This window comes from Thermobia domestica, chromosome 7 (assembly GCF_964235325.1).
Source record: "Thermobia domestica chromosome 7, izTheDome1.hap1.1, whole genome shotgun sequence".
NCBI lineage: Eukaryota > Metazoa > Arthropoda > Insecta > Zygentoma > Lepismatidae > Thermobia > Thermobia domestica.
The window spans coordinates 197,318,551-197,390,639 of record NC_137460.1 but is presented as its reverse complement, the minus strand read 5'-3'; positions in this window follow the sequence as shown (position 1 = coordinate 197,390,639).

Below are 72,089 nucleotides of genomic sequence, written 5' to 3'. Positions count from 1 at the left end.
ACACAGAATGACATACCTGTACTTACTTAAGAGTCATGACTTTTAAAGTGACAAATCACTGAATCTTTGTAAAATTCTAGTATCAACAGTAAAACATTGTTTAAGATATTTAGCAATACTATCAGATTTTATAGCTTCCTAGCTCAAAATATAGTTATACATTCTTCAAACGACAATACGTCACGTCATTACTTATTTCACATCTAAATATTAAAATAGTAGTTACACAATTGTATTTGTTGTTCAGTGTTGAGACTAAGTACGCTACAGTGTATAGAATAAATTTTGTCCGCCTCTACAATAACACTATTGAGACGAACCTGGAAATTGAAATCAGAAGTATCTCACTGTCAAAAATTATTGTCAACTTATGACAATCTTTTAAAATAGCTATTAACAATGATACAAGGAATTGTTATTTTTCATTTTTTGAAGTGTATACTCTCAAGAATAACTATGTTTTTCAGAATAGTGAAAGAATTGGTAGTACAATACTGATTTTGAAACTGTTACGTTAGTTGATATATAACCCACAGAATTTGAATACCAGGTAAAATAGCTGTTTTTGATAACATAGCTAAATATGTAAAAAAAAAATATCTTCAGACAAGAAGACTATTGAGTTCCGAACACCAAAACAGAATAACAATTTGATGATGAATACTAACAAGAGAATATAACAAATATAAGATATTTTCTCAATCTGTCATTTTGCGAAAGTTAAAACAACCAGAACATCAAACGAAAGTAGTTCATAAAACGGTCACTTAAATGGTCGCGTCTTGAAAAGGTCTCATCGTCTAAAAAATACTTTAAATTCTCAAAACTAATACTTAGTATAAAGAAACGCCCACATGTTAAAAAACCACGAAATGGGCATTCCGGTAAGCAGTAAATTCCTGAAAAATATAAAACGGCCAAACACAAAAAATAATTGTTGAAATCGCCAAATGGACATATCGTCAAAAGAAGCAGTGTCTTTCTCGAATTAGCACGTCGTCACACGGTCTATCGATCAAGAGTTCCTATCATCAAAAAATGGTCACTTTGTCAAACGAACAGTCAATCAGGGAAGCAGGATTGTTATTTCTTTCAGAGGACAACCTTGGCAACAGTGATTTATTCCTAGCTCAGTGCAGAGTTTCCATCTAATTTGTGCCTGAAGTTGAGACAAACAATTTCCTTTATTTATTGCGAAAATTACGGTTAATAATATTGCAATCTATAAAATTATTCGCATAGATGAATATATATATATATATATATATATATATATATATATATTGTGTGTGTGTGTGTGTGTTTCCAGAAAATTATAACACTTAACTCTTCTAAATTATTTGAGTATTTCACTTGAAGGATCAGAATTGATATTTCAGTTAATATATCAAATTTAAAAACTGCAACATTTTATCATTAGTAGGGCCCATAATCTTTGCAAAATATTTGAAATTAATACTTAGTAATTTTAATTAAAACATTACCTATTTTTAAATGGAATACATGTATCATGTTTAAATGTAACATTGGATTTTAAAATGACTTAGTTTCAGAGAATTTATATCATGGAAACTTTCAATAATCCTCGTAATGTGTTGGTTTCAAGCGTTTAATTACTTTTAATATCTGCGTTTACAGTTCTATTTTTAAAGGACGTGTGATGACGAGAGGAGTTTTAGTGCTCAAACGTTATAGAGAATTGAAGAACACCATCCACGAAGACCTTGTTATAGAATTATTTGATTGTGCAGAAACTTATTTTTGACAACTAAAATCCAATTTTCGTATGAACAACACTCTGAAACTTGTAGGCGTCGTTCCGTAAGTTTCAGAAATCTTTCTTTGGTTTCGGTTGACTTAGTATTTTTCAATTCTCTTGTTTCTTAATAAATTTATGTACAAAATATTTGCTCTGTTTTTTTCTTAATGTCGTTTAGAAGTTGCCACAATATTAACTGTTCCGATTTTGTATATCAACGATTACAAAAACTTTCCTTTTACACTTAAACATTTCTATTTTGAAAAATAAAATAAAATCAAACACTTAATTTAAAATTTGGAAATGATTTTGTTTGATTTATCTTAAATGCGCAGGAAATCATTTTGACTCATTTTATACTTACAGTAAGAATATAAGTCGAAAACCATCACTGCTTTTGATAGAACTTTATGGGAGGTGTCATAATGCTGAGAACATTATATTTACTGGAACGTATTCAAAGTTTCGTATGATTGTGACCGACAGCCTAATACAAAATTAGGGTGTAGTTTTGAGTTTGAAGTAAATTGAAATATTCTAGTATATGTATATGTATTTTGTATATTTCGTTGCATTTAGTAAATGTAACACAGCAGTATATAAACTATGGATCGATATTTAGGATATACCGTTTGGTAAATGACAGAGTAATGAAATCAACTTTCAAATTATTCCTGTTTACATAACTTTGGCAAGAGTTATAAGCATTTTGCTTAGTAGATAACTGATACATTTGTTTTTTTAACTGTCTTGAACAGGTATATTGAAAATTGGATCTTGTCTTGCAGTCCTACCCTGTTTTTCAATATTGAACATTTGTTTAGGCTCAGAAAGGAATAAATCATTTTCATGGCTTCGAAGTCTGGTAAAATTTATAATAGAATGCTTTGTTGCAATTTACATGGAAAGTGAATATGTTTTGAATCAATTTGGCTATGTGAGAAAAGGCGAAACATGAAACAGAGAAATGTATGTTATGATGCGACTGACGAATCTATAATTACTAAGTGACAAAATGTACTATTGTCTTTTCATTTCCATCTCCTCTGATAGAATACATTTTAGGAAAGATCCAAAAATGGATCAAAAGCTTGCGATCTTGCAAATTATTAGATGTTGGGTCTGGACCACAAAATTTTTAAACCCCTAAATCGCGTTTCCGTATATTTTGCGGAATAAGCATATCATACAGTTTAAGTAATAGTTTGTGTTTGGCTACATTGTATGTAGTTCTCGAGATATGAAGCGTACAAGAAAATATTTGATTGAACGAAATATAGTGGATGTTTTTGTTTCAAGGAACACATTGAGATCTCGTAATTTTTACGGAAAGAACATCATACTGAGTTAAGTGATAGTTTTGGTTTGGCTGCACTATATGTAGTTCTCGAGATGTAAGACTTACTAAAAATTTTTGACTGAATGAAATATATTGGATTTTTTGGATCAGGTGCCACAAAAATTTGAATGGCCCCTATATTGAGATTTCATATTTTTTGCGGAATAAGCACATCATGCTGAGTTAAGTGTTAGTTTTGGTTTGAAGACATTGTATGTAGTTCTCCAGATATAAGGCCTACGAGAAAATTTATAACTGAATGAAATATATAGGATTTTTTGGATCAGGGGCCAACAAAATTTTGAAAGGTTCCTAAATCAAGATTTCGTATTTTTCTCGGAATAATACCTCATACTGAGAACTACAATATATGTGGTTCTCCAGATAAAAGGCCAGAAGAAAATTTTTGCCTGAAATATATTAAATCTTTTGATGAAATAACACTAAATATTTGACAGTACAATGATGCAACGAGATCAAGAGATTTATTATTCACTTCCCGCATACAGCTAAATATATTATCAAACAGATGAAGTTTTTGTTGTTCATTTTGTAGTTGAATTTTTTTCATTCTCTGAAGTCTTTCGTGAAATTGTACTGAAACCTACATTATTACACGTACATTTTGGCATTCTGCATGGTATCAGCGTATCTTGCGGAATTTCATATTTATAATACTTAAATAATTTGTCAGTAATCGTTTCACAAAATACATTCTGCTATACTAGATCCAGCGAGAATACTTGTGAAAGATGTTTGAACCACGAATCCTTAATAAACACTAACTACATGTTTCAAGTGTAGTGTGTATTTACAAATGTGTTACTGAATATAGATTTTGTGAAGATACGTGTATTTGGACACATTGCAAAGTATCTTATTTTCAACTTTGGGACACTTTATTTTAGAAAGAACATTACAGTGAGAAGAATAACCATCATTCAAAGTTAAGTCACCTCTTGATTTTTTCCAAGTTCATTTCCCTTGGCTGTCTGTCATTTACTTCTTACGTTTGTAATTTTTCAATTAATAAAACACAAATTGCTTCCCCGTGCACATTCCTATCATCACCTCACCTTGGTTAATCTACAAGTATGCACATTTTTTCATCGAGACGCAAATCAGAGTGAATATCCCAGGACATGAACATTGAAAGAACGCTATACAAAATCGATTGAAAGACTTTTGGTAGGGACAGTCGACATGGAGTGAGAGACGAGTTAGAATGTAGAGCGCGAGCTTCATTTTGAAATTTACGATTGATAGCCTTGCTCTGTCTTATAGAGCACCTTTGTTTCGGCTAACGTCAGATAGCCATCTACGACGATGTATTGCTTTTAGAGAAGAAGTTTTAAGTTCAAGTAAAGTTGCGGTCTTCGTAAAGTTGGTATTTCAGTCCTGGTTTCGCCGACTCTTAACCCTGGTTACTAGAACGACCAGCCAGCCAAACAGAGGAATGGATGAACGTCGGCACGTTGGAGAAATAGTCGAGAGGACAACGGTTAGACCTGCAATTAAGTGCGAGTAGATTAATCTATCCTGAAAATTACTCACTTTTTACCCCTTTTCATCCCCTTTTACATCACAGTCTGTTTCTTTTGTACATGTTGGATTTTATTCGAATGCAACCCAGGTTAGATCCCGTACCTCGCATTTTATTAAGTTCTTTGTTTGCAAATCCTGGGCGCAACTTGTCGGTTCTGTCATCCCCAACCATGTCATTCATAAGTACATTATCTGAGCTCTCAGACAATTGGCGACTGCACATAACGGAGATGTGGTTTTAACTTGTGTGGATGCACACATATCTATGACTCTCATTTTTTCCCATTTAGCTGAACACAATTAAGATTTATTTTGCATTAGTTTGTTTGTCGCCCACCGTTAGAATTTGATGAAATTCTAATTGTTTTACCACCCTCCATTCACCCTCCCAATTTGTTGTGTTATTTTGCTTTATGTGCATTTTTAGTTTTTATTTAGAGATATTAGGGAAAATGGTGAATTCTAATATAATGGCACAAGCCCAATTTACGTCTCTAGATTCGATTGTGGGCCCCACATTTTTTCACGGCAAGTATAAGGAAGACGTTATTCGTTTTTTTGTGTATTTTGAATCTTACTGCGTCATTTATGAGTTCAATACAGAGAAGAAGCGTCATTTGCTTCCATATCTATTACGTCACGGAGCCTTAGCGTGGTTTTTAGCTTTAACTAGAACAGACGAATTTGTGAACTTATCATATATAGCCATAAAGAGACATATGATTACATTATTAGGAGGTTTTGTAGTTAAAAAGGTTACGGAACACACCATTCGTTCTAGAGATCAAAAAGAAGGGGAACCTATTATGACATATATTTATGAGAAGCTAGATCTCTTACTTAGTTTTGATAAAGCCATGCCTATACAACAACAAATCAATTTCCTTATTGAAGGGTTATTGCCTTAGTACTTTAAGCTCACATGCAACAAATCGTTTTAATCCGTTGATGCGTTATGTGAGTTTCTACTACAAGAACAGTCAGCTGAGTTAATAGTGAATTATAAGACGCTTATTAAAGCTAATTCGAAAGAACAAATGTTGCAGTATAGTACAAAGGAATTTATCGCCAAGATAGCTGATGTTTCATTGCGCGATAATTCTCATGTTTCATTTCCTCTCGAAGAACAGCAGAAAAAAAAGAAATGCTTGCACTTTTGCATTATGATATATTATCCGCTGAGAAAGAATGCAATGATCAACAGTCTGTAGACTCTATTCCGCCTCATCAACAGAAATGTAACTCTTTCTCTCCCTTTTGTTCCTCTGAATGTAAAAGTGCCAATAATAATAATAATAATATGCATGATAGAATGGGCTCTGCGACGAATACTTCTGTTATTGCTAAGAACCTAATGCAAGCCTATTTCGTAATAGCGAAATCTGTTACTTTGCCACCAAATTCCAGTCTTTCAGTACCTGTTCGTAAAATTAATGATTTAGTTGGAGTTAAAAATGTTTTGCAACCCAATGAGAAAATCTGTTCTGAAGCCGAAATTTTTGTCAGTGAGTCTAGAGTGGATCCTGTTAATCCTGTCATTAGAGTAGTCAACCCAACCAACAAAAAGTGTTTAGAGAAAAATCTTCATTTAGGTGAAGCTATTGACATTACCCAAATGATACAAATAGTGTTCAAATCATGGTTTAGCCAGTAAACAAGACAACAATAACTTTCCTGCTGGTTTTGATGTCAAGCGTGTGGACATTAACCCTCAACTTTCGGACGATCAGAAGCAAATGTTTTATTCTGTTATACAGGAGTATAAGGATTGCTTTTCTTGGTCAGAGGATGATTTTGGAGTGGCCAAAGGTTACGTGCATGAAATTAAAATGCTAGATATCGTCCCAGTCCACACCAATCAGTTTCCTATCCCCTTCCACTTAAGAGAAGAAGTTAAAAAACACATTGATACTTTGCTCAAATAAAAGGTTGTTAGGAGGTGCACATCGAGTTATAACTCGCCTATTCTTCTCGTAAAAAAAGTCTGGATCTTATAGATTTTGTTTGGAGTGTAGAGCTATTAACCTACACATTGCACCAGACAGTTTTCCTGTACCGTCGATAGAAGACATTCTTTCGCGTCTTAGTAAGTGTCGCTACCTGTGCTGCTCGGACTTGCTCAGTGGGTTCTTTGAAGTGAAAATCGCGGAAGAATACCAACACGTCACAGCCTTTTCAAACCCATTAGTTGGTTCATTTTGTTTTACAGCACTCCGACAGGGCCTTATCAAAAGTTCCGCTGGTTTAAACAAATTAGTGAAAATGACATTGGAAGGATTAGAATCTGAAAAAAATTTTCGGGTACCTTGATGACTTTTTGGGGGTGGGAGCACTTTTGAGGATGTTATCAATCTTACCAAGAACTTATTTCAACGAATTAGAGAACGTGGTCTTAAACTTGCACCAGAAAAAACAAAATTGGCTTATTTTTCATTAATGATTTTGCGTAACGATATTTCGTACGATGACTTGCGAATTTCTGAAAGAATAACTGACTCCATGAGTAGTTATGAACGTGCGGAGACGAAAAAACATGTGAAAAATTTTCTATGATTTGCTAGCTTTGTAAGATGATTCTTACCTAATTTTTCTGAAATTGCGGAGCCTTTGAATTAATCTCTGAAAGGATGTACCGTTTAAGTGGACAAAAAAACAACAAGATGCTTTTGAGAAAATTAAAGACCTTATCATAAAATCCCCATATTTGATGCATTATAATCCGAAACACCCTGTATACTTGTTCTGTGATGCATCAACTCGCGGTTTTGCTGCCGTGCTCAGACAACCTATATCTTCTCGAGATGACCCAGAGTTAGCACCCATTGCTTATTGTAGCCGTAGATTAAGTAAAAGCGAGAAGTCTAGACACACTTATGAACTTGAACTTTTGATTATTATATATGCCTTTCGATCATTTCGTTATTTTTATTAGGACGTCACTTTTTTGAAAACGGATTGTAAGAGTCCTTTGTTCTTAAAGCAGACGAAAAATGTAGATAAGTTTTCTAGGTGGCTTAGTTTGATTGAACAATATAACTTTACTGTAACACACATACCTGGGGTATCTAACATAGAAGCTGACGCTATTTCACGTTTTACTCGTGCCCCCAGGGACATTTCTGACGAGCAACAAAATGAGGAGGACCCTCGAGTATTTTCTTCCACTGTTACTGAGTATAACAATATGCTAAGTGACGATCCTTCTCTCAGAGATGAACAAATGAAGGACCCGTTTTATAAGGATATTTTTGATTGGTTAGAAAACAAGGGAAAGAAAAATCCAAAAATTGAAACACAACCATTTTATTTCACAGTTAAAGAAGGAATTTTGTATAGAAAAAAACGTCTAATGGTATGAAATTTTTAGTTGCTGTACCTGTTTCATTACGCTATAAAGTTTTTGATGCGGCTCATACTTCTTCCATTGGTTCAAGTCACGGAGGCTTCTCTAAGATATATGATCTTTTAGTGAAATCTGTGTATTTCCCTAATATGAAACAATATATCTATCAGAAATGTAAAGAAAGTTTAATTTATCAGTCCAGCAAAAATAAACCTGGTTCTGCTTATGGTACATTGCAAACGTATCCTCAAGTGCCGCCCTTCTATCGCATTTTTGTAGACATTGGAGGGGTGTACTCCTCGAGTAATATTTTGAGACACCAGTATTTGATTGTCGTTGTCGATGCTGCTCCTCGGTATACTATTTCTGGTTCATTAGCAGATATAACACCATCCTCTGTAAGTAGTTTCCTTTATTAAAATGTAATTTTGATATACGCTATTTTTAAAGAATTAGTCACAGGCAAAGGTCCATGTTTTACAAGTAACCTATTCAAGGAGTTGTGTGCAATAATTGGTGCTAAGATTCGATTTGTAAATGTCCAAGCTCATTACGCTAACGGGACTGCTGAGATAGCTATCCGAAACATTGAACAGAGACTAAAATCTGCGTTGTGTAATAAAGATCAAGGAAAATGGGTCGAACTGCTGCCATCTGTTGTGTTAGCCCATAATTTAACTGTTGATTTATCCTCTGGATACAGCCCCTTTGAAATTTTGCATGGATTCAGATGTAGAATGCTACATGAAGATATTTTGGACATTCCTTGTCAATTTCAGGACAATGCTGAACGTTTACAGCAACTTAGAGAAATACGAGACAATGCCCATGATAAATGGTTCCAGAGACACAAGACGGCAACGAAATTTTATGACAAACGTCATTCGAAACCCAATTTCAAAGTTGGAGACAAAGTGTGGATTTTTGACAGTACCATGAAGAAAGGATTCACCAGAGCTTTCAGTGGACGTTATTTTGGTCCCGGAATCATTCAAGATATTGACCACCCAAAATTCCTATTTTGTTAAGTTCAAGACTGCGCGAGGAAGATTCAAGGTTGACTCGATTGCAGTATAGAGATTGAAGAAGTACTACGAGAAACAGGAGAAGGAAAACGAGGAAAGGGAGAAGAAGATGATGTTGACTTGGATATACAAGACGTTTTCGAAAATGCTACTGCGAACGCCTGCTGTGCAGAAGTACAAAAAGAGAAACAGAAGAAAGAGAAAGAAAAAGAACACTATGGAATTATTTTTAAAACTGCGGTAAGCATGATAGAAAAAGAAGAAGATATTCCATCTGTGAATCTTCGTGAGGTTGTGATTGCCAACCAATTACCCACTTGGGCTGAAACAGGAAAGAATTTTTCCGGCTTGAAACCGAAGTTTGGTGCCAATTTTGCAATCATCAAGAAAATCAGCTTTTTGTGTGTGGAGATATTGCTATGATTAAAGCTGACGCTGTTGTCAACCCCACGAATGAATTACTTATTCCTCCAGGAGGAGCAGACAGAAGTATCCAAGAAGCTGCAGGAAAAGAATTTCGCAAAGATTGTGAGAAAATACGTTCTTTGAAACCAGCACAAGTGAAGATTGCTCCAGGCTATAATCTCCCCGCTGACCATGTATTATTGACGTGTGGTCCTAGAGATGCGAATAAGAAGACTTTGGAGAATTGATATAACAATTGTTTTGATTTTGTGTTGAAAAATCAGTTTTCAACTGTGGCTTTTCTTTGCATCGCTGCTGGTGCATTTCATTTCCCTAAGGAACCTGCTGCGAGAATTTCATTGTTGAGTACACGAAAATTTTTAGAGGATCATGTGGACAACGTAGACCGTATTCTATTGTGTATTTTCGACAAGGAGAATTGAGATCTCTATCAGCGTCTTTTACCTGCGTATTTTCCCTTGGAAGAAGGAAAAGAAGCGGAAGCTGTTTCTCTGCAATGATTAAAAAAAGAAGACGTTTCTCAAAGGAAGATTTGATGGATTAGGAACATCTGTGCAGTTGGTGACGAATTTTGTTTTGACACTGGCCATATCATTATGGAATTTGTTTTGGTTTGTTTCTGTTTCTAAGTATTGCCGGCAATAACAATTACAACGAATAGAAGGAGAAAAAGGAGTACTCATATAGCCATCATTGTTTCTTCAGTCACTTAGAACTGTTGGTTAACTTTGTAGAATACGCTGTTTTTCCTGGTCATCTTATCAACAGCTTATAAACTGAATAAATTAGTATCTAGGCGCCAAATCAACATCTTATTGATACATTACGTTTAGCAGAAGAAAACTAGGGAGATAGACGCAACTGTGAATTGATATGTGTATGCTATCTATGTTATGATAGTAATGAAGAAGGATTTCTTACGTTTCTTTTTTTTCTTTGCATTTATCGAGATGCATCTTGTGACCCAAATTTGGATGTAAAGAAGAATGAAGTTTTTCTTTCCCTGGATTTTTTATTCGATCCTACGATTTGTTATTAGTTATTAAAAAGATACTCAGTCAATGTATTCTTTTCAAAGGAATATACACTGTTATAACCTCTTGTGTGATTTGAATGATCTTTTGCAATGATCAATTTTTCATCGCCTGCAGTGTATATAATAAATTTGAGTATTTCATCATGAAGATGACTTGGATATCATGTATGACGAAGATTTGTCCTTATAAGTTTTACATATATATATATATTTCTGTATTTTTGAAGAATTGACTTCATTCCACTTTGCCTGTGGGTATACGTACTTTTACTTTCATATAAGAAGAAAGAACTTTTTTTCTTTTATCGCATATTTAGTTAGGGATTTAGGAATGTTTGGTGATAGTCTGTCATGTTGATTTCTTTTAAGATTTTAATAGCCATTGCAGAGGCCTATAACTCTGCCAATACGTCGGACATTGTGGAACGAAATTCTCCACAATTCGTTTTTCTAAAACCTGAAATCAACATTCTTTTGTGTTGTTTTATCTGTTCTTTGTATGGGTAGCTAGATTAATTTCTCTTCTACCGCGTAATGATTATTTTGATTATAGAGTTACAATTTTATTGGAATTGGAGTTTTTTTACTATATATATATATATATATATATATATATATATATATATGGATTATGGTTTAGTTATTACTTTTGCATTTTCCCCCTAATTTTTGTCGATTTTATTCATTCCATCATTTTATCCAATTATTGTCCCTATTCTCATAACTTACGTGTTTTAGGCAATCATTGACTGTATCCCCTAAATTTTGTGATGTTACTATTACATACCTGTCTACCCTACTCCTATAATCTACTTGTACTGAATGAACTTTCCAGTTATGTGATGTGTAAGAACATTGTACCTGTGATTTTCAGACCTACATTTGTGCTTAGTGATGCTGTGTTTACAACATCGACGTTGCTGTGCTTACGTTATTTGGCACTGACTGTTATGCTGTCAACTGTATTAGTGTGTGAAAATTTCTGCTGTACTCATCATTTCTTATCACATGATTCTTTCCAGACTATATTTCCTGCTGTTTTTATCATGAACACTGAATGAAACTACAAAGATGCTTAAGGTTTTTTTTAAACAGAAACTTTAAAAAAAGTTTTTTTTGGTTTGTCTACGAAATGTTTCCATTGAGGGATTTGATATCAGGGGGGATGTGAAGATATGTGTATTTGGACACATGGCAAAGTATCATATTTTAAACTTTGGGACATTTTATTTTAGAAAGAACATTACAGTGAAAAGAATAACCATCATTCAAAGTTAAATCATCTCACGATTGTTTTTCTAAGTTCATTTGCCTTTGCTGTCTGTCATTTACTTCTTACGTTTGTAATTTTTCAATAAATAAAACAACAGATTGCTTTCCCGTTCACGTTCCTATCATCACCTCACCTTGGTTAATCTACAAACATGCACATTTTTTCATTGAGATGTAAATCAGAGTGAATAACCCAGGACATGAACCCGGAAAAACGCTATACAAAATCGATTGAAAGACTTTTGGTAGGGACAGTCGACATGGAGCGAGAGACGAGTTAGAATGTAGACCGCGAGCTTCATTTTGAAATTTACGATTGATAGCCTTGCTCTGTCTTATAGAGCACCTTTGTTTCGGCTAACGCCAGATAGCCATCTACGACGATATATTGCTTTTAGAGAAGAAGTTTTAAGTTCAAGTAAAGTTGCGGTCTTCGTAAAGTTGGTATTTCAGTCCGGGTTTCGCCGACTCTTAACCTTGGTTACTAGAACGACCAGCCAGCCAAACAGAGGGATGGATGAACGTCGGCACGTTGGAGGAATCGTCGAGAGGACAACGATTAGACCTGCAATTAAGTGCGAGTAGATTAACCTATCCTGAAAATTACTCCCTTCTTACCCCTTTTCATCCCCTTTTACATCACAGTCTGTTTCTTTTGTACGTGTTGGATTTTATTCGAATGCAACCCAGGTTAGATCCCGTACCTCGCATTTTATTAAGTTCTTTGTTTGCAAATCCTGGGCGCAACTTGTCGGTTCTGTCATCCCCAACCACGTCATTTATAAGTACATTATCTGAGATCTCAGACCGATAAGGGGCAACTGCATACTAGCAACATTTACCACTTGCTGACTTTTCACAGTAATCAAATTTAAAAGGTGGCCTACGTACCCTTCTTAAAATTTGAGAGGGGTGTGTAAATGGACCTACGTTGTATAAAAGGGAATTGATTCCTATATTTATCCATGTAACGAAATACAATTTTAAAAAACTCATCAAAGAGGATAAAATAGTTTAAAATCATCCCAAATTTATATTTTTGGCACCTTCTATCCATGGAATGGAGCAAAATGGACCACCAAACCTAGAGTGGTACATACCCCTGTTCTATATTATCATTCCAAATTGTTAATTTTTTTCTTAATTTATAAAATTTAAGTGGTGGTTTCATGTACCCTAGGTCATTGACTCTGGGCCAATCCCTCGGTCATTTGTCCTACAATAATTCACAATATTTGTTGACTGGACTAGATATACGCGACTCAGTACTGCTGCCGCGCGTTTCTCTTATAATGTGACTTTTGTAGATCTCTGCAACAGTTTGATATATGAGGTACTGTTGGGTGAATAATTTGTAACGTTCGATATTAAATTAGATTCTTTCGATCAAAATTCATAATTTTACACAGTGCTTTTACAACAGACCTCTATGTTTAGTTGGTAATAATATCACTCAAATAACATTGCGAGTATGTAAAACGAATTCCGATAGTTCGTAACGAATTTCAACGTACTACGTTGATTTTATTAGTACGGTGGATTCATTTGTATATACAAGTCGATTTGTTTTTTGAAAAGAAGTACTGTTTATTCCTTTAAATATTATCTACCTGGTTAGAGGTATTGACGTTCCATAGCTTGCAATTAAAATCTTCCTATACAACAATTCTCAGACGCTTGATATTCTTTTAGCAATTGATTTCCAGGAAATATTAGCCAATTTCTTCCAAAATTAATGTGAATAAAAGAAACTGTAAAGATTCTTTTTCTTTCTCTATTATATTTTTCACTTACTTTTTCTAAAGTAAATTAAGCCTACCTCTACTCTGTGCTGTTCAATATAACACAAAAGTTGCGTGGAGTAATAATTTATAGTAACAGTGTTTCCCATACCTGTAGAAAATTTCAAACTACCAATTAATACTTTCAATGACGAGTATTCTTTCCTGTTGCACATATACTCTATTTCCTCCAATTTCTCCTAAGTTACGGAAAACAGTATAAAGTCAAATATCTCACTTTGTTCTGTTTAATGTTATATACAGATAGATTTAACCATACTCATCAAATTATAGGAAACACTTATACAATGTGACACGACTGGCACGTGGAATGCAGTTATGAAGGTCGTGAAAGATACCAAGTCTAATATTATACCATTTCTCATGCACTGCGTAACTCAGTTCCATGGAAAAGAATGGTGTCAAAAGTCACCGCTAGATTCGTGTCTCCATAACAGGCTGCATATATTCGATTGAGTTCATTTGCTAGTTTGTGGTTGCTCAGGAGAGATGTTCAACTTCTTCCCGATACTCTCTGTTTGAATATTGGAATATTACATCACTGTCAGGAAACAACACCTAGGATGTAGGTGGAAATATAATCACGGGCTGTTGCACTATTGGCAAGAGTTAGCACAGAACTTACTAGAAGCCAAAATATTAGTGCCCATTACATAACACAGCCGCCGCCATATTTCACTTTTGATCGGATATATTGAGGATCATATGTTACTTTATGCAATGCTGCACAGAAAGAAAACCGGAGGTTTGAAATATGATGTATGTTGACTCATCTCTCCACATTATATTTTGAGTAACCAGCGGTCCATGTTGCAGATTTGCGTCATACTAAACCATTACGATTATTTAGTAACTGTTTCATCTTGCAGGGTGGCGCCATATTTCAATGTAATGTAACCTGATTGTCATCGTCGACACAGGATATATGAACTGTCCTTCAGTTCCTCCATCACTTAAACGGCACACGAAATGTAGTCTGTTTTAGGAAGTTTCGCTTTAATGCTCAGCTAGCCTGTTTAATGATAGCTTCAAATCTTTCCTGCTATAGTTTTACGTTAGTTCCGTATGTCGTCATGATTTTAGACTCCGTCTTTCGTATTCTATTCCACATATTTGTATTATAAGCTTTCATCCTCCTTACTTAAGAAATCGATTGTCTATAATTTTGCCTTTTGGAAATTAGACAAGTTCCTCATTTTATACTACGAGCATGTATTTGAGTTAGCTGTACATTGCCATCATATTACTTCTCACGTAGAAGAAGTTTACACTAACACTTCAAGATTAATATCATCAAAATTTTCTTTTAAATTCGTTAATATATGTACGTATTCTCTTTTGAGAGTATTATGGCCAATCGAAAATTTAAGACTAATTATTAGTCATACTTTCTGGCTATACGTCTTTCACTATATTGTACATTATATCCCTGATTGGGTTGTTAAGAACATATTAGCCAATACGAAAAGACTCTTTTATCATTTTTGCCTAAGAACCAGACACTGATTTGTATTCACACACACGTCAATGTGTTGTTCTGAATGAAATACACCGATTATTATATACTTTCATTTTTGATACATTTTCGTTAAACGCTAGAAACATTGTAGTATATGAGGGGGGCCCAAAACAAACCGAGTTGATAGAGCGCTGCCGTTCCTAGGCGTAGTAAAGAGTTCTCCTGCTAAGTTGGTCTAGTACAGACCTTAGCAGAACAGTTGGCCAAGCGGTGTCTGCATAGGAGGTTAACGTTTGATCTTATTATTTTTTCTCAACTGTTCTTGTTTGCCGCCTGCAAAATCGTTATGGCACATTCAAAGGAACAAGGAGTGTGTTTGCTTCTTACTTGGAAAATCGGAGACGAAAACTTACCAAATGCTTCAACAGGCTTTCAAGAAGGATGCTATGAACCGCACACAATTTTCTGAATGGTTTGGGCGCTTTAAGTGTGGTGAGATGCAAGTTCTGTGTGCTCTTCATAATTTCGAAACGACGAAAACATCGAACAAATCTACCCCCCTCCAAAAAAACCAGCGAGGATCGTCGTTTTATGATCGATGATATTTCAAATCAGGCAGGAGTGAGTTGGAGCTCGTGCCAGCGTCAGGGTTTGCAAATGAGACATGTTGCGTTAAGTTTGTTTCTCGCCTTCTCACACAGAATCAAATCATTCGTCTAAATTTGAGCCAGGACTTGAAAACGCAGATTGAAAGTGATCAGAACTTTTTGACCAACATGATGACATTTTTCGAGAATTAAACAAAATCTAAAAGGAAAATATTTTGATGGTGTTTAGGCTGTAAAAAGAACTTCGCAGAGTGCATTTGACGATAGAAAATTTCGAGAATTCCAGAGGTGCTTCAAACACTGGGAAAGAATTTGGGAGAAATGAATCGCATTTAATGGAGAGTACTTTGAAGGAGACTAAAAGAATTTTGTAAAAAAGTAATGAGTTTTTTTTATAACGAATTCCACTATCTTTTGTGTCCTCCCTTGTTTAGAAATTATTTATGTCCATATGTTGAGCAATACATATGGAGAAATAAAACATTTATTGAAATATCTAATATAAGTTTTTTCTTCCAGTTTCATTTGGAGGCATTGGTTGTCTGTTTCTTGGAGGAAGCCTCTTAGGAGTTGTAGAGTTCATATATCTATGGTTGTTGGAATTGGTAGTGTTCATAAAGCCAGCGCTACGCATGGGAAGGAAATTTGTATTTAGTGGAATTGGTGCTACCATCAGTAGAATGCAAATTAACAGAAAAACTGTTATACTTGTAATAAGATACGATGATGTAGAGGAAAGGTTTGTGTTTTGCATTTCAATATATATTAATATACTTTCTGAATTCCATATGTTTTATTTGAGAGTGTAGATAGCATCAATTCCAGTAGTTCTTTCTCAAATCATATTGAATTTGTATTAATGATTTTATTACCTTTACGTCAATCAATACATATTGTGATAAAATATGTGATTGCAGTTTCGTTTGGTTAGGACTTCAAGAGTGATTTATTGGTTCAGAGACGTGGACATGGAGAAAATCTGAAATATTTCAAGCTTGAAGCATTTAAAATGTAATGTTGGCGCAGAATATAGCACATATCTTGGACCGAAATGGAAATGAATGAAGACGTACTAAAGGAAGCTAATGAAGGACGAGAGAACATGAAGATAATAGAAAAAAGTAGAAACAGTATGCTTGTCCATATGTATATCAAAAACAGTTTTGATCATAAAGATATAAGAATACAGCTAAACTAAGTACCGGCACACTAATAAGCGATGAAGCTCACATTAGGTATAATGTTGATAAAAAAAAAACTTTGTTACTCACCTCTTTTTCAAAACCTGTAGACGTTAAACTAAGTGGTTTCAAAGAGCCTGTGCGATTACTCTTAGTCGATATTAAATGAAACAAATGAAGATTTTCTTTGACCAACTGAAATCCTTCTTTAGAGTTCAAATATAAAGCTTTCCTAAATACAGTTGTTGGTATATGGCGTTTTGAGCATGCAGGTATAGAAGGTATTTTTTACAAGATACGTACATATATCAATATACCACATGGATAATATATTAAAGAGGGTTGATGTGGGTGCTAGATATCGGTCCTATTGGTAATATGTAGATAGATACACTGCAGTAAAAATTCATTTAGATCTATTAAGATTTTTTTTCGCACAGAACCAGCGATGAGGAATTTTGACTATGATATGACTTTTGTGGTGTTCGTCCTGAACACTAAGCGCAATCATTGTTCAGTTACTTAAGTATCTAGTTCGTAGTTCGTTAACGAGGTATGACTTATTTTTTAATGCCAGTTAGTATGGTATCTATCAGTTGAACATCGCACATCTATGCACCAAGGCAACAGAGGCGGTGATCAAGATAATAAACTAAAAGTGAAATATAAAATTGGGAGGAACATTAGATACCTCACACTGGGACTTCGTACACTAGAAAGCCAACTTGATGCCGGCAGTGTTGGAACCAGGGATCTCATGCATAAGAGGTGAAAAATCAGCCACTGAGCCACGTTGCTTCGGTAATCTGAAGAACAAGTATTGTGGATACACATCTTTTTCATTTGAGGTCACGATAATTAGTTCATGGTTCAAGTATATTATGCTTATTACCGTGTTTCATTCTATGGACTATTATTTTTCATTAAGTTGTATCATTAATTGAAATTACCGGGTGTTCAGAAAGTAACTATGCAGTGCCATGTTGTGGTGTGCCAAGTGATGACTGATGTGATTGTGAATGAGTAATATAACATTTGCCATTGTTTAACACATTTGAACCATATTAGACCAGGTATTTGTATTTGTTTACAGGTGCGGTTTAATTGAATACCAACGTCTTTTGTGACATCGTTCTGATCCAGGTCCTCATGCTGACGATCGAACAAACAGTGTTTCTTGTGGAGCATGTGTTCCGCAACGGAGACAAATTTACCTCAGCAGTATTTGCAGCAAAGCTTCCAGGAGTGAAGATGCCTAACCGCAATACTGTTCGGAACCTGATCGCCACGTTTCGAAAAACCGGAAGCGTTCATAATGATCCGAAGGTAGACCATCCACAGCCACATCCGCAGAGAAGGTGGCGGTTGTGCAAGACGTGATGCTACACAGTCCAAAGAAATCAGTTAATTGACTAGCTCAACAGGCCCACGTGTCCGTTGAGTTTCGCTCAAAAGATTCTCTGTAAGTCACAGTCCGTACAAAATTTTGGTTGTGCATGAATTGAGATACATCATTCGCCCGGCGCTTGTGAACTTTTGTAACTGGTTCTTGTTCTTCCTGCAGGACAATGGTGAGGGGATTCTTGACAAAACGTTCTTCACGGATGAGGCATGGTTCCACCTCTCCGGTTACGTGAATAGCCAGAATAGTCGTGTATGGAGTACGGAGAATACACATGAACTTCATGTGTCCCCACTGCATGATCAAAAGGTTGGTGCCTGGTGCGCCGTGACTCATAAACGCATTATTGGGCCCATTTTCTTTCAGGACACCGTAAATGCAGAACGGTACTGCACCTGCATTCTGGAGCCTTTCCTAGGTAAACTGAATGAGGACGAAATTGAGAATGCCCTGTTCCAACAGGATGGAGCGACTGCACATACCGCTCACAAGGCGATGAGCATTTTACAGGATATCTTCGGTGACCGCAACATCTATCGAAGGCTCTCGCCTTCTCGTTTGCCCGAGTTGACCTCACCGGATTACTTTCTATGGGGCACATTGAAGGAGTACTGACATATCACATACGGAACATTCCCCCGATGTTCTGCACAACGTCTTCAAGAACATGCAGAAACGTGTGCAACTGTGTCTTCAAGTGTCTTTCAGCATCTCTTATCTTCCAAGACATTATAATTGAGCTTGTAGTTAATTTCAGTTGTTTAAAGTCGTTTCTGTAAAATAAAATACGGTAAACTATGAATTGAATAGTTACTTTCTGAACACCCTGTATTAATACAGATGTGCATGGTCCGCGAGACTTTGGTATTGGTCAAATTATATTACTTAAAGAAACAATTTTCACTTAGTTTTAAACATATAGCTGTCAGCAAATTTCATTTAAGGAATTGGAAGTTAATATTCAGACAACCACATCATTGTTTTTATCCCTATTACAAGTGATGTTGGCTTAAAGAAGTATCATCACTAAGAGAAAACACACAGCAATAGATTCAATTTTTTATCTATCAATGTACTTTATGTATATGAATTATATACCGTAAATAAATGACGTTCTCCAGCCAGATAAAATATCAATTATTATTGACAATGAACGGTATACTTTGCAGTGCAACCAATTTCCATTTGTATAAACACTTTACTTTGGAACGCACGACGCTGTAAACTTTACTTTGAAAGATGTTATTATGTTTACCTATTTGCCATATATGGACTAATATATATTATGGAAATAGGCAACATTTTAGTTAAAGAAGTGATAACTAAATAGTATGATATGATTTTATGCTATACATCAGTAACTGTACTTTATAATGTTTCTATATCTAAGTGGGTATTAAACCCGGGCAAACGTGCATCTGTGCATTCAAGTCGCAATGGCAAACAACTACACCAGCGACTAAGGTAAGAATGTATCGTGATCATTTAATATGCAATGCAAAATTTACATGTTTTGTAGTTTCTGTTAGTCTATAACAGAAGAGAAAAATATATATATGATGTTGTTTTTATTATCCCTATTGCTTTATCACTAGTTGACAATAATTAGATTTTGTAGGCACGCACTTACTTCTCATATAACTTTGCTTTTGGAACGATCCGTTTGGTTTCATTTTGAATGCCTTCCGTGCCACTTAATAAATACAACACAGCATCAATGTTCAGGGTTCCTTTTAAATGTATGAATCAGGGATAAATTAACTTTATAACTGACTTAATCTACTTCGAAAGAAAATAATACTACGAAAAAAGCACCAAATTCCTAGAATTCTATTATCGGGATTTATCATTATGCGTATAACAAATTTCACCTTAAATATATGCGTCCGTTGCAATATTGCCAAAACAATCCGTGTATTGGTTCGACCAGTATGGGCTCTTAGAATCTGTGTAATGAAATATATGATGATACATTGTACTTTTTCCCTATTCGTCCGTGAAGCTAGTCATATTTTCATCTGGTATTTCTTTCTATTTTCAAGAATTCATATGAACGAATGTGCCTGTGATTTAAGAATATAAAGTTTTTTTTTGAAGTCTTCACAAAAATTTATCTTAGTTTCAACGTGACCAAAAGTTATGTTTCATGTCAATTTTGTGGAAAAGAAACTTAAGCTTTTGAGAATAAATAATTACAATGTCTGTACCAGGTGCTTATACAATCTGTAATAGTACTGTTGTAAAGTTTAATGATTGTGTAAAAGAGTAATGATATGGCATTTATTGAAATAAAACAATATAAATATATATACGTATATATATATATTTCTTTAAACATATATCTACCTAGTGCTTTGTTATGTATTTTCGTAACTGACGTAGCTCTAGGTATTTGAATAGAAACTTTCTAGTAAAAAGACAACATCGTAAACAACACATAATTATAAATAACAGTTATTTTTACCAGTCAAAAGAATCTCTTTATTTTCCCTTGAACATTGGGCAAATTTGTCATCAAAACACGTTAGGAAATACTGATATCCCGATTGTCCGTCTCACTTTAATGATGACAATTTGAATGTCTTGATTCCAAGTGACCTACGCCAAAACATCCAGTAACTGATTACGGAGATTACAAATGGTGATGCAATTATAGCGCAAATTTAACTCGTTTGAAAGATTCAAAAGATGAGTTCATGTAGAATATTATGCGGTTATTAAAGACAATACGACCCATCGTACTGCCATATATGGTTCCTTACCCACCTATGTGTATGGACGATGACAGTCACCAAGGTCAGCCTGTTCTCTCCAGGAGTTTTATCGCTAATGATACTTGTACGTGAAATTGTAGCTGAAATATGAATCAGTAAGTCCAAAGATAAAGGCAACCCCAAATATGAAAAAAAATTACAGGATTTACACAAGAAGAGAACGATTTGTCTAGTAGAACGTGGAAGGGAATATCTACAGTGGACTCCTATCCTGTAATTCTAACGTCACTACTGCTATATACTGTGATCTTATTGTATGACTTCAGTGCGTTCATGTCATTTTCATGTTGTACTTTAAAAAGCCATGCACCGTCAGCCACATAGACGACGTAGGGCACATATGGCACAAATGATAACCGTCTACATTGAACACGACATTTTTCCTTACTCTGATTATTTTCCAGAAGTGGCTTTGACTGATTAACCATTTTTCAGTTTTTTTCCAAATACATTTCGTTCCTTATTTTTTCCGAAACGAATTCCAGACGAAAACTTTGAAGAATATCTTCTATTCATCCAAGACCTTTTGTTACACATCGTTCGATAACGAATCGAAGGGAAAATTTAAATGATGTCTTCTTTAAATCTAAGCTACAGAGTATTTTGTTTTGCGTAAAGACACCCTGCAACAACCTGAATTTTTACAATTTATTGTGATCAATGGATCGAAATACATTAACAATGTATTGTCTGTTTAGTTTAAGCCTCAAACAAGAAAAATATCCATTGGTTCAAATAGCATGAACTCAAATCATGTCGAACGTAATAATTAGAAGTATGAAATTTCACCCTGATGATAACTAGCATGAAACATATAATGACTTCCATGTGGAAACTATCAAAGACCGGAAGAGTATCTAACTCATTTTTTCGTTATCAATCCTCTCTTGAAATAGGTGATGATGCTGAAAGAGAAAATACTTTGTGTGGCGTTGTGCAGCTGGCTAAATCATTGTTGTAGAGTAAATTAAGTTCAACATTTTAAATGATCAATTTCTGTTATAACTATATAGAGAAAGTGTCATATCTGGTCGGCCAGCAACAAGAATAGTCTGGATTTAAATTGTATACAAACCAATGCGTTTTTTTGAATCATAATTCAAACTAAAATGTCAGCAGGAAATATACATCCTTTACTTTATTTTATGTTTACATTTTCTCCTGAATGTTAATTTTCATCATTCAATACATTAGGTTAAATTAAGGAGTTCCAAAATAAAGTTGGAATCACCAATGCAGTGTTATTAGTTTAGAGTATAGAATTATGTTTGTAATTATATATTAAAATTCTACTTTTTATAACAACTTCCAACATCATTTTGAAAAAGTTGTACTGGCGATACTATAGAAATCATTCCTAATCTTTTAAATTTTTAGCCATTTTTCATCGACTATCTTTAACTTCTAAATTGTAGCCCATTTGAAAATGACAGACTATGTATAGATATAATTTCTAGCTCCTCCAAAGTGAATAATAACTAGTTAATACACTATTATTTAACGGATTTATACTTTATTTCAGGCCTCGAAATTGTATTGTGTCTTTCATACTTGATATTATGAAAGAATGGATAGAGTACTCATCAGTGAATGCAGTGAAAAATATTCTGAATGCTCCAAACTTCCTTTTAAGGTAATAAACATACGGCCATCTTCTCGCATATTCCATGTAAATAGCAGGAAAGCTACAAGAGATAAGAAGTTTTGATTTTGTTTTCGCAAGGGCTTTATTTCACAAATTTGATTAGATAAATAACATTTCCAATTACGAAGATTGTCCTCATCACACAGGAGAATCATATTGCTGTCTACAGCAACTACATAGGTCTATCTCGAAAGGTTCATGGCAGGTGAAAGCATTCATAAAGTTACTGAACTTGTTATAATTACGTATTATGGAAACATTTTAAAATTGCTATATCTTTCATTTCCTTACATAACATTACAACAATAATTTTCCACAGGTGTAGTTATAATAAATTTTCTAGTTATAATACATTCTTGGAATTAAATAACTTGAGAATTGCTTAAAGTTTTACAGCATTTACTATATCTCCGAACGATTTCAGATTCAAGATTGCTTTAAATGGTACAATGACATATGGATCTATTGAAACCCTTCTCTATAGCTGGCTAAAAACATATCTAAGCAGTTTCTTGAAAATAAAGCACATTGAAAAATATCAATTTTTCAATCCCACAAAATATAAATATTCGAAACACCCATGGAATTGAGATATTATGATAATATTGGACACTAAGGTAGTTTCGATGTGCATTGGTCCGTCTGTTTAACCACCTTTATTGCTTCTGAGAAGGCTTCTAAATTATGGATGTTGGTAGATCTATATCTTCTTTAGTTTGCAACACTGAATAATAATTCTGATATTGTCAGTTTCCATGTAATATGTAAATTTTATGTATATCGTAACGAACGTCATGCTACTTGAAAATAGTATGTTGGGTTGAAAACTCTATTAAACTGGCCGTATGGCAGAGTATGTCAATTAATGAGTGTTGTCTGTGTTTACATTTCACAAAATGTCCGTTTACGTATTTATTAGTATAAAGTTACAAAGAAGTGAGAAAATAAATGGCTGGAAATTAAGTAACCTTTTGTGCTAATTCATGTCTCTGAGATGAGATATCGTAGTAGAAAGTATATTTTATGTAAGATGGGATTTTCCACTGATTTATTGACTGAAAAGCTAATAGAAAAATTATTATATTCACTTTTGTCCTACTACACGGAATACGATATGTACTCACCAACTTGACGGATACATAACTACTAACCATAGAAATGCAGTGACCAGTATAGTTCACATCTCACATCTCACAAGGTTTCCTATATAGCCTCAGTGTTCTAAAGAAATGGCCAAATTTGAATTGGGCTTACGAAACAGAAATAAATTCATAATATGAGCAACCATTAGTTTCTGTATATTTGTCTGCCATTCTTAAAATCAGCAACAAAAAAAAACCTAGAACGTTGCATTCATTGGTATATACATTAGAAAATTTTAAATAAGAATAGGAATGTGATTTACTAATAAATAAGTCTGGATATACATATACATACTATCACATTTAATGATGTTTTTTGAAAAAAAGAGGCAGATTATTAAATTATTATTATTTTGGACTCATTTTCGTCCTCCTTAGGGCCGCGGTGGCTCAGTGGTAGAGCGTTCATCTCTGGTACTTGGGGTTCCGGGTTCGATCCCAGCCCCCTCCAAGTGAACTTTGTGGTGGATAAACACCGTGTGCGTGGGTTTTCTCGGGGTTCTACCATTTCCTCCCACTTTCTTTATTCCACCATTTTCATTTATTACTCATAATCACCGTCTCCTTTAGCCTAACCAGCATGATCATGGGACGTAAAACTCACAGATTTCATTTCATTTCATTTTCGTCCTCAGAACTTCTTTGATGCGACGTGAAATGAAGTAATAAATGTCGTGAATGGTTGCAATTGAGATATTAAGCAGTTCCGTGTGATATGCATCACTCAGTTTCGTGGGAGAAGATCAAGTCGGAAAAATGGGCTCAAATGATGGTTCCAAAATTGACCAAGAAGGATGTTTTATTATATCCTGCTGCAGCTATGTGGCAGTCCAGTGAAGACATTCTACATTAACTGGATTCTTCTCCAACCACACTGCAACAGCACAGGCTGTGCGTATACCGCATTATCACACTGGAGTATGGTGGCATTAATATCTGTAAAGGAACATGTGGACCTTACTATACTAATGGACATGGCTACGTAATAACTGGTAGTAACGTGAGCAGCAAGCGTTGCACAAGACTTACCGAAAACCAGAATATTGCGACCAATGCAAAACAGAGGTGCAGTTTGGGACATTTTGGGCTGAGACCCTGCGGATCGTACTGTCTTTGGGAGTCCTTTAGAAACTAACATAGGCGGTAGTTTAAAAAAAAGTGTACAATTACTCATTCGACCATCTGACACTTTTCATGTATCGGAGACATATGTAATATGTTCGTTGCACCATTTGCGTCGTACGTAGTAAACAATTTCGGCTCAATTTCACCTGTTTCACCTGTGCAATCCGAGTTCGTAAGTCCTACATAACTAAAGAGCCAGCTGTGATTATTATCACAGGATGTGTGGGGTGCTTATTTGTCTGTCTTGTTCTTATCTGTCCCTTGCACGCAACAAGAATTATGGTGGTGAATGCCATTTTGCTTTAATACTCAGCGGAGATTATAGTTACGAGTTTTGTCAAAAACCAGTCCTAATAGCTGAAGTATTTTCCTGTAAGTGTTCTAAATAATCATCACTTTGAGACCTATCGCATGTGAAACGCGGAATACAGTTGCCGCCCCAACAATTAAGCACCACATAAATCGAGTACCAATAGTTTACTACCTTTGGAAATCAGAGGTTAGTCGATTTTATATTATCATTTTTGCTCAGTGAAATATGCACTTCGGTTTCACCTCCTTAACGTAGTTCCAAGTTTGCACTAACACACCTGCATTCAGCTTCGAGCACTGCTGTCGGCACCTAACCGTTGCCAATCAAGATGTCTCATTTATTTCGAGCTCAAGGAGTTTTCATTACAATAGTAAAACGCGTATATGTAAAGTTAAGTTGTGAACACTCAAAATATTAATGCCTTAGAAAAAGGATAAATACCTTTAAAATGTTCTATTAAATTATGTCTTTTTATTTAAAATGTGAAGCAGTGTTTCGCTTTATAAGGATGCTTACAGTGATCATGGAGTTAAAATGGTAATTGAGAGATGGAGAGATCATCTTTCCACGGATGAGTGCACGCCTTTAATACTGTATTTCTTATTTGATTGCTTGTATTATGATCTTACGTTCTTCAGTTAAATTAGGGTAACACAACTTCTTGCTTCATTAATAAAGACTGAGATAGAATACATGTAGCTTATTGAATAAGCTTCATTCCTTAATTATTTATTAACTACTAGTTATCCCAATGGAAGTTGGCGCACCATACAATCTGTAGAAACAGGTGAAGTGAATTAATATTTTGAAAACTCTGGGATTAAAATGCTTGTCAAAAACGCATATTCCAAACTATCTACGCATATTCCAAACATTGACAACTCTATTATAAAATGTCAAGTGTGGAATGAACACTTTCTATGTTTGGGCACATATAGGTTTGCCAGATGCTCAGGTTCCAGTTGAATCACTCATTTTTAAAAAGAGCAAAATTAATATTCTAAATACAAAAATGTGTTGTAAATTTCGAATCTTAAAACGATTGGATTCTATGAACCATGGTTTATGTTATAATGAACGCTGAGAAACAATAGTTTCTTCAAACAAGGAAAGATCATTTTCAATCAAACTTTTCAGCGAACAAGTTTCAACAAACGAAAATTATTATCCTCTTACGTTTTTGCAATGAAAGAATTGCGTAATTTTAGTGGTGAGGGGATAAATTCAAACACTAACAATAATTCCTTAACATAACAAAGGTATCCCAAACATGGCGAAGGAGAAAGGAACAGAGTGGGGCCCAATAGAAACTGTATAACAAATATATCTTTGTATAAACAATAAATGCCCATATAAACAGCTTCTTAAAGACAAACAAAAACGGTGAAAAAAATCAATATCGTTTTGAGATATGACATTACCAAGATGAAGTACTGCGCTTTAAATTACGAAAAGAAGGAGCACACAGTAAGTAACAAATCCAGTTGAGGATTTATTTCAAGATATATGTTGGTGTTGTTAGACTAGAGGGACACACACAATAATCACCTGCTGCCCAGGCACGTAAACCAGATGATTAGATTAACAGACTGGTCGTTGGATATATGGTTTTATTTTTTGTGCAAATTACTATGTTATACTTTTAAATTCAAATTTATATATTAAACGAAATCTTCCAGAATACTATTAACTATTTAGTGTTGCAAAGTAAAAATTTTGTAGTTTCAAAAACAACAAACAGTTTGAATACCCCTACAATAGTAGTCACGTAAGGGTGTTGGGTCTAACGAAACACATCGAAGTATCTTATGCTGATTACTGTGATCACAATATGATACATTTCAATTAAATGCGAAACAACGTTAACAGTAATTATGTATTTTCTGAAATAACTTGTTTCAACCATCTTAAATAAATACAAAGTTTTAATCACGTAAGTGTTTTTTGAGAGATTTATTCTCATACCGTTTAAAGCAAAAATATATTTTAAACCATTCTATACATGTAATAAAGATAGTAAAATCTTCCAACACTCCTTAATCTTACCGAATTCCGAGAACGTTTCATTATTCATATCGAAACCTTCTACTGAAATGTTTTATACACATATTTGAAAGGCACAATGATTTTAACTATTTCAGACAAATATGTTACTATAAGCATACTAACAATATCTAGCAGTTTATCTGGAGCAGTTCTTAAGTAAAGAGAACTCTAAAAATTGATTTCAGATATTTAGACTATACACTACAACTTCTGCAATTTTAACGTAATAACTATATAAGCCGATTTTTAAGTCAATTTTTTTCAAAAAATAAAATGAAATTTGCAATTTCTTCATGTTCATTGTAAACTCATCATGAGTATCGTAATAATCTGTTACGGTACTAGGTACTCCGTAAAAGGTTTGCTTATATTCTTTCTCTCGAGTTAGTTTTATTTTATAGCCTTCAAAATTTGTTTGATTATGATTCTGTAGTGATCTTAGTTGAAAGAAATAAATCAACACTAAGTGTGGCATAGCTCGGTATATTTTTAAATATGCAATATTCTGACTAATACCGTAAAAATGAAACTTTATGTTTGCTTCCATACTATTAATTAAATGTTTTATTTAGAACATATTAGCCAATGCTCCCTGACCGATATTTCACTTGTCTTAATTTCAGACAATTTCTATTCATTCATTTAAAAGCTAGGAGGACGTTTCAAAGTTACATGATCTTCAATACTAATTTTTTTGGTATAGTTGTTTACTTGCGTATGTACAAATGTATGTATGCATACGTTATACTGTCTCTATTCGCAGGAATATTCCAATAATTCAATAGATATTGCCTATAGTTATCTTTGTATTCCTCTTAAATATAGTGACTAATTGTTAAGTATAAACAAAGTATAATAAAGAGTTATGTATGCAGGGAAATGTGTCATAGAACAATAGGATTTACCCAGAATGTGTTTTCCTTTCCTTTTCTAGAATACTGTGGGCTGTTATAGTGATTACCTTTGCTGGTTGTGGCATTTATTCAGCATTATGTCTTTGGGATAAATTCTACTACAGTTCTTTAGTATACGAACCAGAAGTAGAAATGGATTCGCAAATAAACAAATCTCTAAGCACTGCAATTGGAATGTGTTTTAACGATTATGATTACACGTATTATCTTGTTGAAAAGTAAGTATATTCATACCAAAATAAGATTAATTCTTTTAAAAGTTTGTTTTTCTATAATTTCTGGAATGGGTAAAAATATGTACTTTATGCAATGAGTTAAATTTTCTTTTAAAATAATTGTTTAAGTACTTTTTGAAATTGATATTAGATATTTTCTTCGCATATTTTTCTCTAACACTTATTGCTGCATGAACCAAATTATAGATTTTAGTATGATATCTGGTTTCAATTACAAGTTTAAATGTAAATTCTAAATATCTACTTATCTCTTATCAACAATTCAAAATATATAGTTGGTAATGAGAGTCAAGAGTCAAGTGGGATTAGAAGCATAGCTTCGTATGTCGTTAATAAAACAATGTTTCCTGATACATAAATTATGTGTGCCAAATAGTTTCTCCTCCTGTTTGTTCACAAAGTTTACTCTACCTCCAGTTAGGAATTCAACCGAAGTTTGAACAAAACAGCTCAGGGTGAAGGTAAGTAATGTACATTCTTAGTAATATAAAGTAATTTTACAGTAATAGGAAGCGATTTTTTGAGTCAGTTTGAAACAACATAATTTTGGTAGTGGAAAATATGCTTCCATCGAGGACATATTATTCATTTTTTTTAATTAGTGGTAACTATGATTTCTCTTGAATATTTTTTTTAGCATTTGTTGTGTCTTGTGTCCACTTGACTAAACTAGCATTGGTAAGCATGATTTTGTTCAAAGATACTTATATGATGTCATTGGTCTATAGAACATTCTGTTATTTATCTTCATGGTAGATACCTTAGCTCACTAAGCTAACAATCTTACTTAACAAAATAAAATGCAGCATTACTTTCTTGCTTCCATTCTGCAGATAGTATCACTGACGCTATCACTTTCACTAAAAATAATTCGTAACTTAATTAGTGAAAACTAACTTCATATTATTAAGCTTGTATTAGAAAATAATTATGGCTTTCCATTAATAGTTTCTGTGCTAGTATTTCTGATAGATTATCTTAATTATCGTGAATTATATGGTTCACATTGTGAATAGTCATATCAGACTGAGAAAATAACAGTTTCTTGTATAATATCAATAATACTGAGATATGACAAAGATTTTATGACTAGTGAGGATCTTAGTAAACCCTTTGTCTGTTTTGTGTTCGTGTTTAAGAGACGATATTCTAGTTTTATTTTAGATAGTTAATTAGTTACCAGTTTCTAAGCATTTTCCTTAGGTATTTTTCATCTCATCGTCATTTTAAAATCCGTTATTTTAATGTTGTTTTATCTAAATGATATAGTTGCTTTGTTATATATTTTAAGTTCATATTTTTTGTCGTATTTCCTTTATATTACAACTACTGCATGTTGTTATCCTGGTTTCATATTGCCAGGTTTTGCATGTATGTTTAACATGATAGGGACAATTAATCTTGAAACTTGCTTTCATTACAACCAACAATAACCCAATCAATATAATACGTTCCTAACGCGCTCTTAGTGTATGTAGATTTTGAAGTAGGTCTGAGTTAAATCAATTCTTGAATGTACTACTTACATTAATTTCATTTACATAAGGCGATAATGTATATTTAATCATTATAGTATGTTGTAAAGATCAGTTTCATCCATATCTCAGGTTTATATATAATGCATTACAAGGAAAGAAAGCAAAACTTTTATGATTATAACGTTCCAATATTTCTCGTATTTGGTGCAATTTAAAAGCAATTTTCACATTAAAAATAAGAGATTACTAGATATATATTTGAAAACAAACTCCTCATTTCGTAAGAGTTTTACGTACTATGAATGACACATTAAACTTTTTCTAAATACTACAAAATCTTTTACCATGAAGCAAGTCTATTCTTATCAATCATTTGGTTAACGATTTTAAGAAATTTGCACTTGCAATCTCATATTATTCAGTACCTGATGTGTTACATGTATATAAATATCAACAACTTTATTTTCATTGAGCTACAAAATATACATTAGAGAAATTTTGCAAATTTTAAGAAATATACTTTGTCATTAATTTCAAAATGTAAGGTACTTTTTGGTTTATAAGTAATACAAATAACATAGTACGTTATTATACATTGAAAGGGGTCAGTGGATGTATTGTTATTTTCAAGGTTTTGTTCCAGCCAAGAGATCAGTTGGCAACATTTAGTGATTTCTTACTCTAATGTATTCCTGGCGTTTAGTTCTTATCCATCTTCATCTCAGCGTATTGAAGGAGTTTCAAATCACATAAAATAATTATTTATGTTTTTAGTCTCGTGTAAGATTTATTATCTTTATCAGATTTGGTATACACGTATCTAAAGAAATAACTCTGCACCTTGAGTGACAGGATCCAAAGTTTTAGTGGCTCCTTGGTCGGAAGTAGCTAAATAGCTTCATATTGATTTTAATCAAAACTGACATGCAATTTGTAACAAATGAAAGTTTAGTCGAATTATTTTATTCATTACTAAATCTCTTTCGCATTTATCCTACAAATTTATAATGGCACAAATTCGTGTATTTTCTTCATGTTACGTTTGATCCTCAAATTTAAATCCGTCAGTAAAAAATACAATCACAAAAACGAAAGAACAGAAAGTAAGAGTGCTATTTTACGTATCCACTTGACGCTAGGACTGGTACGCTTCCGATAATGTACCTTCCGCTACTGATTAGCGAAGAGCTTTTCTGTATTATTAGGTGTTTGGTATGCCGCTTTCTCTGACAGCAGAATATTCCACTCCATGTGCAATATTAAAATGTATGTGGTATCTGAAATTACCATGTCTGTCCCAGTATAACTTCGTGTTACGATACAACAATATGTCGAATCAAGAGATCTCTCGAGCAAATACTAATACTGTTAACATTCAGCGTATTTAAGATTTTCGGAAAAGGAAGAGCTTCTGAATACTATAAAATATCTCTCTGACTAGCCTTCCACAATAAAGAAGGGACAATGTATGAGGATAGTTGAATGGTAAAGTAGTTACTTCCAAAATATTATTTTAAGGTTTAGTTTCTGTCCCTCCTAGATGGTATATGAAAAGTTTCTCGTTAATTCTTGCCCACTGAGTTATATGATTATACAATAGGCTACACACTGACATTAGTAGAAACCTTATATTAATAGGAATACGGGAATGTTCAATGATAATTTTAACGCAATATCTTAAATTGATAAATATATTATAACAATTTTGAAACGTTCTTATCATATAACTTTCAGCAAACGACTAGCAAATAACAAGAGAAAGATTAATCTTTCTATAGCTAAAAGTATTCCTTTATTGCCTTTCTGCAGATCTTGAATATAAAGGTACAATTTACTTCCTTTCCATAGTGATTTTATTAAGTTCAAGCAAATAGTGTGGTGACTAACAACTCAATAGCAAAACGTGTCAATTTGGTCCAATTGAAAATGATGGTTTACCATAACAAGTTTAATACGCGTGTAAAAATTCGCTCAAATTTATTCCAAACACCTATTTCCAAGGAGTAAAGATCTTCACAACATGTGTGTAAGTTTACGAGAAGTATGCTTACAAAGGTCTACTACCTTGTTAAATTTAGGCAAAATTACAAGAGTATCATTAATCGCTTTTATGAAGATTGCTGATTTTACAGAGCTCAGATCCAAAACAGATGGCTAATAGCTCGGAAAGTGAAGCTCATCATATCATATTATTTAGTACTATAGTCGAATGTATTCAAATCTTGTCAACAGCTTTTACCATACATAGTTTGGTGAACACAGGTTTGCTTTTATGGATCTTGATTTAATGAAATATGCTCATTCCGTGATGGCAAAACCCAGATTTGATACCGAATAACTCGAAAATGAATATTTTAATGTCATTTTATTTATAGAACTTATTAAACTACTTTAGGCCTACTCGACATCACATTTACTCACTATCGAATTAGTATCATGAATAACATGCTGATTAGAATGACACTTTACGAGCAGTTATTTTCCCAGTGGGATAGCATACGTGAAATTTTAAGTGCGTTAACGGGATGATCTACCTTTTCTCGGCACAAAAATTTTTATATTGGACCTTATGGGGAGAACATGGCTACCGAATTTCCTCAGTTTCTAAGGAACTAGGTATCTCTAATGGGAAAGAAAAATTTTGCAGCATTCTACAGAAGTTTATTAACAATTTGAAATACTTAAATTGTATATTTGTCTGCTAGTTTAGCAGAAATAAATTATTAAAAAATAAATAAATTAGTTTCTTTTTATACAAATTATAATATGTCTAACTTTGGAACCAATTATGGTAGAAAGATCAACTTTTCTTTTGTTTTATTCCTTGAGAAGAAACGACTCTAATAGTTTTAATCACAACCATATCTGATACGCCAATTAAAAAATAGTATTTTAATATAAGTATTAAAGTCCACCTTGTAACGTGCCTTAGGTATGGCTCCGTCGTGGGCCACCGGCCGTTAATGACCAGGACAAATATCTATAAAGGGAAACATGCCCTACAATAATAATTGTTAAATGAGGGAAATTAGGCGAGATCCTCTTAGTGCAAATGTTAACTATATGTTCTATAATAATTCCCATCTATAGGATTTCTGCGTATTTCAGCTTAGCAAAACAAAAAAAAACATGATATAAATAATCAGAAAGATGCTATTAGGATATTGAAATAAAAGGTTATATATATGTGAATTGAAAACTTTATAACAATAATTCAATCAAGCAATCTCTACTTTCAATGGATTTGAACAAGAATAGTAGTTTCTACATATATAAATTTATATCCTGATATATATATTTTTATACTGGATGAAACTGTTTTTACTGTAAGTATATTTAAGGAGTCTAATAGAGTAGCAGCATCTACCCTACCACAATTCCATATCATTAATTTTCTAAAAAAAAATTATATTCAAAATTGTTTTAATAACACACCGTTCTATAATTCAAATAGATATAAAATATATTTAGTCCTAATTATTGTAATACCTTAAATCAGAGAATATAACAAATTAGTATAACAACTCACCCATTTACAAAAGTGATATCTTATTCCATTCACTCCCGATTTAAGTAAGTGGGTGTCACAGTACAGAACTTTTCATCCACACAATATCACCAAACCGAAATAACACTATTCAGAAATTAGATACCAATACTTTAGAAATATCCGAATATAGATTTCTTTTTCAGGAATAAACGGTAAAATTCACTAATTCTGAAAACCCGTAATATATATATATATAATAACCTTATACACAGTTGAATATAGTAGAACAGATAGTGCCCACTTGCACAGTAGCAATCGAATGGCTAAGCCATCCTCTTCAAGCACCGTCGTAGGTACGTAATTCACCACTTTCCGCCAGAGGCGCTAAAAAAAATGTACATCTTTATTACGGGTTGCATACTCGTCAGGCAATGCACTCCAAGATTTTCTTTTAAAGTGTGGATAAAATATCCGCACGTAACACACATCGCCCACTCAGCGATAAAAAGTTGGCACAACTTTTTATAACAAATTTTATAACATGTAATTATCCTTTTTTTTTATTATGAATAGAATTTAATTTATCGTTAGTCCTTGTCAGTCGCTGTTAGTAATTTACCACCTCTATCTACATCTATTTATTTCTAACTAACTCATTCTCGCCAAACTCATTCACTCCATCTAAACAAAACCAAACTAAAGAAAAAAATCCCCCAAAATACAAACGCTCTTCACACATTACTATAGTTACAACCACTCACGTTAGTTAAAGAAAAGTCATCAGTCGTTATCCTATTCATAAAATACACAAATTTCAAAATGTGACGTTATCTCAGGTTTAATATCAATAACCATTTTAATGATATATATATTATATTATCAAAGGTGAGTTCATCAAATTGTATTAATTTAATATTACTTTCCATAATTCATAATAATACCAATAAAATATTACAATTTTATCATAGTACTCATCTTACATCCATTCTTGCTCGCTACATGAAGGGCATCTTGATATATCTTCCATAAAATTTTCCGAGAATTACCGTTACATTGGACAATTAACAAAACCAGGACAATTATACAACACATCCAGATCTGGAAAACTAACAAAGACAAGTATTAATAACACATTAAAAAGTAAATATATCCACATATATATATTTAATTTTAAAGCTGGACCATTAATATCATTTCTTAATATCACAGATTCTCTATATCACATATCTAATTAATAGTATGAGAGGTATCTACTTTATGATTATTTTACAATGTTTCTCCTTTCTCTAAATATCTTTGTTTGACTCACATGACACTTTCTAATATCTCTAGGATTTTCTGTATTTCTAATTTGAACAGTGTTTCCACCCAAGAAACGTTCTATGGAATAACAGCAATTCCATTTTGGACACAAAGATTTAGTTCTCTTATCACTCAACGAGGAAAGAAACTGAGTTTTAATCAAAATTTTATCCCCGATATTATAATTATGATCAACATGCCTTCTATCATATAATTTCTTTTTACGCTTCCACGCATTGCTCATGTTCTGAAGAGCCTTTGACCATAACTCCGGTTCACGAGTATTTAAATCTGAAGCTTTTATTTGCCATTTAACATCCAACGGATTACATACATCATAATTAAAAATTAAATCCATAGGACTACATTTTGTTTCTTCGTGAATAGCACAATTTACTGAATACTCAATTTCACAGATTCCTTTATCCCAATATGTTTGTTTTTGTCCAAAATATATTCTCAAAGAATTTTTATCGTAGACACGTATCTTTCACTCGGATTCGACGCCGCGTGATATGGTGATATACTTATGTCCCTAATTCCATTTGCATAGAGAAAATCTTTAAACTTAGCTGATGTAAACACCGAGTGATTGTCATGACCTATTGAAAACACAAAACCGTTTCTACACATTAATTTATAAAGTTTATTAATAATACTTTGACTAGAAAGGAATTTTATTCGTTCAAGAAAGACTCTTTTCGAAAATGAATCTACGACTATCAGACAATAACGTCCTGATTTACTTTCTACCATTGGGCCTATTAGGTCAATTTGCCAACATCCATTTACTATCTTCTCATACTGAGAAATCAACTTTCCTGCAGGTTTTACATTATTACTTTTATTTAACTGGCATTCCTTACAAGCAGAAACATATTCCCTAATTTCCTTTTGCATCTCGGGCCACGTAAAGCGCGCACAGAACTTCCCAATAGTTTTACTTATTCCAGCATGAGATCCGGGTAAAATACTCGCGTGGAAGAACTCAATTATACTTGGAGCTAATGTTTTAGGTAAACAAATTTTATACGGATTTCTAATAGCTTTAGTTTTATGACACAATATATTATTAATCAACTTATATCCCTCAATCACCCTTTTTGCTTTTAAATCCCTTACAATCTTATTTAATTCAGGATCATTTAACTGATGATCTCGTATAGACATATTTACATAAGGCATATTCCACAGATTAATCAAAAAATAATTTGTTACTTTATCCGCATGTGAAGGTTCTATCTCTATTTCCTCAAAGTTACTAATGCCATACAATCTCGAAATAAAATCTGCAGAGACATTCATATTAGTAGAAATTGATTTTACTTCAAAATTAAATGAAAAGAGACGGTATAATAACGATCCATATCTTTTCACTCTTTTCATATTCCTTAAGGCATACACTAAACCGGCGTGATCCATTCTTAGCTCAAAAGGTTTATGCAGATAAGTTCTATAACGTTCCATGGTTTCAATGGCCGCTAATATTTCTAACAAATATATAGGCTTATTGAAGTCGTATTTCTTTAGACGTCTACTATAAAAACCCACTGGAACGAAGTTATTATCATCATCATATTGTTGGATCACCCCTCCCAAACTTCTTAATGTTGCATCACTGTTAATTACAAACTTTTTATTCAAATCAGGCAATTTTAATACAACATAATTTGCAAATAGTTCTTTTATATTATCTAACGCCTTTTGTTGTTCTGGTCCCCACCTAAATACTGCAGAAGCCGCCCTTAATCTTTCTATTGGTTCCATAACCTCATGAAATTGTGGAACAAACTTTGCATAATATTGTAAAAATGAAACTAAAGATATCAAACCCTTTTTATTCTTTGGAGCGGGCAATCTTTTAATAATCTCAAGTCTAGATGGGTCCATTTTCATTTTTCCATCTTCTATAATAAAACCCAGATAAGAAATTTTACGTGAAAAAAAATGTACACTTCTTAATTGATAAAGTAAGTCCTTTATCCTGTAACCTTTTTAAAACTTTTTCCAACAGAACCTTATGACTCTCTATATCTTTACTTTTACAAATTAGATCGTCCATATACCACTCTACACCTTCATCTTTTAACGGATATAACAATTCAGTTAGTATTTTTGATAACACATGACTTCCGGCAGCTAATCCAAATGGAAGTACCTTAAATTCAAACAAACCCCTATGCGTAAGAAATGCCGTCAAATGACGACAATCCTCCGTCAATGGTATTGTTAAATATGCTTTTCTTATATCAAGATGGGTATAAATTTTAGCATCTGATAATTCAGCTAAAATATCCTCAATCCGAGGTGTAAACTGTGTATTTAAACAAAGATGCCGATTCAAAGCAGAATAGTTTACGACCATACGTTTAGATCCATCGTTATTATTAACAAGAAAACAGGGAAAAGCATATTCACTATTACTAGGTTGAATTAAATCAGATTTTAACATCTCATCAATAATTTTATCGAGTTCTCTTTGAGATGCTCGTGACATGGGATATGCTTTCTTACGAATAGGAGTGTAATCATTTAAGAGAATTTTATAATTAAAATCCTTAATTTTTCCTACATTGGGTGAAAATACATTAGGAAATTTATCAAGTAACTCATTCACATACCCTTGTAATTCCGGATATTCCTCCAAGACTTCCGGATCCACTCTCAATTGACATGGATTCTCGATAAACTGCTTATTGAAACTGGTATTGGAAAAAACATTGGTCTCCACTGAGCTGGCAACACTGGACTGTCCCCTGGTCGGTTCCTGAGTAAATTCCCTAACGTGTGACTCCCGACCAACGTTTGGAGGTAACTCACCCGAAGATTCTTCCCTCAAAAATAATTTTGTTGAAATTTGGGATGGTTCTCTGCAAAACAAATCAACAGCACAAGTATCTTCACGTAAATCAGGTGGGGGGTCCCTTAATGAAAAGTTCAAAGAAACCACAGAGTTCTCTAAAGGAAGGATTAACTTGTTGGTCACTAAATCGATCTTTGCCTTTAACTGCTTAAGTTCATTAATTCCCATAATAAAAACTGGTTCAAGATTTTCCACCAAAAAAAACTTTAATCGATACACTCGATTCTTTAATTTAATGGGAATCCTCACACATTGTTCTAAAGTTAACTTCTGTTTATCTATCCCTACTCCTGTAAACTTTTCATTAAACACTTGCACAGGATATTTTAAATTTTGATTCCACCTATCAAAGTTTTGTTTATCAATAAGTGAAGCTGAAGAACAAGTGTCTAGTCCCCCTCGCCTACGAGTTCCTAGCACAAAAGCATCGACAAAAGCTGCAATTAGTTTTCTTGAAGTATTATTTTCTATTGCTCCATCCATTTGTTTAATATTCACTGTATTTCTATCAACAAAGTTTGAGGGTATTGTTCCTCCCTCTCCATGAACTTGTCTCAAAATACTAAAGTTCTTAATACTTTCATTATTAGCAGGTGACGAACTAAAAATGTTTAAGTTCGCATTTTCTACACCATTCCGAGACACTGAAACTCGATTCCCTTTAAAATTACCACTATGCATTAAATTACTCACTGGTCTAGATGCATAATGCTTTGTTTTTACGTTGTTAATTTGAGAAACTTCACTATAAACATTATCACTCACATTAGGGTGTCCATGTTCAATATTATCTACCGGGATTCGAAGTTCGGACCTCTCCATAGGAAGCGTATACTGCTGGCTATCACTCTTAGCTGCAAAGCGTCTCTTATTCCTCCTATCACTATTCATAAACTGATTATTGAAAGAATTTGAAACACCCGCACCATTAGAAGATTGAACACCGGACCCAAGTTCCTGATTCAGAGCCCCTGACCGGTCACTATTCCCTGCAAAGCATCTTTCCATATTCATCCCCATGTTCACTTTCAACAACTTTTTATTCAGCAAATATTGTTTATTAGCAGGACAATTGGCTGCTCGGTGTAGTCCACCACAAAAATAACAGGAAACCTGTTTACGCTCTTCACCTCCTCTACTTGAAACCTTGGTTAATGCATTGTATACCTCCAAATTCCTTTGATATAAGTCATATTGATTTAATTCACTAAACAACTCATCTAATGACGTTGGGTAACGATACTTATATATTTCATGTTTTAAGTGGGGATTCATTCCTTCCATAATGATTTGTATAACTTCTTTACTATTCCCATAATTTAGGGATCCATAACAAACAATATACGAGTCTATTATTTTGTTTACATAATCTAATAAATTCTCTTCGGGTTTTTGCATAACCTTAATATATCTATTTATGATGGCTCGCTTACCTAATGGTGTAATGTATTTTTGAAACAAATGACTTGTAATTTGTGACCAATCGGTAGTCATTTCATATAAGGAAATTAATTCTTGATTTAATCTACCTTGCGCCTTTCCTAACGCAGCAATTAGAACGGTTTCTACTGGAAATATTTTCAATTTAATAATACCATAGACTACACTCATAAATTGAAAAACTTTTACATCATCTGATCCATCTACTACAGGAATTCTACGTACGTGTTCATTAAACAAATTACAAGAAGCATTAACCGTTAATTTCTCCATATTAAAATTAAAAGGCACAAAACTATTCAGTAAACGTACGTTCTGAGGTTCATTGCGCATAATTTCAACTTTATTTTTATCGCAAAATGGATTTGTGCTTTTCTTTTCTTTCGCAATCATCTCCTCAGTTGATTGATCAAGGTCAATAAACGGATTCAGGGAGCTACGACTACTTGTTGTAGACACACACAAAGGTTCCAACTCGTCCCTCAACATTCCGCTGCTATCAGTAAAGTCAGAACACACACCTGTTGAAGACAGGTCAGTTACATTATCAGCAGTGAACGACGATAAATGCTGCCTACTTGCTTCTGCTTCCCCGTCCAAATACGACAAATCCCAACCTTGACCTACATTAGGCGGAATAAATACTCCCCTTTCTCCTCCTACAAACCCATTTAATACTAGCTGACCAGGCCTTCCCGCAGTATTTTCCATATTTATGAATAATGAAGAAATAAAAGTTAATGCTATAATATACAAAAATATTCCCACCAGAAAAATATTTCTGCCTAATAGCGACTGCACACTTACAAGCATTTGTTTCGTACAAGCAATCCGATTTTACCATATAGCCTTATAACCATCCAAAATTGAAACCTTTTTTTTTTGCTACAAAAAGAATGCGGATATATTTAACAACTCTAACAACAAACCTACAAAATAACAAACAAACAAATGTATATACATGTATTATGTTGTACGTTCCCTCCTATAGTCTCAAGAAAACGGATTTTACTCCAGCACTTTAAACCTATCAAGTATGTAAGGCATGTACCGTAACTAATTTCAACAATTTTTATTATTATTATTATTATTATTGAAGATTCGATTGCTACTGTTTGTAACGTGCCTTAGGTATGGCTCCGTCGTGGGCCACCGGCCGTTAATGACCAGGACAAATATCTATAAAGGGAAACATGCCCTACAATAATAATTGTTAAATGAGGGAAATTAGGCGAGATCCTCTTAGTGCAAATGTTAACTATATGTTCTATAATAATTCCCATCTATAGGATTTCTGCGTATTTCAGCTTAGCAAAACAAAAAAAAAACATGATATAAATAATCAGAAAGATGCTATTAGGATATTGAAATAAAAGGTTATATATATGTGAATTGAAAACTTTATAACAATAATTCAATCAAGCAATCTCTACTTTCAATGGATTTGAACAAGAATAGTAGTTTCTACATATATAAATTTATATCCTGATATATATATTTTTATACTGGATGAAACTGTTTTTACTGTAAGTATATTTAAGGAGTCTAATAGAGTAGCAGCATCTACCCTACCACAATTCCATATCATTAATTTTCTAAAAAAAAAAAATTATATTCAAAATTGTTTTAATAACACACCGTTCTATAATTCAAATAGATATAAAATATATTTAGTCCTAATTATTGTAATACCTTAAATCAGAGAATATAACAAATTAGTATAACAACTCACCCATTTACAAAAGTGATATCTTATTCCATTCACTCCCGATTTAAGTAAGTGGGTGTCACAGTACAGAACTTTTCATCCACACAATATCACCAAACCGAAATAACACTATTCAGAAATTAGATACCAATACTTTAGAAATATCCGAATATAGATTTCTTTTTCAGGAATAAACGGTAAAATTCACTAATTCTGAAAACCCGTATATATATATATATATATATATATATATAATAACCTTATACACAGTTGAATATAGTAGAACAGATAGTGCCCACTTGCACAGTAGCAATCGAATGGCTAAGCCATCCTCTTCAAGCACCGTCGTAGGTACGTAATTCACCACTTTCCGCCAGAGGCGCTAAAAAAATGTACATCTTTATTTCGGGTTGCATACTCGTCAGGCAATACACTCCAAGATTTTTTTTTTTAAGTGTGGATAAAATATCCGCACGTAACAACCTGTCAAGAAGTTTGACGAGGGTAAGGCATCCGTGCCCACCCTTTTCTTCTGTTTTCGTCCCGAGAGATATGAAGGAACCGTTTTCACAGCAGGTGTCAATGCGAATGTAAACATCCTGTCCTCACGTTCAATAGCTGAAGTTCGGCCACTTTATCTCTCTCTTTTTTCTCTCTCTCTTCCGAGGAGGCGTTTATACCCTGTAAGAAAATTATAGATATGTAGAGAAAATGGTGATCAATTATTTCTGATAGCCAGATGATAAACAAGCATTCTAAAATGCCTTTAGAATTCCAAAAATGTATCGACCATAACTTTACCATCTGGTTATTTTCAGGAGGCAAAAGTGATATTATTATTATTATTATTATTATTATTATTATTATTATTATTATTATTATTATTATTATTATTATTATTATTATTATTATTATTATTATTATTTGGAGTTAGAGTGCAAGGCCACAAAGATTCAAATGGCTCCATTGGCTAAACATACACATAGCTGCCCCCATTCAGAACATCCCTTTGTGCGTTAGAAAACATGCTATAACAATGTGCCCCTCGCAAAAATCTAATTCAACTCTTATTGACCTCAGTAGCGCTTACTACTAATAGCGTAAATGCTATAAATCAGGCATTTGCAAGTAGGAACAGGGATTGGCCGAATCACAGAAATCTTACTGTCGTCACGGACTGTAAAAGGTAATATATGACATTTTCACAAGAAATAATTATCGGATAATAACAACGGACAATTTCGCGGGCTGTATAAAGGAAGTCGGCGTGTCAGATCCGGCCCTGTAAAGACTATTATGAACGGAAGGTGGCAGTCAGTAGTGAAAGAATCAAGATAATTGAGGAACAAACACGTGATCAAAGCGTAACTGAGACTTGGTTTGAGGAAAGAAAAATCCGGATTACTGCATCAAATGCAAAAAGGATTGCTTGCAGAAAACAAAACACTAGTTGTGTAAAGATAGTGAAGGACCTGGTGTATCCTAAGGAATATAACACCGTTGCGACAAATTGGGGGAAAGCACACGAGGCTATAGCACGAAGGAAATATGAACTGGTTCTAGGAGTCTCTGTTATTCCTTGTGGTCTATTCATACATAAACAAAACCCCTTCCTAGGGGCAAGTCCTGATGGTGTCGTTTATCCAGATGAAGGAAAACCATATCTCTTGGAAATAAAGTGCCCTTACAGTGCACGATTTTGCGAAAGTATCGCTGAAGCTTGCGAAAAAATAAAATCCTTCTGGCTACGCAAGAATGAATTTTATGTTTCTCCCAAAAAACCACGCGTACTACTATTAAATTCAACAGCAAATGTATTGTGCTGGAATGAAGAAGTGTGATCTTTTCGTGTTCATTCCTGTAGCAAGTGAGATACCTAGTAATCAGAATGAAAATTATGCCATTATAACAATAGAACGTAATGAAGACTTCCTCAATGACCTTGTGCCAAAACTGCGATGGTTTTATATGAAATGTATACTACCAGAGCTCGCTGATTCTCGTGTGTTTCGTGGGCTCCCAATCAGAGAACTAAAGAGGCCATTCACGAAGGCAGATGACAATCCACAAAAAAGGTACAAAGGAAGTAGTGATGTGAACCTCGGTGTCAGTAACAATAAAACTATTTAGTGGCCACAAATATAAAGCATATTGTAAGTATGTACTGGGCAGTGTAACGCATTCTTAAGCACAAGTTTATTTGTGAGAAACTGTAACTTTGTGTAAATATATAAATTCATATATCACTCAAATATGAGTAGTACATGGGAAGAACGATGAAAGCCACATTTTCAGTCAGGTTTGGTTATGTTCAGAAAATGTTTTTTTCTGCACCAAAATATATAAAATGGATGGTGAACGCAGGTTGTAGTTCACTCATGGGTACATCCACGAGTGGATTACAACTTATTGTTACCACCCATGTTATATATCTTGGTGCAGGAAAAAAAATTCTAAACCTAACAACCAAACCTTACTAAAAATATGATATTCGTCATTCTTCCCCTGTACTACTCATATGTAATTCATCACAGTAAACATTTGCAATAACGTACTGTTTACAAAATATTACTCGTATTCTAATGTAAATATTGTAAATAAGTGCATGAATGTCATTAGTGAATAGTCTCAGTAGCTTAATCTGCATACAGAAACTGCAAATCAATGGTTTCATATGCTTACAGAGGAACCTTCGATTGTAAAAATAAAAAGGTAACACACATGGATAGTACCCCTCGGGTGATGTGGAAATCTATCCAGTGTTTTCTGCATATATATATGTTTGTGTGTGTGTGTGTGTGTGTGTGTGTGTGTTTGTATGGGAGCAGGAAAATTCGGTGTACGGAAAACTGGGTGTGGGGAATGTTCGGTGTAAAGAAAGATTCGTTGTAGTAGACCGTAGGATTTATTAAAAGTCAACTTTGAGGATAAATGAGCGTATTAGTTTTAAGTTCAAACTTTGTGTAGAACGTACTTTTACTGTCTACGATCATTTTTATTGTTTACTGTCTACTTTATATTGCTTTATATTGAATTGTGTTCCTGAAATTATTGGAATTCTAGATTTCGAGGGATTTTAACATTTTATGGCCCTTACATGACGAGAAATTTGTCCTCCAATCAGACACTTTAGTCCTCAAAGTCTTCCAATCAGACACTTTAGTTTGTTTACCTTAAGGCAAACAAACTAAAGTGTCTGATTGGAGGAGAAGTCAGCTATTTGTACAACTATTATCTGATAAAACCATCCTGCTTTATATTGCCCTTTCCACTAAGACTTTTTTGATCAATATATTTTTGCATCTTACATATTTATATACAGAATGATTCTTTGAAAACTCACGGATTTCATTTGGCTCTATAATTTCTAACTGAAGTCATGCGGTTTGCTGCAAATCATCAAGGAGGGATGGGAGATTTATGGGACTATGTTTACTGGTTTAAATTCATCCGGGGTAATGTCGAGCAGGCCGCAAGAAAAATAGCAAATATTCGCCATTGTACGTTATAGTTCGAATGAGATATTGGATATTTGAAGCGAAATCACATGTTGAATAGAAATTTTTTAGGTAACTTAGAGTCGGTACCTGACATCTTTCAAAACATCCGCCAGCGAGGTCCGATGCTTCTCTGTCTTCCTCAGAAGCACTCCTGTTTCCTGCAATTTATTCACTAACGACCATATTATGTTCCTGTCTGGGGCAAAACGTGAGGCAAAGTTGCGTGCAAATGCCCTTTGCGTAGCAACAATAGACCCCGTTTTCCAAAAACTTTTTAGCGATAAAATCACGTTGCTCCAAAGAGTACATTATTGTAACTGTGTCCTGATCATATTGGTACAGTAGCACAGCATAATTCTCAATACAACGGCCTAGTTTCTTGTTTCTTATTGACCGTCGCGAGACTGCCATCTAACGAAAAAACTCAAATCTCCACACCGCACCTCACTTAATTCCAATTTGATACAGTGGCGATACAGTTTGATGTTTTTCTAGAGGCGTGGCCGATATTACCCCAAATGAATTTAAACCATAAATTTCCCAACGTTCCTTGATCATTTGCCACAAATCGCATGAAAAGCGGACTTCAGTTAGAAATTCTAGACCCAAATGAAATCCGTGAGTTTTAAAAGAATCACCTTGTATGTGTTCTATGATGTACTATAGGAAAGGTGTTTTTAGTTGTTCCTATAACTATTCCCTGAACTTATAATTGTTTTATTTCTGACAAAAAGTGTCAGCTTCATTGTGTGATGAAAAGTAGTTTATAGTAATACCCCACGAAAGACATGCAAGAGGTAGTGGACTAAAAAAAAAAAAAAAAAAAAAAAAATTCTTGAAATAGGAAATAACATTTTATTCGTTACATTTTATGGTTTTCGTTTTCACAATATGAAGTGTCGTAAATTATTGTAAAGTGGTAATATTCCATATGTATTACACCGAATCTACCTTACACCTAAATTTCCCCACACCGAGTTTTCCGTACACCGAATTTTCTGTACACCGTATTTTCCTACACCGAGTTTTCTTACACCGAATTTTCCTACACCGAATTTTCCTAGAACCTGTTTGTATGTATTAATATGTAGTGTGTGTCGTGAATCAATAGTTACTCTCATCCCTTATAATCAAGGAGTCCCTTGTTTGATTCCCGATGAAGACACAAGTGGTTCGGATCCTACGTTAAGCTGTAGGTCATACCCATAGGACGTCATCATTCTGAAAGTATGTTCTTTTCTGCGTATCCTTCTTCTTGTTTCAACTCTTTAGGATAAATCGAGACTAACTGACAGTGCGTAGTCTTAGCGGGGAAAGCGCGAAAAACGAAAAAGTCAAAGAAAACAGGGCGTTGCTCCCTTGTCCTCATATAACAATGCACAGTATGGACACTGTTCCAAATGGGTCTTATAGGAGCTATCATGGCAACATTTTTGTAGACGACAATTGGTGTGTGTCGTCTGCATGGTTGTCTGGGGACAAAAAAGGGCAAACATGTTTTTCAATAAATAAATAAATAAAAGAAAACGTGCATTTTTCAATTCCCATATCCTCGTCCTAAGAAGACGCTTAGCGCAACGAGCCTAAACTTTAAATGCTTTGAAAGTTTGTTCTTTTTTGCGTATCCTGCTTCTTGTTTCAATTCCCTAGGACAGTGATGATTTCAGGGGGATTCTGGGGGGGAATTCTCCCAAGAGCTAGGAAATTCACCCTCGAGTGCTTGAGATCTTCGCAGAAATTTCTGTGGAGCACGCAATTTTTAGTCGCTTTTCCCCATGTGCGTGGTGCCTCCGGAGGAAATGATCTGAAATTAACACTGCTATAGGATAATTGGAGATTGGCTTACAGTGCTTAGTCTTAGCGAAGTAAGCACGAGAAACCAGAAATATCACAAAAAACAGCGCTTCTGCTCCGCTGTTCCCCCGTGAAAATGCACGGTTTACACACAATACAGGTTGGATCTAACAGGGCTATTTAGAGAACGTCTTATAGAGCATTTGGTGTGCAGTGTTGTCTGCGGACAAGGAGGCAAAACCGTGTTTTTCATTAAAAAATTGGGTATTTTAAATTTCCCTCGCCCCCTCAGGAGACGCTTCTTCAATGAGACCGTATCCTGCCTCTTTCTCCCATTCTCTAGGCTCTAGGCCAATTAGGACTGACAGGCATTTGAATAAGTCCATTACTTGGTTGTCTAGTAATTAGAAATCATATTGGCTGCCATATTGGATTTAGACAAATGTTCTCTCATGTTACCATGTAAAATATGTCTTGTCGTGATTCAAGCTACCAGAAAAAGTAGGTTTCGTTTAGTCCTGAGGAAGTACGCTACATCCTAGAGTAATGCGTGCATATACACATTTGTAACTTTGTACAGTTAATCGTTAGACAACAGTGTTGCCAGGTTGTAAGGTTTCTAAGTGGCAATAAACAATGCCATATTTAAATTCATCGGCCTCAGAAACCTATAGTTTGACACCAAAATTATCTTTCTAAGTGCCTTGGTTCACGATCTCTCTCTTTATATATATATATATATATATATATATATATATATATAAAGAGAGAGAGAGAGATTTACGTAGGGCGGCGGCCATATTGGAAAATGAAGGCTATCAGGAAAACACCTCAAATTTGAAATATATTCCCAATACATTATTTAAAAAAAAAACTTAGGGGACATTTTTTTACGGACACCTATATATGTGGGCCAGGACTTTACATTGTCGGAATCCTGTGGGGGCACCCCTCTGCCCCTTCCCTTCGCCACTACTGTATGCTATAATATTTGTCCGGAAGGGAAAAAAATCCCAAAATAACACCGTTTTCTGATATATACTGTTTTTCCCGCGCACTCTAGAATGCATCTTGATGAACTTCCAGTTCCAGAGGTAACGGGGAAAAGAGGATACTTCACACCACATCGTTCAGTCTCTTAGTATGGAACCATTGAGGGAGACAAACTCTATAAAGCTAACAGTATTTGGCAGCTGACAGGTAATCTCAGAAACTGGTCGAGAATCTGTTTCATTCAGACATCCACCCCCTTCCCCCTCCATTTCACCAACCCCCGCCCTTTCCGCGGCCAAGCTTAGAGTGGGGCGTAACTTACCCTCGTCAAACTTTGACAGGTGGACTTTAATACTTATATTAAAATACTATTTTTTAATTGGCGTATCAGATATGGTTGTGATTAAAACTATTAGAGTCGTTTCTTCTCAAGGAATAAAACAAAAAAAAAGTTAATCTTTCTACCATAATTGGTTCCAAAGTTAGACATATTATAATTTGTATAAAAAGAAACTAATTTATTTATTTTTTAATAATTTATTTCTGCTAAACTAGCAGACAAATATACAATTTAAGTATTTCAAATTGTTAATGAACTTCTGTAGAATGCTGCAAAATTTTTCTTTCCCATTAGAGATACCTAGTTCCCTAGAAACTGAGGAAATTCGGTAGTCATGTTCTCCTCATAAGTTCCAATATAAAAATTTTTGTGCCGAGAAAAGGTAGATCATCCCGTTAATGGCGTAAATCTTTTCGTGTTTTTGTCCATGATGTGCTAAGTGAAACGTGGAAGGAAATTTGGAAATTAGGTAACCTTTTGATAATTCTATAGTCATGATAGTAAGTAATAATAACTTTATCTGTTAGAAAGTGATAGAGTGCTTAACTCGTCCCGAAGATGCATGATTCAATCCCTGGTCAAACAAGTTTGTGGCTGACAATATCGTATCCACAGGGTTCTTGTTATACTACCGTTTTTACTAACAATCCTATTCGACCAATTCTTGAATAGTCATTCAATTACATTCATTCTTATTATTATTTACGTAAAGGGCATAATCGTTGTACGTTTCCTGTGGTTACGTCGGATCCCAAATTTAATGGTCAATAACTCATTAATCAAGCACTCTAAAATATAGGATATAACTATAAAGCTCATTCCTTTCTATCACTGTTCCAATTTGGATGAAGATCTAATAAATTTAGCGAGTCTCACGTCACTGAAAGTTCTAGATTTCACTGAATACAAATCCACATTCAATAACAAATAATTATAAAACGAATGTTCTGTACATCATAATTGCATATTTTGCTCGATGGTTAACAGAGCTACACGCATTACGATGATAATGAGCGTGAACAAGATAGGATGGATTTAGTAAATCGTGATTTAGTGAAAATTGTTCATTTCAATATGTTCGAAGTCATGTTTTGCGATTAATATCTCAAGAATCAATGATCGTGGCAAATTTCGTGAAATTTGGATTAATGTTGCCATATCATATCGTTTAAAATAACTGTTAACTAAGCTGAACACTGAGTTTCATGAGTAATAACTCATGAACCAAAAGACTTAGAGCAAAATGTTTTATATTTGCACTAGCTCATAAAATGATATCACCATCTCCATTTAGCCAAGATAGGATAAATTTAGTCGAACCCATAATACACACAGCTCTCCTTTTGATATTGATATTTTAGAAACAAATCAAAAGGAGGACGAAAAATATTACTATGAGTAGCCCCATGTGTTGTATTCAACGGCTCCATTATCCGTTGCATCGAATCATTGAAAGCCAAATCCACATGATATTAACTTTGTGTGATAACATAATGTAAAATTCAATCGCCAGTCAACTTTTGCTTATACATATTCGATACTAGGCTTGCAAGCATGTAACACAGAGAAGCAAAGATAGTTGTATAAATTTATGCATTTAAAAATGTTCTTTATATTTACACACGCTTACACACACACACACACACACACACACACAAACATATATAATTATTTATTTAAATATAGAACATTCACATTGTAACAATTTAACCATCATAATAGAAAGAATATCTTCAGTTGTTCTGGAGTTATTGCTATTTTGGTAAATTACATATTAAAAATACATATGAGGTGTGATCAAGAATACGGTGAATAATTTTATTATAACAAGGTAATACACTTTCATTTAATTTGATTCAATTTACTTCAAATTACTATCCTTGGCTAGGAATGCACTTATCCTTACGTTGAATCCGTGACTGGAAGCATTTCTGAAAGGCTTCATTTAGATGAGCGTTCACCTGCTCTGTCGTCACCTTTCCAATATCAGGAATAGTGTCAAAACATTTCTGTTTAAACGCCATGCCAATTTTTAGGAAGACCCATTAGTCACATGGTGCTTTTTCTGGACAGCAGAACAAATCTGAATAGAAAGGAATATTTTTTTTCAAAAACTCGCGGATCAAAAGCAAGGTCCACTTATTATGTGGTTGAAAGGCTTTTTACGGACCCATGCGAGATGCTTAGTTCTTCGGAAAGCTCCCAAATAGTCATTCGCCTATTCGGAAAAATCATTTGTGCGTTTTCATATGTCTTTCTACGTCGAAGGACGTCTTGATCGTGGCTCGTTTTCAATCGACTCCTTGCCGTTTTCGAATCGCTCATACTATTTGTAAACAGTCCTCGAAGCCACTACCTTGTCCTTAAATAGCGATGTTGGCATTTCGTGAGCTTTGATACTTTATGTAGCTTAGAAGGAAACTTATTTTAAGCCCGTGACCGACACGCTTAACACGTCCTCATTCTTCTGTCTCTGGAAGCCAAAAAACATGTCAGAACTCGTTTAAACAAATCTTTAGACTAGCGGGATTGCTAGCTGAAATGGATCCATCATCTACAGATGGCACTGTGCAACTCAATTCGCTGTACTTTTTGATCATGCTTTGAATTTATATAATTCTGTACATATTTTGACCATGAATATTGGCACAAAATAGAAAGAGAAAAAGCAACAACAACGTTATAGATCTGACAATAGTGTGCATTATTCATATTTAACCCTTGTCTTCATTGTTCTGAAGATATACTCTAATGCATATTCAGGGCCTTTGAGGCCCTGTATGTTGTTTAATGGATTGCAATAATTGTATTTGGAATTTGGTGCAAATTATTACTTGCAGCTTTGTCATGGCTTAATTTAGTACACAATAGACTAACAATGGACATTTTCATAAGTATACAAATTTTAAAACAATGTTTACATGTATGGTATATTTATTAGAATTAGTAGTATACACAGAAAAACACACACTGTAATTTAACATTATAGAAGGCAAACATTGAGGAATCTAATTTTTTATGAGATTAGGGTTTCATTTCAGTTGGAATGTCGCATTTGTTTCGCTTTATTGTTTCCAAAATCGTAAGTCGTTGTTGTAGCACATACTTAGCCAGATCGATACTACCAAATAAATTATCAATGGTAATATTTCGTGAAGTTCCAGCAAAGGCTTTGCAGAATTTTTTTCACCATATTTATTTCCGGATTTCTTTTAACTGGTTCATTGGTTTTTATTCCTGTGTATACGAAATCATCAACGCCATATGATGATTGAGCGTCGCATAATCAAAATATTTTTTCCGTACTTTGAAGGCCTATTTGGCATATATTGAACGAACCCATTTCTAGCTATTCATATACAGTCGATTCTTCACTCGGAACAATCACTTTTGTGCTGTTTCCAGGAAATACATTCCACACAAAACGAATGGATGACAGTTTGTGATTTTCAAGATGGGTTTGCCTTTTATTGTTTTTAATCATCAAATTGTAAGGCTCTCTTTATGTCTTCAAACTCATTGACAGACATAATGGCTTTGAAATTGGGTTTCACTTCATAAGAGAGGACTGTTTCCCGATTCGCACATCCCAGCTTTTTTCTGCTCCTGGTAGTAACAAAATTCCAAGAAGATCGTTCGTTTTGTATAGACTAACATTTTTCCATTTTTTCGTTTCTACGTTGCTGGCCTTCTTACCTCGAAGTTTGTACAGTGTAAACTTCGATTTCCTTTGCAATGAAACAGTCAAAGGCAAATTTTGGATGTGTTGTTTTCACTTCCTCTGAAACACCTGGATAACACTTCATTATATTATGTGCTGCAGTCCGTGATGGAGGACGGTATTCCTTGCTTCAAATTGTGCCCTTTGGACTAACATATCTATCGAAATCACTAATAGGTGAACTTTGATTAGTATCATTATCACTGTTGCTTTCAGAGCCTGATGACGTATCAAAATATTCATCAGTTACACTCCCTTGATTAACTGTATGATTGGCTTCTTCATCCTGAGACTTCTCGCTACTACTGTTAGACAGTACGCTTTCATCAAGGCATTTATTTACAATACGGGCAAAATCTTCACATACTCTCTTCATAGTTGATTTTCTAGTAGACGTAGATGCCATTTTGAGCTGGAACCAGGAACTAACAGAAATTGTACACCAAACTAACCGGGACACTGATGATTACACCTTTTCACAGTAAAGTATGAAAGCAAAGGTTGAATATATATTGCTTTATTGTTCGAACAAAGGAAATAAGTTAGCAGAAAAATGCTAAATAAATGGCTGATAGATTATATTTAAAAATCTTACAGTATATAAAAACGATTGACGGAAGCTTGCACATGTATTGCAGAACAATTTTGCATAAAATAAACAAATATAAATATGACTAATTGCAAAAAGCATAATAATAACACTATTAAGTAGTAAAACTAAATAACATCTTCATTTGGAATCAATTTTACTTACAAAAATTGTTAAATAATTGGCACACCATTATTATTCTATTAGGGCCTTCGAGGCCCTGCATATGCATTTATGGCGTTACTACACTAAATAAAATTTTACTGATTTACAGATAACGTAAAATATATTTTAAAGCTATTCATGAATGCATAAAAGAATGTTGGAAGAATACACAGATATCAAGATTTATTGATTGAATAGATCTGCAATAGCTTTGAAAATAAAATCCCACAGGACCTTTGAGGCCCTGCATATGTATACAAGGGTTAAAAATATCCGTCGTGAGCACCCACACATTCTTGGCCTCTTGTCTATTGCTGTTTGCACCATTTCTAAAATGTTCTCACTGTAGCCAGTAAAGATCACTTCAACTGTGAATTGTGAAGTGACTCTTCTTGCACGGAATACTCTCGAGTAATACACACACTTTGTAAACCAAGGAACTAAGTCAACATTATTAAAGTATAAGTTTCCAGTGTGTATGAAATTAACTGTTTTGTGCTCCAACCGCTCCTGGGATGAGTTTGCGTTGTGGGAAGGAACAACGACTTGCTTGAAAGTCGATTACAATGTTTTGAACGAGATAGTGGTAGGTTTTAACATTCTTTAGTCAATTTTTGCTGCACACCTGAGTACCGGCTTTCACGTCCTTCGGCAAAGAATATGGTATATGTTACCTGAATATCTCAACTTTACCACATATTTTTTACACGCAATGTTGGACTCTCTTAATTTTCCACACATCATACCTGGCTTCCTGAGGTAATTATTTACATATCTTAGGGATACATTATATCCTCGACGGTGAGCAATTTGCCATCCGGGAATATAATTTATCCATGCATATTGATTGCGTACTATTAAAACACGAATTCACATTTACGCTTCGTTTGCGCCTTTATACTTGACGTCACAAACTGTACCGCTGAATTTCGGAAAAAGTCAGGAACCAAGATCGATCCTGAGTAGCCTGGAGATCGGTCAATGAAGATGTATATACATCAAGGCAATCACGCTCTACGTTTGTACAGAACTTCTTCTTGCACACGTCGTCATGACTACATCAGTTTGTAGAATTCTAGCTTCTTAGTTCCAGGCCTTCTTACGAAAGACCGTGAACAGGCCTACTACAGAGATTTTGTGGGTCAGAAGCATGCGTTTTTTTAAAGTTTGTTGAATCTTTTGCCTAATGGTTATCTAACACTATACAGCGCTATCAAACTACCTGGTACCATAATAACCTCATTCTACACAGTATCATATTTAAAACCCAATTTAGAATCAGGTATAGGAAAGCTTTTGAACCGAATGAGGTATACATGTAATTGATACACCATTTTTAAGTTTTATTATTGTAAAGATTTTTATACATAAAAGCAGCTAATGAAGTCCATTTATGTACACGTAATGTTTCCAAATGTAAGTGAAAGTGTAAGCAAATACAAGATATGCTAAATCGCAAGTCAAAAATGTGCATGGGCATGCAATCCACTCATTTCCTCACGGATTTGTTAGTTGGATAGATAGTTATTGTAGTGTTGCCAGTGCGTATCGTAAAACTTCAAAAACACATTTTCGCGGGCACGCCGTTAATGGCAGAATTCTGGACAAGCTTATGGTGAAAATGAACTGTTCTTCTTCCACTACAATAACTCCCCATCCAACAAACAAATCCTACAAATCCGAATATTTGTAGGTTGCATGTCCATGCACATGTGTGACATGCGACTTACCATGATTTCTAGAAATTTTTTACACTTTAACTTATATTTGGCAATATTGCATGTACACACGTGGACCTCATTAGATGCTTTTCTTCTTAAAAGTATCAACATGGATCATGACAAAATTGGTGTATAATTTATACTTGTACCTCATTCTGTTCAAAAGTTAGCCTGTACCTGATTCCAACTTGCATTTTAAATGGGACACCTGTTATTATGCGTGTAGAGGTTATGTGATCCACTTCTTCAACAGCAGTCGCTATCAGCCATCGTACAAATCCGTGACATTTAATCATTCTTCCTAAAACGTTTCAACCCTTGCAAATTTGAAACCGATATTAATTATAAAATAATGTTATTTATTTTACAGGAAGTTCGAGGACATTTTCAAAAGTTGTGCAGTAAATGATGTCGAATTAGATTGTTCATCAGTGATTCTCAGCGTGGTAACAGATCAGGATCATTGCTTCATAGTTAACTCCCAACAAATTAGGTAACTTAGTATGTGTATTTAGAAATAAAATGTAAAGAAAATATTATTTACAAGAATACTAATGTTTAATACTTTTGAAACTGCATGCCAAATTGGAACTTGTTTTAGGCATCAACTGTTCATTTTTCTGATTTTTTCACTATTTTAAATCCCACCAATATACCAGATTTCAGTAAAGTAAATGAATGGTATATGCGATAAAAAATAGAGCTCAAATTTATAATAGCTCAGAAAATTTAACTTTCTTTTTCATTCAAACATATTTTGATGAAATCTAAGAAATAATAAAATGCTGCCAAAACTAAACTAAACTCGTTCAAAATAATTAAACTAGCATTGTGTTGTATAGTAGGGGTTGAGCCTGCACTGTTCCATATCTATATGTTAGAACTTACAGAAACCAGCAAAGGCGCAAAATTAATAATTCTACATCTAAAGATCAAAAATCATAATTAATAGTTCTACAGTTTATTGCACAATATTGTTAAATGGTCTAATGTAAAATTATAATTATAATTATATATATAGTAATTGATCGGGAAAATGAAAGGAACATATATTGAAATGAATTAGTTAATACCAATCGTGGCAGCTGCCCGAAGAACTCGATCCTTAAAGTTTAATACACCATTATCTTCTACAACACATTTGTGTTCAATAATAAGTGCATAGAATATGGCATCATTTCATTGACTCAATATGTATGTACTTCGTTCATTAATTTTGCCACGCTTATTATTTCAATAGTCAACATTTCAATAGCCAGCTAATATATATATAAACGAATACGTCCTGACTGAGTGACCGAAGTCCATACCAAGTTGTTTAAGGTAGAAAATTGAAATTTTGACTATACTCAGTATTGTTGGATCAAGAAATGGTTTGTCGATATTGAAAGCGGAAAGGAGAGAAATGGACTAAAAAGTATTGTATAAACGTTCATATCCTTGAATATTTTAAGGGCACAGCCATGGGGTTTCCTAATAGGACTTTTCCTTTAAAATAACCAGACATCTGTTTCACTGTCTTTTTTTATATTCCCGCAAGAATTAAAGGAAAAGATGGATGAAAGAAACTAGTAGGGTGATAATAATAACTTGGTCATACAAGAAACTTGGCAACTAGTAGTTGCAATACCGTAGGCCAAGTAAATGCGGTGATCTGGAGTTAAGGTCCGAATGCTAATATATCTTTCAAAAAATCTAACTCATTTATTGTTTTAAACTTTCGAAAATTTTTCATTACAAGTATTCTTAATAATCAAGATTATGTTTTTAAAGCATAGACTAAATACTTCTTAAAGATGATCGTTGATCTCTAATAGTATAGAATGCAACTGACTAAATACGTGCTAATTAACTATGTTTAAAAAATAGTCGTATCTCATACATTGTAACATTTATAGTAGCTGTCTGCTATTTCATGAACTACCAATTAGAAATGCAAAGCGCTAACCTGCAGTCTGACCGGAAGGATCGTTATAAATCTATGAAAAAATCATGTTATTTGTATCATATTTTTTGAGAGGACTATCGCTTTGATATATGTTTCTTTAAACACCAAAATATATGTGGCATGCACCTATATATTAACACGAGATCGAAACTTAGAAAAAAAAAGACCACTAGTGCATCAAACCAGAGATTCTCAAACGCTCACATAAAGAACCTTACCGTTGGATACACTATCACATTGTCTTGTACCATAACTGGTAAAATATATGTGTTCTTGAATTTTGATACCTAAAAATAGATTGTGCTAGACAAATAGTCCTGTTTTAGAGTAAAAAAGACATCTTACATGTTAAGAATTCTTCCAAAATTTTAAGAGAAACACTTATACAAGGTCATATAGACAACAACCTTATAATTTAAAAAATAAGTAGTAGAGTTACATAAATGAACATGATATGCTCTATGACTCCCATATGGCTTCAGACAAGACCACCTTTGCCAAAATGAAGAATGGGTTAACACGGTTATTTTAATGAACCCCTGGGTGACGACACCATAATATTGAGTCCTAAAGATAGTAAACATTATCCTCAGTTACGAAACTACGAGCACAAATGCAAAATTCCCGCCTCACGCCAAGTGAAAAAGCGGGACCTAACTTGAATTCCCATCTTTCAGATTGCGTAATATAGGGTAACTAATAAAAAACTTTTCCTGACTAAGAGAACCAATCGTCATTGACAAGTATGATCAACTATCTCAAATATTTTTTTACTTTCAATAGTCTACACTCCCGTGCAAGGAGTGGATAATTCTCCTAGTGTACACATATAACCCAGTATATACGATAATCATGTATTATGTTGCATAGCTTAGTATGTCTAGATGTGTGTTATCATTGAAAAATTAACATCCTTTCCTTTATTATTTATTGTGTATTCAAAAGCGTTAGTATTCAGTAATATTAGCATAAATAATATGTAACTTTCGTAATAAAAAATTATATAAATTGAGTTTTTCAAAAATACTACAATGTATATTAGCAGAATTTAAAATATATATATTCCCGTCGACATCACTGATACCGTGACCCAGAAACACTAAATTTGTAATATTATAATTATTCTGAGATATGATATTGCTTTTTGACTTATAGAGTGTTTGAATATTTGTCGTAGTACTTTCTTTTTGCGATCAATATTGTTTACTTTCGTGAAAAGTGCATACAAAGTTAAGATCAGTGATATGTCAGCGAGAGGAGAAGGATAGTGGATATAATTTCGTATATTTAATTGATTTATTTTCTTCATTATTCCTAGGATACACAATTTGTCTATATTTTAGTAGACATATGGCTCATTAGCTGCAACAGTGACATTATTCTGAAATCACAACTTTTAAGGAGAGAAGTTTAAAAGTTTCGATATGTTGTAATTTCGAGTAATTCATATAAAGAAACTGTACCAGAAAATTTGGGTAGATACATATATATTATCTTTATTCGAAAAAAAAAATGTTTAATCAGCACGTAATTTTGTGTTTGTAAAGCATGACTATATATTGTTGACACTATATATTGTATGGAATTGTAGGTATGCGTAAAACTGTCGACCGTGCATAGTGGTTTACTTTTTCTTTTGTACTGAGTGTCTCTCTTGACTCTAATGATGCACCAGCAGTAGTCTGCCAGCATGGTGGGCATCCACCTTCTTTCATAGCATTTTTCAATGGTGGATATATTTTTATGGAATCTTTCTCTGTGTTCATTGCACATGTCACAGCAATTACTGGGGAAGTAATCCAGATGTGAGTCTACAATATCCACCTTCAAGGACATTTGCACCCTAAATCCTGATAAGCTGCAAGCATTTAATCCACCATATCCTTGTATTTAGAATCCTGTCTTCTTCCAAGGAAGTTTTGTGTTACTTTCGTAAAACTCATTCACGCACGCTTTTCTTTCTCTGTGAGACATGCCTTAGAACCTCTATCTTTCTATAGTTCTCTTATCTGCGGACCTAGAAAAACGCCCTCTCTTATTTTTGCAGCTGACAGTCGAGGAAATTTGTCAGCAAGATATGCAAAAGCTGGCCCATTGGGATCAATTGCCTTCACAAGCTGTTTAATAAGTCCAAGTTTTATATGTACGGGTGAAACAAGAACATTTCTAGGATCTAAAAGACTGTCACGAACTGTCCAATTGCGTTTAGGCCACTCCTTTTTTACATAGTGGGAAGTTCTTTCTCGACTATCCCATTCACACAAAAAACATGCATACTTCGTATAACCTTGTTGCATCCCTAATAATAATGCTATTACCTTGAAATCACAACACAACTTCCACTTATATTCACTGTACTTAATTAAGGTCAATATCTTTCTGAAAATTTCATAATTCTCTTTGGTAAAAGAGGCATATACAACTGGGATTGAAGGCAGTTTATTGCATATATGCAGCAATACACCTTTTAAGATATTCTTCGAAGAATCTAAAAGTAATCTCCATTCATCAGGTTCGTCTGTTATGTGCAAGGCTGTCATTTATCCATGATCATCATTGTAGAACGTCATGAAACTATCACTGGCAAAATAAGACAGAAAAGCACGTTCTCTGTTCCTGAAGGTTATGTTGGTCATTTCGTGGATGTTTTATTCCAGTAACCTAGAGCCTAACAATTCTGCTTTCTGTTTGCTGAGTCCTAAGTCTCGCACTAAATCATTTAAATAATGCTGCTGTAATACACGTGGCGTGGACGTACCTGTCCTTGATACGGGGGATCCCTTCTTTTTCCGGAGAAGATGTATGTTCTGTAGTGCTACTTTCTTCACTATCACTCATCCCTTCTATATCTGTGGGCTTTGAAGGAACTGGTAAAGCTTCATAATGTGTCACAAGTCGTCTTGCTGACGGCAGATCCCGATAAACAATATGTTTCTTTGATTTGCTGTTCGTGAATCCCTGAATTTTGGTTAAGCAGAAATAACAGTCTGCAAATGTTCCCTTGGCTCCCTCCAAACCATCGGTACAACAAATAATGAAACATTTTTTCCTTGCCACCACTTAGTTAATTTACAATAATATGTAGCACAACACATATTAGGTGACCACTTCTTATCAAAATCACCAGCTTCGACGCAAAAGAAATGCTTATATGCTTTCTTGATGATGGGTGTGATTTTCTTACTGTTCTTCACGAAGGTGAACTCACCACGAACATACCAGAAGTTGTTAGCTGCGTACTTACAATCACGAGTGCGAGGCATTTTTTTACTTCACTTTAACACAAACAAAATCAATGCACAACATTCAATTTATATATAGTAAGTAGTACTAACGCCCGATAAAATGCCAGAATCACATGCTCAGTTTCTCACAAACTACTCCCAACATCACATTGCAACAACAAAACACTATCGGGCAAGATTCGCTAACCTCTGAAAAATGAAAGATGTCAATGTTGCAAGGTCTTACTTTCCAAATTCCCTTTTGTCACCAAATACTGCGATTGGGATGTATATGAATATATGTAGTACATGGATGCTTGAATTACTCGTAAACTATCCCTGACGGATGAAATCGGATGTCTCATTTGAACTTCCATGTCAAATTCCTTTCATAGTACAATATTTCATTTCAGAAATACAACCCTTGTAAAACAGTAAATTATTGTTACAGGAAGTATTGGGGAATTTTACATATCTTGCGTTATCACAGAAATGTTTAAACCATAGAAATGAATGAAATTACCCTTTTCAATACATTTCCTTGCTACTTATCTTTATTCCTTTTACGTTTAACACCTTTCCTCATGGACTAGTAACAAATTTAGATGTCGATGCAGCAATACTCGAAGAAGTATGAGAATCTGAAATTCTTCTGCTTTTTTCGCATTCACTGTCACTTTAAGTATCATCAATGGGTACGTATGCTCTATACCTAATTAAGTCGGTACAGTCTTCAGAGGTAGACACATTAGAGGACGAACTGCAACTATCGGAATAAGAATTGGAATTATCAGTCGAAGTACGGGGAATATCAGACCTTGAACTCGATATACTATTCCCATTCCCTTTACGGCTATAATTGGTATTAAACGACCTTGCTTTAGATACCATATTTTCTGTAAATAACCAGAAAAATACACACATTGTAATCCCTAAATTTAAGCACAAAGAAAGTAAGTAAACCGAAATTTTGATACCGAAAGAAAACCGAAATTTTGATACAGATGAAGAATCAGGAAATTGGTCAAAATCGAGACAAAATATGAGTATTAAAAATACAATATCATGATACATCAAATGAAAATGCAATTCATATAGTTAGCTTGGTACACCTATACGCATGAGCATGTTCACTTTCCTCTGTCTTACTTTAGTAGGCAGTAGTGTCGATTGTTTAGTTTAGAATAGTGTTCAGTGATGTCTTGTTTGGCATGGTTTCCACGGTAACTAGATGTGTGGCCATGCAGTTTTTTGAAAAATTGAAGGGTTATAAAGTATATTGTGTATTTTCCTCCGATACAAGACGACCTACTGGAGTAAAGAAATAGGATTGTATATTTATTTTAGAAAGATTGAACAACATTTGGGACGAATTCGGATATTGTCTCGATGTGTGCCGCGACGCAAATAATGTTCACATTTAACACTTGTAAGAAAATACTGTTTGAATTGCATTTTCGTTATATATTATTTATACCCGTACGTTAACCCGTATGTAATTTATACCCGTATGTAATTAACAGTACAAAGCCTTAAAACGTAGATATTCATTTTGAAACACCCTGTAGAAAATAAATCTTAAATCACTTGAACACATTTTTGTTTCAAAATTGCATTGTATATAAGTTAAATAAGGTTCAACATAGAAGAAGAGGAAACATTCTCGTAATGACCATCTTTCGAAAGTAAACGAGATACCTACCATTATGGCTGCTCTAGGGATTGTAAATTACATATGATTATTTTCTGAAGAACTTTCTAAAGAAGTTCCATTGTAAGTTCATTTTCCACAGCAATTCCATCTATTAGTGACTGCATCAACCGGCATCGGAATTAGAACAACCTTCATTCTGTAATTATGACACTAGCTAGCGAATATTCTTCCCTCTAGAGAACATGATAGAAACTCTAAAATAAAAGCAAAACGCACGTTATCAGTGAATACAATTGTATATCAGTTACAAAATGTAAAATGGTCGCAACGGAAAATTGAAGAATAGATAAATTACTAACAATAATGACACAATAATCTTTTTTTAAAAACATTAAAGGTAAATAAAATATATTAAGCAAGAATATCATAACTACATTATATTCTAAACTGCTAATCAGGAAACGAAAATATAGTGTTTGGAATAATGTCACAAATAGGAATTTCACAAGTCTAGATACAATAATTTGCTTCAAAACGACGTAATAGGAAATAAGACTAGTAAAAACCATTCAAATTATTTCAAAAATAAAGTTCTTCCTTGAAATCGTAGAATCTTAATGGTGAAAGGGAGATTGAGTTAACACTTGTCTTTTCAGCAACAATGCCAGACTGCAAGATAGGGCACTTTTCTACTACAAATAGCGTATAGCCACCACAACTGAAACCTAACAACTGAAATATGCCAGAGTTGCAACGAAAGTAGCTAACATCCCCTAACACAATAAAGAGAGAACTGTGCTCTGTCAGCCAATTTTGCAATTTCAGACGTGTTGCTCTAGCAATAGAAAGTAGACGCATAAAGGGCTTTTTTCTTTCCACTAACTCAATAAGGGCCATTTTTTACTTGTGTCATTGTTGCAGCAAATAAGCGATATAGGGTGTTTAGATACTTAATTACATAATTCTAGTGTTATTACTAAAATTTAGTAGGTATACCTATATTTGAAAATCATCGTGCTCTTTGGAAATGTTAGTAAACCTTATTCCTAATATTAGGGTAATATAGTATTATTTATAAAATAAATATAACTACGGTCGTTTCTAACTGAATTTCGGTGCTCTGAATATTGACAATATCATGACCTTCTTTTAGGTATTCAAAACTATAACAATCATATAACTTACCAATAATATTTCTAGATATTTCAATACTAGTTTTACTGTCCAAACAGTATGATTGCCGAATATTCTTTTCTTTTAAGGAAGCAATGATGATGGAACTTTTCATATAAGAGAGAATTCTGTATACACACATGAATTGACTAGACAATACAACGCTAATATAACTCTTCAGAAAACAACAAATAGTTCAATTCGACATAAGCTCGTCAGGCCTTTCTCATTTGCCATGTGTACAATGTGACCAGAACTTTTACTTTCAAAAACGAGACTCATACGAATCGGCGACGGGGCGGAAGGGGAGGGGTGACTTCCACATTGCATTTTGGGACTCAGCAGTGTTTTCAATTTACAAAATACACGAGTAAGAATGATAACACAGCATTTCTAACTTAAGTACAGCCCAACAATACTTTTAACTACTTGAACACTCAGAATTCCCACTCAATTCCCACTTGAACCACAAAACACTCAATTCTCATTTGATTATTCAGAAGTTCTAGGTACAGCTGTACCTTCCCAATGAGTGTTAGTAAGGAAATGTATAGAATTTGCATTGACCATTTATATTTTGAATAATAATTACGGGACACCTGGGTCATGTTTGCTTAAAAACGGGACATTTAGGCGTCCCGTTTGAGAATCAGGAAAAAACGGGACAACGGTTGAAAATAAGGGACTGTCCCGGCTAAAACGGGACGTCTGGTCACCTTGCATCTGTAGGAAAAGCTATAAATCGGAAGGTGTTAGAATACCACTGTGTATATTCTAGTGTTAAATATCAAAATATAGCAATTTTTAGAATTCTTCAAATAGTTTATTGTACCTCATAGAGCGATTTTGTAACAATGTTTTAAATCAATACTTCCTTTATAGGGCCGAGAGAAATGATGTATTCAAAGCTAAAGCAGACAACACAATAAACATGAGATTGGTATTACTTGTTACTGCCAAAGAGAGAAAAGTAAGTATTGATGAAAATATTTATATTATGGAATGCACTTTTTACTGTAATTTAACCCTTTTCAATTTTGGCTGTATTTAGTTAAATTATATACTTTCGCTCAAGCACCTATTGGATTATCCCTATTTATCCTAGGATCATGGTTCAAATCTTTCTCTTTAAAGAAGAACACACTTTCAAACAATATAACTCATACTTCCTTATCATACCTATGAGGTGGGACGTTTTGAGAGAAATACGGATTTGTTAAAAAACATTTTTTCAACTTTTGACTCCTCTAGTCACCCTGTATTAACACACAGATCTCAAAATCAACTGGAAAATTCTACGGAGCATTCTGAATGCGCGTACAAAATTTCAAGCTTCTATCTTAAATAGTAAGTGACGGAAAATATACAGAAGGTGATCAGAAAAATGGAAACACCTGTAGTTGGCAACATGTCAGATGTATAGGTTGGCAGTGGTGTCGTGGCGCCCGAAGCGCCGGGCCGCTGCTCGTGGTGTGTTAGGTCGGTCTCCATACTACGTCAGGCGCAGTGGAACAGCAGTGTCCAGTGGCTGCAGCAGACGGAGGTAATGTAAAATGGGAGACTTCTCAGATTTTCAAAGAGGGAAATTGTTGGTGGGCGGTTATGTGGAGTGAGTGTGACGGCAGTAGCTACTGTGTTAGGTGTGTCGCGTGGGACAGTGTCGAAGGTGATGACGGCCTACACAACACACGGGAAAACCACATCGGGGAAGCGGAACAGTGGGCGGAAGAAAATCATGAGTGACAGGTCACGCCGGGTATTAAAGCGCATTGTCACGCAGAACCGTCGTGCCACTGCGGAGCAAGTGACGGAGGAACTCAATCAGCACCTCCCCGACCCTGTTTCGACAATCACAGTCCGCCGGAAATTACATGACATGAACTTACGGGGTCGTGTTGCATGGGCCAAACCGCTCATCAGGGACCATAACGCTTTCGCACGCCGCAAATGGTGCCGCGACCATGCAATTTGGACCGTTGAGGACTGAAAACGTGTGATATGGTCGGATGAGTGATCCTTCACCCTATTCCCAACCACGGATCGTGTTTATGTGTGGAGAACGTCCAAAGAAGCTTGTGTTCTGCAGTGTCCCCGCCCAACTGTGAAACATGGCGGCGGCTCGGTGATGCTGTGGGCAGCCATATCATGGTTTTCATTGGGTCCTGTGGTCACACTTAGCGGACGAATCCTCCGCCAACGATTATGTGGCAATTTTAAGAGACCACTTGCATCCTATGGTCCGGATGTTGTTCCTGGACAATGACGCCATCTTCCAGGATGATAATGCACCCATTCACACAGCTGGCGTTGTTGCAGCGTGGTTTGAGGAACATCGGGATGAAGTTCAACACCTCCCCTGGCCCGCCCAATCCACAGATCTCAACATAATTGAACATCTGTGGTCCGTCTTGGAAACACAACTCCGGCGACGATTTCCACCTCCATCCTCTCTCACAGAACTGGCCGATGCCCTGCACGAGGAATGGTGTAAAATTCCACTTGCTACCATTCACGACTTCTATTCCTCCATCTCACGTCGCATCAAGGCTGTTCTGAAGGCGAAAGGTGGCCGACACCATATTAATCTGGTAAGTTGCAATTACGTTCAGGTGTTTCCATTTGTCTGATCACCATCTGTATTTACCAATGAGCCCTACAATGTTCATGATTCCTCGAAAAGACAAGGGTATAATTTAACGGCTTTGTTGATATCCTCCTGTCGTGCAACCATTTGATATTATTTAAACATCTTACCTTAGCTGGTAAGACTTCGAAGTACATCTCAAAAAGGAATTACAAAACTCTTACCTAGTGTTTTTCAGGTCTCGACAATGCAACAAGCATAAGGCATTGAGAGTTTCGGATGTCTCGTCTCAAACCTTCTTGGACACCCAGAGGATCGCTCAAACTGTAAAACAGAGAAATACTATTAAACACATGAGCGAAAACACAATGAATACAATACAATCATAACACATATTTATTAGATGAACCGTATGATAAAGAGGAAAATAATTAAGCGAAAGAAAACAATCACAACACGAAACACTGGTATACATGTGCATAGTTCACTAGCTTGATAAGCATTGTAAGATACACTTCACATGTCAAAAACACATAATAGCACTTTTAAATCTCTATCAGGTATATGCACGAGTAAAATTTAATTTTCGAAGACCACTGTAAAAACTTTCTCACACCACTAAATGATGCACATTGGCCCAACGCTGTAGGGTAGTACTGGGAGTAGTCCTGCGAAGTAGATTCCAGACTGCCGCGATGAGAATCCAACAAACAATTCGCAGTGGCAATTCATAGGATTAAACGCCCGCAGTCGCAATGTATAATCCAAATTGTTGATAGAAGCAAATAATTACTTACACGAACTTAATCAAAGGACCGAGGAATTAACTAAATAGGGCCAATTGCTGAAAAATTCTTGGTCGACTATAATATAGAATGTGCCCTTTCCCATATCTATATGATGAACAGAACAAGCATACTGGCTACGTCGACGTATAGAGAGAAACTCCTCAAGTTGAGGTATTTCAAGTAGAAATTGAATTAACCAGCTGTTCAAGATTGGTAGTTGATTTTAAAATATAGTTTCCTTTAACAACCTGTACTAATGTGAAAAACAAATGTCGAAAGAATTTGCGTTAATTCACAGTTTACTGGCCACATTGTCGAAGAGGAGAAGAATAGTTCAAACCTGATAACTTTGAGATAAGAAGTTCTTCGCAATAATTGACTGGCTCCTGAGAGTAGCTCAAGGTACCTGGGCTATTGGTGTGTCTATAAGTAATCGAAGAGAACACTTAATTCAGCTCCAAATAATTATATAGCATAGTATGTGGATGAGTAAGATAATAATGAGAACCCTGAATTGTCCACATATTCGAAGTACGATTCTCACACATACAATTCAGAAAATCAATATTGAGTTTGTTAGTCACTGTGAAGCAATGTTTCATATATATGTATTGGTGATCGACGAAATGTCCGTTTGTTCTTGCTCGTAAGAAAAAGTCAAATTGTTAGCTGTTCCCTTCGAACAAAAGAAATGAATTTTGATGCAAGAATAAAAAAAATATAATTGAGAAATAATTTCTGTCCTTCAAACATATAGTGTCCAAAAATACTTATATAACTCGGCAACGCTTATAGTAATATAAACATTTACTGAGACATGCCTATTTGTCCTGGAATCATGGTTCGTCCATCATTTTCTCAGAATAGAACCCACATTCAAACGATAGTATTCATATGTCTCCATCATGTGCTTAAAATGGGAAAATTGGGAAGGATTTTTTGTTGACAAATGTCACACTTTCTTAATTCTTGCCCCTCTGGAAACCAGTTTTTTAACGTAGAAATATCAAGAATTAAAATAGGTATACCGAGGGGCGCACTGAACGTGTGTGCAAAATTACACTCTTCTAATTGCAGAATTAAACCAGCCAAAAAGTGATATCCCCATAATACACTTTATTCCCTTATGAAACAGGATCCCAGGTAAAATTTCCTGAGGCATCCGTGGTATCCTAGGATAATGGTTCAAGCTTAACTTTCTTCAAAATAGAACGGCCTTTCAAACAGCACCACTTACATGTCTACATTATGATTTTGAGGGGGGAGAATTGCAAAGAAAAGGATTGTTGGTTATTTTTTTAAAGTCTTTTTGTCCCTCTGGATCCCTGTTTTGAAGCAGAAGCTTGGAAAAATCTAAAAATACTAAGCGGCACACTAAATATGTGTACAACATTTCTATCTTCTAGGTTCAAAAGTAAGATCACAAAAAAATGCAATAAAATAAAAATAAATGCAGGCATAGCAAAACTATTATTTAATAGTTATGGCGTCTACACAGAAGGGAGTGAAATCATACGTAACGTGTTCTACAATGCTTCTATGCTTGGAAAAACGAAAATACTGAAGTAAAAAGCTATATTGGTACTTTGTTAATTGAATAATGGAGACACTACATTAGTACCTAACAAGGCATTCGAACCTAAATCAATTATTGGTAGTACATCTTGCGAAGGTCTCTATACATTAGATTCGTAACCTGTGCTCACAGTTTTATATGGGGACTTCCTGAACACCCGATATATAAGCTCAAATATTCCTGAAGATACAAGATACAGCAGAAGGGAGAAATTGTGTTTGGAAGACATACAATAACTCGCAAATATTCACTAGTGCTGTATGGCTTAAAAAATATAATGCAAGGCAGAAGAGCTTGAGAAGTGTCCGTGGTTATGTGAGACTGATAACTCACGTACTGGGAGATATACTCGGTATCTTGTTAAAGCAGAAAACTAAGGTTTGTAAAACTGTTTTGGATATTGTGATGTCATCTTAAGCACTGGACTTCATAATGTCATGTCAATACGTATCTTGAAAAGAGAAACAAGAGGACTACAATTTATGTATGCCAAAATATGACCATCTCAGAGGTTTGTAAAGTTAAGAGAATGAAATTCGCTGCATACACAACCCATTACAAATGACCAGACAGATGTCGGAGCGTTTTTTAATGTTCTCGTTTTAAGTAGAAGAAAGATGGACTTCTATAGGCATATTCTATCTACATGAAACGAGATCATGTAATGAGATTTACGTCCTCCATGCTTTTTGCGCAAACGATACTGAAGTTATATCTCTTTTTCTTCATGATAAATAAAAATTTATATTATTTTAATGAAAAGAATCCCGTCTTACAATTTGTTAATAAATTCACTAACCGGATATACAGGGTATATTATTTTCCTTGAAATGCGTTTTTACTTTAATAGATAAAGCAAATACTAAAAGCTTGACTGATGGATATATCAAGAGACGGACATCCTTATGAACACTCTCTGTTACTTCCAAGTTACCTGAGCTGTTAATATTTCATAAAAGTGTATAGTTCTTAAAATGCGAGGCCGCAGTTGCTTAATGGTAAGCTTTCATTCTAGTGCATGGGATCACTGGTTCAATTCCAGCTTCCGCCAAGTGTACTTCGTCGTGGACAAACACCGTGTGTATGCGTTTCCTCGGGGTTGTCCCGTTTCCTCCCACTTACTTCATTTCACTATTTTATTCATTTCCCATCATGGCCGTCTCATTTAGCACAGCCGGCAGTAAACTTTGGACGGAATATCGTTTTCAATTTTACTTAATTAATTAAAATTTAGGTCAGAACCTTTATTACTTTGTGTTACAAATTTAGAATCCAAAAAATTACAAACTAGAAATTTGTTGCCAGCTTCTTCAGCAACAATAATGTAAGTCAGATGTGTGTGTGTGTGCTCCCAGAAAGTTATAACACTCAAAGGAAACTTTTCTAAATTATCTGAGTATTTCAGTTGAAGAATCAGAATTAATATTTCAGTAAATATATGAAATTTAAAAACAAATTTAACATATACCTTGTAAATTTGCAACATATATATATTACTGAGTCCGGGTAAAGCATCACGATTCGGCACGACCAAATTGCACATTACAACGTATGTAACTAACAGAAAACTTTTATCATTCTTTGACGTAGAGTAGGGGTAACATGTTTCTCTGAGAACCGTCGACAATTATGAAAATTCCATCGAGGATTAATGTTTTCATAACTGTAGAGATAACATTGCAAGCCATATGTAGATGGAAACGATGAAAGAAGTGAGGATAATATGAAGAAATAGAAAATAAGCATACAGACAGATCAGGTAAATATTTGAACGTGTTTTTTTTGTCACAAAGTAAGCATATGATTATAGATGCATTGACAAAGACAGAAGCAAGTTACGTTGGCGCGTATTTGCAATATTTGCGTATCTTTTTCGCACGCACAGTTACCGGGAGGCTCTTATCCAATGAGCGTAAACTAGCTTGGAGCTATATGGGTAGCTTATGCTCTGAAAAACCTTATTTGATTTCTGATAGGTGAACAAGTGCTCAGGATTCCACGATAAGCTTTAGGTTCCTGTCTCGTATAGTCTCGGGGCGAAACAGTAAGACAAGCTGAAAGTTATTTAATGATGTTAACGTGAGACAGGATCGAGTCCGAGTGCAGGTGCGTCTAAAAATTTATAAGGTATATAAGTATACTTATTTCTCCCTGTTACTATTATTCTTACTTTGGTTTAATGTTTACGTTCTCATCTAGCAAGAATAGATATTTTGTCTCTAAAAATTAGAATCAACGGTATAATTTGAGCACGAATTGCTTGTTTACTAGTCACACATAAACCTAAGTAAAGGAGAGGTAACCCACCCCTGTTAGGCAGTTATCTTACAATAAATTATAATATGTTGCTACATCGGTATTTCGTCACTTGGTCTTCGTGCATAACAATGTTTCTCCTGCTTTGATATATAGAATGATTAATTAGAGGGAAGAATTGGGAAATAATCAGCGGAAACATTTATCCCCCTTTCATATGAGGAACTAACCCCAGTAACTATTATGGTTTTGTAGGTCACTTGATATCTATATCTGTCTGGATTCTTTAGAACGATGTATATCATATTTCGAAACTATACTGCCTACATACTGGTCTATGGTTCAGTCCAACTTGTTCCAGATGATAACTACATTTCACCATAAGAAATGTTTACCATTAGATACGCCAAAGTCACTCATTTTTACCCTGTTAAAATATCTCACTTAGTAATAAATTAACAATTGAACATAACGTAAGTTCCGCGCCTTGCGTTCCAGTTGATTATATGCGTTGAGTTTCTATAATTGTATTTACACGTACATAGAAAATCGAAATGTTAAACACTATAAATAAGTTATTTAATCATAAATATTTTCATATTGTTACTTATGAATGTTTATTTCTTTAAACATTCTCTAACATGTTTATATATTTTATCTCTTAGCTTTATTTGCTCTCAAGATACGACGTACCACTGAGGAGAGGCGTTGGAGCTCTATTTTATGCTGAAACTTATCTCAGATCGAGAACCATAAATATTGTCTATATGATTTATGAGGAACTGGCAGATGAAGATATTAAAAGTGTTCCTTTAGAAGCGCGAAATTGTAGGTTTCCCAACGAAAATGAAGACATGTGGGCCTTCGAGTATTACAGTTACTCTGCTTGTGTAGCACAATGCGTTCATAAGGAGAAACTTAAACTTTGTAACTGCAGCGATGTTGTTCTTGGAAACACCACTGGTAAGAAATGAAACTATATATAACACTCTTTTAACAAGAAAGTAAATCTTATTACTTTCTTTATAATAATAACGATAATAATATTAATAATAACAATAATAGTAATGCAAACCTTCCCTCTAGTCTGGTGGCTGGAGTAGGGAAACCCAGGTGTGATTCTCGGTGCAAGAGTTCTGAAATTTGATCACAACATCGTTATTTGTATTCTACCTTAACCCTTTCTGCCCGAACCCGAACAATAGTGAGAGTAGTCTTCTGTATTATAAAAGCGAGATTTTTTTATTTCTCAGCTCACTACGACTTCTAAACACTCACAATTGTGCTGCTCCACTTTCTCAGAACCTAAGATGGATCTACGCATTTAAAAAAAAAATGTTCTATACATGTTTCATGCAGTATGGGAAAACTGGTTTCATGAAAATAATCAAAGATTTTCTACTCCCGTGGGAAAGGGTGAAAATTGCAGGCTCCACATGGTATCAGTGTAAAAGGGGACGCGAACTACATCCAACCAATAACTATAACATTTAATACCCTAATAGTATTTTAGCTATAACTAACTAAATAACTAACTCTATGGCCTATGGAACCCGGAGGTTCAATGCCGCGTTCACAAAAGCTCTCCACTGACTTCTATCCTTAGCTAACTGCATCTAGTTTCTACTTAGTGTTCCAATCTCTGCGAGATCCATCTTAATATTGTCCTCCCATCTGCGCCTAGGTCTTCCTAATGGTCGTCTTCCGAGTGGTCTTCCTGTCAAGTCTTTGAAAGCGTTTCTTCTTTCTTCCATTCTAGCTGCATGACCCGCCCACTTAAGCCTCCTAGACTACACGACCCTAATAATGTTGGGTAAACCATATAAATTATGTAGTTCCTCGTTATGAAGTTTTCGCCATTACCCTTTCCCGTTCCTCTTGGGTCCGAATATTCGTCCCATGATCTTGTTTCCAAATACTTTCAGTCTATGTTCTTCCCTCAGAGTAAGTGACCATGTTTCGCAGCCACACAAAACAGCAGGCATGATTACCGTTTTGTATATTTTAAGCTTCAAATTTCTCGACAGAATTCGCGACGACAAGATATTTTGAACCGAAAAGTAACACGAATTCCCTGCTTTTAGTCGACATTTAATTTCTCCGTGAATATGATTTTTTTTCTGTTAGTATTGATCCTAGGTATTTGAAACTATCAACTTTATCAAAAGTATTATTTAATATTTTAACGCATCCATAATTTGCTGTATTCCGGTCCCAACGCACTTCCATGTATTTAGTCTTCTCTGCATTTACTTCTAAACTCATGCCCCTGCAAGCGTTTAATAAGATCTTTGCATTTCTTTCTATTGTTCTCCTATCATCACCTATTAAATTTACGTCATCAGCATATGCCATAACCTGGTGAATACCGTTTAATTCTAGACCCTGGTTGCTATCTTTGATTTTCCTTATAGCGTATTCCAGAACGAAGTTAAATAATAATGGCGACAACGCATCTCCTTGTTTCAGTCCATTTTCGACGAGAAAGCTCGTGGACAAAAATTTTCCTACCCGGACTTTACTTTGGGATTCATTTAAACATATCTTTATTAATCTAATTAGTTTTCTCGGTATTCCAAGGTCTGTAAGAATATTGTATAATGTTTCTCTCCTAACCGAGTCGTACGCCTTTCTAAAATCAATAAATAGTTGATGTACCGGGTATTGTATTCCCACTTTTTCCCGAGTATTTGGCGAATGGTAAATATTTGCTCGATAGTTGATCGATTCCGTCTAAATCCGCATTGATAGTCTCCAATAATTTCATCTGCGTATGGGGTCAGTCTTGCTAATAGAATATTTGAAAGAATTTTATAGGATGTTGACAGAAGAGAAATACCTCGATAATTATTACAGTCAATTTTGTCGCCTTTCTTGTGAATTGGAACAATGATTGATTCTTTCCACTCTTGTGGCAATTCTTCCTTGTTCCAGACAAAGAGAATGAGTTTGTGTATCTTGTTCCACAATTTTTCGCCTCCAGCTAAAATTAACTCAGCCTGAATTTCATCTACACCCGGAGATTTGTGTTTCTTTAATTTCTTTATAGCAGTTTCTACTTCTATTCGGTTGGGTTCTGGGATATACGGTTCTGCGGTGTGTATCTCCTTTCCTCCACGCACACTAGTTTTTGGTTGCGTGTTAAGCAAATCGTCAAAGAACTCTTTTCATCTATTTAAGATGCTATTCGTGTCAGTGAGAACTGTACCGTCAGATTTCTTTAATATATAAGCACGAGGTTGATAGCCTTTCTTAAATTCGTTGATTCCCTTATACATGTTCCGAATATTTTTATTTTTACTATTATCTTCAAGTTCCTTAATTTTATCTTTGAGACAATCGCGTTTCTTTGTTCTAAAAGTTTTGGAAGTTTCCCGCCTGATATCTGCG